This window comes from Leuciscus leuciscus (assembly GCF_965113295.1).
Source record: "Leuciscus leuciscus genome assembly, chromosome: 16".
NCBI lineage: Eukaryota > Metazoa > Chordata > Actinopteri > Cypriniformes > Leuciscidae > Leuciscus > Leuciscus leuciscus.
This window is the reverse complement of record NC_138740.1, coordinates 9,566,848-9,638,936: the sequence shown is the minus strand read 5'-3', so window position 1 is coordinate 9,638,936 and position 72,089 is coordinate 9,566,848. Positions and strand designations below refer to the sequence as shown.

The 72,089-nt window shown below is 39.7% G+C and overlaps 1 protein-coding gene and 2 long non-coding RNA genes across 6 annotated transcripts; 2 read left to right on the top strand and 1 right to left on the bottom strand.

Annotated features, from left to right (window-relative positions):
- Window positions 1-22,349: 22,349 nt before the first annotated feature.
- On the top strand, window positions 22,350-43,111 carry LOC309477838 (uncharacterized protein). Of its 4 annotated transcripts, XR_014198707.1 has the most exons (12): window positions 22,350-22,642; window positions 22,805-22,827; window positions 22,935-22,992; window positions 37,407-37,605; window positions 37,759-37,861; window positions 38,047-38,234; window positions 38,351-38,434; window positions 38,537-38,614; window positions 38,747-38,830; window positions 38,912-38,965; window positions 39,464-39,623; window positions 39,768-43,111. XR_014198707.1 is itself a non-coding variant. In XM_082141290.1 (11 exons), exons 4-11 carry the CDS (start codon window positions 37,413-37,415, stop codon window positions 39,499-39,501), a joined length of 822 nt encoding a protein of 273 aa, XP_081997416.1. In that variant the 5' UTR covers window positions 22,350-22,642; window positions 22,805-22,827; window positions 22,935-22,992; window positions 37,407-37,412; the 3' UTR covers window positions 39,502-43,111. The 4 variants fall into 4 exon arrangements, 1 of the variants encoding a protein (XP_081997416.1); XM_082141290.1 differs by having other exon boundaries at window positions 39,464-43,111; XR_014198708.1 differs by lacking the exons at window positions 22,350-22,642; window positions 22,805-22,827; window positions 22,935-22,992 and adding an exon at window positions 32,761-36,474 and having other exon boundaries at window positions 36,764-37,605.
- A 3,024-nt stretch (window positions 43,112-46,135) lies between these two features.
- LOC309477991 lies at window positions 46,136-48,929 on the top strand. Its single transcript, XR_014198727.1, has 3 exons — window positions 46,136-46,528; window positions 47,349-47,450; window positions 48,087-48,929. It is a non-coding gene; the product is annotated as an uncharacterized lncRNA (long non-coding RNA).
- A 5,559-nt stretch (window positions 48,930-54,488) lies between these two features.
- LOC309478011 lies at window positions 54,489-56,133 on the bottom strand. The gene is made up of 3 exons (XR_014198749.1): window positions 56,004-56,133; window positions 55,227-55,328; window positions 54,489-54,516 (listed from the first exon to the last, which is right to left on the bottom strand). It is a non-coding gene; the product is annotated as an uncharacterized lncRNA (long non-coding RNA).
- Between the last annotated feature and the right edge of the window lie 15,956 nt (window positions 56,134-72,089).

Sequence of the window (72,089 nt, the reverse complement as noted above, 5' to 3'; positions counted from 1 at the left end):
GCCCTGGATAGGAGAAAATATCAGGGAAACTGAGGCTTGGTAAACTTTCATATTACTCCAGGCTTTGTTCATAGGGATCCATTCCGCCTATAATCTAATTTTTTTTTTAAAGTAGCGTTGTTTGGCTTCATTATGAAGTTTGTCCGTATATGGTATAGACAACTTTTTTTTGTCACGGTCCATAACTCTTTCTGGATACCGGCCGGCTACGCTAATATCTTATAAACAGGCTTTTGTGGTGCCTCTAAAATGGCCGCCGTTACCCACAATGCACCATTCCATAACATCTACGCCCGAGCTCTATACAGAAATACTTGTATCGTCACATTTAAAAAAATTCAGTAGCCTACCGACGTACCGGTACTTTTGACAACACTAATTCCAGGCAGTGATGAATAAGATATATGGCTTTATAGAAGAGTTTGTTTACACATAACACTTCCAGATCATGTGTGATTAATGTTGTTGTTTTTTTGTTTTTTTTCATAAGGTAGGGGAGCGCGGGGCACAACCTAAGGCGGGGCTAGTTGTAACACGCTTGTTTTAAATACTTCCGCACATGCTTGGATGACGAAACTTTGTGTATTTACTAGTTGCCATATCAACACTATATAGAAAAAAAAATACCGCCAAAATTTTTTTGGGGGAAGATATCCATAGACATTTATTAAACCATAGCAAGAGTAAATTTCTTACTTAAGTTAATTTAAAATCTCTATTTTTTGTGTTTATTTAAAATAAGACAAATCTGATATTATTTTAATCTCCAACATGTTATTTAACAGTTGCGATAGTTATTCAATGCTTCGCTAACTAGCAGAAGACACTAGCAGGGTTTAAATCCCAGTTGTGCAGGCGGGGCATGTTGTAACACTGCGTTACAATGTGCCCCTATTAGAAATATTATATTATATTCTATACTTTTATTCATTTTATTGAGAAAACGTGAGAAAAAGGTGAATAAAGACTGAGAGTCAATGTTCAGAAATTACTAATTATTTATTTGTTTTGAACTATGTTGTATAGCTGTGTTTTCATGTGTTCGTAGTCAAAACTCAAAAATGAGTTTATATTTAATTATTAAAAATTGCCATTATTTTATATGAAAAAGTTTTTTAGTTGTATTTTATTTAGAAAATATTTTAGTTTGTTTTGTATATTTTTTTTATTAGATCAGATAACATTTTAAGCTGTCATATATGTTATGTTACAATGTGCCCCACACATGTTACAATGTACCCCACCTATGGGGCATGTTGTCACATTTCACTTCCATTCTTTTGGGGTATATCAAGAAAAAAGTATATACTGTATTAATAAAACAAAAACACATAATTGTACTAGACATGTGGGAAATTAATGTGGGAAAAAATAAATACTCTGAACCATAAGTAGATTTACACAAACTGAGAAAGTCAAAAAGCGTTACTTTGTGCCCCGCTCTCCCCTAGGATGTTAATATCCCATTTCAATTCAATTCATTATGTCTGATGTGAGACCCCATAAATGTAAGAGTATCAGGGTTATGAGCTGGTTAACTATAATAACTGGGACTTTGGCCTCCTTCTCAAGATGGAATTTGCTTTGGTACTCCATTCTGCATCCCAATTCACCTCCATGGAGCACCGAGACTCATCTCTGATGGGACTGATGATGGGGGTATCATCTGCAAACTTGATCTCGACAGAGTGGTCATTTCTCCTCTAGCAGTAGGAGCAATAACTGTACTGTACTGTTGCTGGTGGCTTGCGCCACTGACCCACTGTCCTGTGACCTCTCCTGCGCCACTCATCAGCTGTCTTGTGCCACAGTTTTTGTTCCTACTGCCTCTCCACAGCCTTGTGGTGGCCTATCAGTGTTGAGGGTCTGAGGGCATGTTTCCGTATTGTTAAAATTGTCTAAATGAATTATATTCCTCTGGAAGTCAAGTATCAAGTGACACAGAGCTATATTGCTGTTCATGACTTGCAGGCTGGAGAACAGAGGATCTATCATGTTTTATGCTAAGCTATGTACGCATAGGTGTTATTTGACTCCAAATGTAGCAGAGTAAACAGCCAGGTTGATGGCATTTTCCACAACCTACGCAAACTGATTGGGATCCATGAGTGATGATACAGTGGTGTGTAGCCTGAATGCAGGCCAATCAAGTGAATAAAAAAATGACTATGGAGTTGGAGCTTATCATTGCTTTTAAAGATACAATCTACTTTCCATTTTCTGAAAAAAGAGGGTATCTGGCAGGTAGGCCTACTCAATGAGGAGGTGGTCGACTGGTAAATAATCTGAGCAATGTCCAGGGATGAGAGATATGAGGCTGTGAAAACACTGGTGGTGGATATCTGGCATGTAGCTTTATTATACTTTTAGACACTGGCTACGCTCTTGCTGTCCTGTTTCCAACTCTGAACCTATCACCACCCTTACTGAAATGTAAAAAAAAAAAAAAAAAAACATTAATTTGAAATCCTGGTTAAATACATTGGTATTGAATAGATCAATAACAGATTCATGGCTTTTTATCAAAGCTCTAACCTGTCAAGTCCATCACAGCGTCTGTTAACTACTGCTGAGTGACACCAGGTCCCATGGACAGTTAATGACTTTTGTTGATATTTTTCACCAGTGCCACTTCAGCATCCTGAAGAGTTTTTAAGAGTTTTTCTATGTGACAGTATACTGTAAAATGTAGATTTTCAATGAAGACAACTGGGCAATTATGTAGTTTATGCACTTCAATTACAATCACAAATAATTTACGACATTTTCAAATTCACATTCAAGTTTATTGTAGCCATTTCCACAGTTGATAGAAATCTCTCTTTGTGTGCTCACATGTACAGTACCACAACACACAAGAAAATTCAATAGAGCATAAATGAGCCCCATACTCTCCTTTAAGTGCTGAAGTTGAAGTTGAAAAGGCACAGTCCAGAATGCATAAAACAGTTCAGGTCCAACAGTCCATGCAGAGGGCCAATCCATTCAGTAGATATTGCATTGATATAGTGTTTACACTCATGATTTTAGTATGAAGTTGCAGTGCAAAATAATTTCACATTTAACAACACCTAATGTCGATAACTGAATTACCATATGGTCAGTACATATTTACGTGTCTGATAGCCTGGGGGTTAGCCTGGTAATAAAACCAGCCCCTCGTACTACACTTCGTTTTGTACAGAGAGTCTGGCCATTCGGTAGCGAGAAATTATTGCTTACTGGAGGTGTTGAAGTTTAAAAAGATTGGATCAGCCCTTGACTGATAGCATTCTAGCTCAGCGTTCACAACTCCTCGCCACCGGAGACAACCAGCTCAATGGAATCAAATCCAGACTAGCACTGTAGGGAGATGATAATCGAGCGGAAGTGCATAGGAAGGTGTGGCCAGGCTACCTGGTGGTAGGTTCTATCCCTGAATCATAATGTTCCTGCTAGTGATGCTTCTGTATCTTTTGCCTGATGTGTGAATAATGAACAAGCAATGTGCTGGGTAGAAGTTGTTATTATTCAGAGAGGGTGAGAGATCATGGAAAGTTGACAGATTTTAAAAACAAAACAAAACAGAGTGGTCTCCTTCCTAATCTTCTTCTGACTCTGGATTACTAAAGTCATATTCATCATCAGTGTCCGTTCTGTATTCTGTGTCCTGTATCTCAGACTGATCTCATGAAACAGACTGATCTCATGAAATGGCGTATGTATGACACGCCAATTCGAATTCCATTTTTGCCGTGCTATCAACACGCATAATCGCTTTTCAGCGTGTTTATCAATGCCGTTGACTTAACGTTGCATTACTGTATATATAAATATGACCTACCCCAAACTCCGTTCCTAAACCTACCCGTCACTGGGGTTAATACCTTGAGTCTTCTCCTACCATCCTAGGAAAAAAAATATCGATTCCCCGGTATCACGACAAGACGTGAAATAATCACGTTGGTCCCCTTTGGAAAACGTGTAGATGTCACAGTTTAACGCCCTCAAACGTGAATCATACACGTTTGCCATATCTTGAAGATATCTGTACAATTTACTATACCATTGTATAGATTATAAATGTAAGATCCCTTAACTCTACTCCCACACCTAAACATACCCATTTTATGGACAATATTAAAATGATAAAACGTAATGGACAGATATGTAGGAAAATGGCATTTTTATGAACAATATGGCATTAAAAGATAGTTTGAGCCACGAATCCTACCCCTAAACCTATAACCATTACCATTTCTACCTAGGCAACAATTATAAAGAAAAACAACAGACAGACGAGTATAATCACAATAATTTATTTATGGCTCCTATAGAACCATAATATACTAACCTTACAACACAACATCGATTCACAAAATACACCAATTTTATTAGCTTGATGTAATCCAAACCTTCAGAATCCATATATTATTTGCAAGAAAAAGATCCAAGCTCAGCCCTTTATCCAGTAATCGTCATCTTGACCGAAAACGTCAAACCCCGCGCTTGTTATGAATTCAAATTCAAAAATTGCGCCCTCAAGAAGCGTTACGACAGGTTACTATGGTTACGGCAGTAATATCAAACGCTCATTGGCTCTCGCCTCGCCTGCTTCGTCACAGATTGCGTCATGCACATGCACATTTGAAATGAAGCGCGCACTGCCGCGCAGCCCTCAGAGGGAGCGAACCGAACCGAAGACGGATTAACATTTTCATGGATTTGAATTAATAACTTAAATTCTGCTCTGTTACCTCATACAAAACCACTGCCAGAGAGGACTGCGACACATCGTCACGTGAACAACTTTCGGTACCGATTTTGACATTTTCTCATTAAATAAATTATTGTGATTATACTTGTCTGTCTGTTGTTTTTCTTTATAATTGTGGCCTACGTAGTTTTAAGAAATGGTTATGATTAGATTTAGGGGTAGGATTAGCAAACGTCCGGGGATAATGGTACGTGTAAGATTCACGTCTGAGGCTGTTAAACTGTGACATCTACACGTTTTCCAAAGGGGACCAACGTGATTATTTCACGTACATTTTGCTCCGTTTCGCTCGGACATTTAACGGCGTAGACATACACGCGGAAGATGACAGTTCGTTTCGGCGTGAACATACACGCGGATAGCGCAAAATGCGTATAGATTACACGCCACTTTTGACTTGAAAGTGGCGTGTATGTTTACGCAAAGTCATGATGTCATGTTGCATGAAATGGCGTATGTATGACACGCCAATTCGTATTTCCATTTTTGGCGTGCTATCAACACGCATAATCGCTTTTCAGCGTGTTTATCAACGCCGTTGACTAAACGTTACATTACTCTCTATGTAAATATATATGACTTACCCCAACCCCGTCCCTAAACCTACCCGTCACTGGGGTTAATACCATTTATGAGTCGCATCTGGGGAGCGATATTTTTTTAATAGGATGGTAGGGGAACTACCATCCTATTAAAAAAATATCGCTCCCCAGATGACGATATACATTTTGCTTTGTTTCGCTCGGACATTTAACGGCGTAGACATACACGCGGAATCACTCGGACATTTAACGGCGTAGACATACACGAGGAAGATGACGGCGTGGACATACACGCGGATAGCTCAAAATGCGTATAGATAACACGCCACTTGACTTGAAAGTGGCGTATGTTTACGCAAAGTCATGATGTCATGTTGCTGGAGGTCATCAACTATAGCACTATACGTGCTCATAGCTGGTTGGCATAAACTCTCCAGTGCAGAGGACCTCCGCACGAGGACACTTTTCAAACCAGCTGCAGCATCCTCTGACATGTCACCAAAATCTGTAAGATACATAAACATAAGAATTGCAAGTATTGTAATCATAACATGTAGACCCACATATGACAGAAAGATTTTACTAACTTGGTTTTTTATTTTTATTTTTTTGGTTGTTTGTTGCATGAAAACGTAAACACGCAATACAAGGACATTTTATTGTCATATGCATATAGTTACTGGATGTAAGAAATTCATTGAAATTGTATGTGTTTGACATCCTATACTGTGCATAAATTGGGGGTATATTGTGCAGAAGGGGAGGAATGGGGGTTGGCAGAAGGGGGGCTGTGTTGAGGTGAGGATAGGGCAAACAAAGTGTGAGGGTGGAGCAGAGTGGTATGACTAATATGGGTGTGAAGGCAGTGGGGAAAAAACAAAACAAAACTTGTGGCTCTTTTCCACTGACTGGTACCAGCTCCACTCGACTCTGGTACCAACCACTTTTGGTTCCACCTCTGTTGAAGTTCCAACGTTAAATATTGGAGATTGCTGAGTGGTCATTGTTATCACTAGCATCATTATGTTAACGTTCTGAGCATGCCCTCAGCAGCTATCTGTCAGTGTTAGCACAACAGGATGGCTGATAGAGTAAATATTGCCATCTCCCCAAAAACGTGTCTGTATTGTGATGAATACAGAATGCTGTTAATTTTATCTGCTGTAGTGACTGCTGTTACCGTCTTTTCCACGTTGGTGATGCTAGGGTAGTTTACTTCAGTGTCGCTATAGCAACCAGTTACATGAAATGGTACTTTTATGCAGTGGAAAACGAAACGTCTGAAACCAACCCGAGTAGAGTCATGTTAAGGTGAGTTGAACTGGTACCAGTCAGTAGAAAAGGGACTATACAGTACATATTTTAGTGAGAATTTTTTTTTCTTCAGAATTTGACTTTACAGCCCATTCTGATGTTCTCTTTAAGCTTCTCCACTCCCTTTATCTCCTTACGGAGAGACGTGATGTGCTGAGACATCTCCTTCACCAGGATGCTCTGCTCCTCCTCAAGGTGTCTAATTAGCATAATTTGGTCAAAAAGAGTATTAACCTGAAGGAGTGGCCTTTAGGTAGAGGGAATTGATGGAAATATGAAAAAGTGATTTAGTATTCATGATTAAGTTATAAACCCAAACATACTAGAGAGAGAGAGAGAGAGATAATTTTTTGAATTTACCACTCAACACAATTCCAACACAACAATAACCACAATTATTCACATTACATTAGTAATACTCATTGTAACACACAAGAAAACATTTAAATTTCATCTACAACAGAACAAACTGCATCATTATAACACCACTGGTTTGAAAAAAAAACATCGTCTTTCATCATCTTATAAATTTTAAAATCAATCCATACTCTTGATTTTATCCTGTTTTTTTAAGATAGATATAACTTCACATCCTTCTGACCCTTCAATTTTGTTCCTCCTACTTAAATATATTGCCATTTTTGCTTCACATGTAATACAATTTAATAGTTGACATTTTATTCAGTTTTTTTGCTGCATATCAATAGCCAAGAATAAAACTCTGAACAGTAAAAACTTCATGGATGTCAAAAAAAGAACCCAATCTTGTACACTCCATAAAACAATGAAAAATGTTCTCCCTTTTTTCACAAAAAGGACACACATTACATACATTTGGGTTAATTACACTCACAAAAGAATTAACAGCAACTGCGCCGTGTAAGATTCTCCATTGGAGATCCCCCACTCTCTTTTCTAAAGGGGGTTTATACAAAATTCTCCACACAGGTTTTACATTCGGATCCAAACCTAGTTTCTCTCTCCAAACAGTATCTACTCTTCCATTTAATGTTTTCTTATTTAAAACCTTGACACAACTTCTATACATTTTTTTTCCTGTCAGCCTCATGAATGCTTAGGTCTTCTATGTTCTCCAACATCTCCCCGTTAGCTCTTTTAAGATCAGGAGTAATGTATAACTCTGGAAAAGGATCATCCTTATTTGGAAACACCTTTCCTTCACCGTAACTCAAAAGAAGAGACTTTTCTTCTACTGTCAATTTCTGTTTTAAAACATCCAGCAGTTTCCCTGCTAACCTTTCAGATTTTAAACTTAAACAAGAGGATACCCCTTGTGAGTTATTTAACTCAGGGCCCCCAGCAACTATTAGATGATAAAGTTGAACTTTTCTTGATGTACACATGACATTTTCAAAGCCCCATGCAATTTCACTTGATACATCAAATCTAGCTCCAAGCACAGTCGGTTCTTCTAGTAACCAATGTAAAGACTCAGAAACCCCTCTTCTCCTTTTAAACAGGCTCCATACTCTAAAGATCCCTTTAAAAAGGGGGGTTAGTCCATTCAATTGTATCTTACTAGAGTCCATTAAAAACAAAGTAGAGTCCAATCCCAAACCTCCAGCTTGTCTTAAAATAAAATTTTAGTACATGCCAAGCGATGCCAGAAAGTTGAAGCCACCAAATTATTGATGACTGTGACACGTCCTCTGAATGCCATTTTTGGCCACAGCCATCTCCATTTTTCTAGACGTCCTTTTGTTTTCTCCAAAACCCCTTCCCAGTTTTTCTGCATCATTGAATCATCCCCAAGATATACACCTAAATATTTAAAACCACTTTTCTTCCACTCAAGTCCACCAGGTAGTTTAGGAAGGCATCTACCTTCCCACTTTCCACATACTATGGCTTCACTCTTTATCCAGTTTACCTTAGCTGAAGACATTTTTCCAAAAATCATTAATTATTACATGTAGCATGTCTACTTCTTCTTGATTTTTTATCATGACAATAATGGCGCCCTGTGTCACTCTTATGCTCTGATATGAAGAATGACATGACAATAATGTCGTCAGCATACGCCGATAACTTGATTTTACACTCAGAATGCGGTATACTCCAACCATCAATACTTGCTCTAATTCTTAATAACAGTGATTCAATAGCTAAAGCATACAACATACCCGATAGTGCACACCCTTGCCTTATACCTCTTGTGATCTTAAAATGAGCACTCAACCCTCCATTGATTTTAAGTACACTCTCAATGTTTACATATAGCACCCCGATCATTTTGATAAAACCTGGACTGAAACCAAACTCTCCTAGAGTCTGCCAGAGGTAGTTATGCTCAACCCGGTCAAAAGCTTTTTCTTGGTCTAAGGAAATAAGACCAAAGTTTAACCCCAATGATCCAGAGATGTAAATTAAATTAATATTATCAAAAATAGACCGATTGGGTACACAGTATGTCTGATCTACATGGATGACTCCACCAATCACATCTCTTAATCTAATCGCTAAGGCTTTGGATAAATTCTTCATATCAGAGCATAAGAGTGACACAGGGCGCCAGTTCTTGATGTTTCTGAGGTCCCCTTTCTTCGGCAGAAGGGTGATCACTGCTCTCCGGCAGCTTGTAGGCAGCGACCCTGTGGTCAAGCTGTCATTAAGCACTTCTAGAAGAAGGGTCATCTCCGAGTACTGCCCAGAGGGATTTATAAAACTCTACAGGAATACCATCGATCCCCGGAGCTTTCCCGCACTCCATACTCTTTAGGGCATCATACAATTCACCTTTTGTGAAAGGTTTCTCCAGTTCAACATTAGCTCCATCTGGAACTTTAGGTAGACCCACATAAAACTTACTGGCTATATATTTCACCGATACGTGTTCACTCTTATACAGCTCTGAATAAAAATCAACCGCTCTTTTCCTTATTTCCTTAGGATTTATAATTTCCATGCCAGATTCAGATGTCAAAGAATGCATATTTCTATTTTGTCCGTTTTTATTTTCAAGTCCAAAAAAAAAACTTGGTTGGGCCATCCATCTGTGCTACACTTTGAAAGCGTGAGCGTACCAGAGCACCTGGGGTAGTCATGGCCTAGTGGTTAGGGAGTTGAACTGGTATCCCAAAGGTTGCTGGTTCGATTCCAGAACCGGTAAGAAATGACTGAGGTGCCCTTGAGCAAGGCACCTAACCCCTAATCGCTCCCCGGGTGCCACACAAAGGCTGCCCGCTGCTCTGGGTGTGTGTATCCACGTTTGCAGTGTGTGTGTGTTAACTACTCACTACTCTGCTCCTAATGTGTGTGCATTAACTTGGATGGGTTAAATGCAGAGGTCAAATTCCAAGTATGGGTTACCATACTTGGCTGTCACTTTCACCCTGTGCTTTATCATCCAACACTTTCTTTTTATTTTTGAGAACTTTAATACATTCTCTGTCTCTAGCAAATTCTATTAAGTTTTGTATTTCTACAATTTCTCTCTCTAGATCTTCAAGCGATCGGTAAATCGTCCCCATGGAATTATAAGGTTCTATCTGACATTTTTGTCAAAATGTAGTTATTCACATATTCTTATTCTGTGACCACTTCTTTACATTATGTGATGTTGTTTTTTAAGTTGTGTACATTTTGGAACTTTTTTATTTAGAAAATAAAAAGATTCTTTCTACACAGTCGAATGGAATGCAAAAACTTTAAAGCTCAATATCTCAAAACTGCTCAGAACGCAGATAGAACCTTATAATTCCAAGGGGACGAAATGTCTCTAGAAGCATTGAAAGTGTACAAACGGCACAGTTGCTGTATTTCTATTTTTGCCTTATCCCACCATTGCTGTAGAGAATCAAACGATGACTTCCTATCCTTAAATTTTTTTCCAAAAATAACCAAACACCTCACACATTTTTTTTATCTTGCAATAAACTAGCGTTAAAGTGCCAATACGCACTCATTGGCTTCACATTAGTAATAAAGACATTACAACTGACTAAACCATGATCTGTAAAGCTTACAGGTGAAATTACACAATGCTTAATAATATTAAAATGATATTTAAAACAATACCACCTGTCTAGTCTAGTCATTGTCACATAATGTTCTCTCACTTGTGTCCATGTATATTGTCTCTGAGTTTTATTCAACACCCTCCAAATGTCATATAATTCATGTTCTTTCATGATTTGTCTCAAAGCACGTTGTGATGCTATATGCGGTTCTTTATGGTTCCTGTCAATGTTATCATCCTCTGTGCAATTAAAATCACCCCCTAGGAATAAATACTCTTCAGATTTACAATTTTTAACTATATCTTTAACTTTATTTAAAAACAAGACTCTTTCACCTCCCAATACTGGGGCATACAGGTTTATAAATACAACAGTAAAAAGTTCAAACTTGACCCGTATTTTCAACAAATGTCCCCCAACTACATTTTCCACTTCACATGAAACCGGATTGATATTTTTCCTTAGTAATCATCCATTCACTTTCATTTTTCACATCACTATGTGTTTCTTGAAGAAACATACAATCAATCTTTTTTTGCCTTATTAATTCAAAAATCATTGCTCTTTTTCTGTAATCCCTTGTACCGTTTATGTTTAGGCTGCCCAGTCTTAAATTACTCATAAATAAGTGAATAAAAAAAGAAACTGCGCAAAACAAAAACAGAAAACTAACAAAGAAAAAAGAAAAATTAAAACACTTATTTTTCATAATTTAGCATATTGCTCAACTTTTGAACAAATTTCTTTAGCCTGTACACTTCCTGTTCTGTGAGACCCCCCAGCCCTCTTTCTTTCATTGCCATTCTTGCTGATTCTATAAACAATTCACGATCAGGAAAAAACTGGTACTTGAACTCCCTTCATCCCTTTTGTGTTCTGCAAAAAGGTCTTAATTTTTTCAAGGGAATAAGCACTCCTCCCCGATCTTCTTAGAGAGACTGAGTCAACTGAGCTCACGGATTCACTCTCACTTCCTGTTACAGAATCATCAGAATCATTATGGTCCGATATAGTTTTTTTAACCATCATTTATTTTGTCTGTTTTTCTTGAACCTGTTCTTTCTTAGCTTTTTCCCCAACTCTCTTTCCTCTAGTTTTTCTCTTCAGTGTTGGTGTTTTAAACAAATTGTCATCTTCAGTCATGTCAGTGTCTCTTGGGATTTCTACATCCACAACAGGGCCAGCCGCATCATTTATTTTTTCAATGTTCTCTTCTCCTAATCCTTCCTCATTACTCTTATTCACAGTTTCTTTTTGATTAACTCTTCCATCATTCTCAAACGATTCCCTGTCTTTTTCCTGATTTTCATTTTTCCTCCTTATCTTTCTGTCCCTCTCTTTCAAAGTCACTTATTGTTGCTTCGTGTTCTACATTCTCTGGACACGCACGGGCAAGATGCCCTCCTTGTCCACACTTGAAACATTTCATTGTTTCCGATGTGGCGTAAATCACATTATAACTGCTTAATGACGTTGTTTCCCCTGGGCTCGTGCTACATTCCTTTGTACGGTCTGGATCAGCTCTTTGTACTTCTCCAGAATTGGGTATGCTGGGTTATCTGGGTCAGGTGATTTGAGAACTGCTCTTTCTAACGGACCCTTCAACTTTCGACCCAGCATGACTTCTGCCGGAGTGAATCCTGTGCTCTCCTGCCATGCCGAGTTGATGGCAAAACGGAACTCTGCCAACCATCTATCCCAATGGCGGTGGTAGTCTTGAACATACGAGGCAATCATGTTTTTTAGAGTACGGTTGACCCGTTCTGTGAGGTTTGTTTGAGGGTGTGCAGTCGTGGCTAGCTTTTGAACGACACTCCATTGCTTGCAGACTTGACAGATTAATTGTGAGGTGAACTGAGATCCTCTGTCGGACACCAGATACATTGGCGTACCCCATCTGGTGAAGATCTCCTCCACCAGGATGCGTGCGATCTGTGGAGGGAACAACTCCACCCATTTTGAGCAGTAGTCCACAATTACTAAGAGATGTTCATTCTGCTTAGAACTTCTGGGAAATGGTCTCATGAGGTCAACTCCCAGCATATGTCCAGGTTCCACTACTGGCGTAGACTGCATATAGCCGGCGAGTTTTGAAATGGATGGTTTGTGTTGTTGACATACTTGACACTCCTTACAATGTTTCCACACATCTGAGCGCATAGTGGGCCAGCAGCAAATGTCCACAAGTCTTAGCAGAGTTTTAAGTCTGCCAAGATGTCCACTTAGAGGGTTGTTGTGTGCATAGTTGAGAAAATCTTGTCTTAACCCTCTGAGGTCTGAGGGGTTTTTGGGGTCCTTGAGATGTTCTGACATGCCCTGACATTTGTGCTTTTTTCAGTTGCTTATAAACATATTAATGGCAAAGGTATAATTACACTCGATTTAGCACAAACAGGGCTACCATAATATGTGAGCAACATGCATGTACATGTTTGTATTTTTGAGAGAATAATGTTTATGCATGGTTATTGAAAAAACTAAAAACTAAAGTTTCTGAAATAAGGCCACAAAACACATACTAAATACATACTAAATACGTGTCAATAAGACTTTTGACTAATTGATGTCTTTGCCTAGAGTTTTTTCTTCAAAATGATGTGAAAATCATCCTGCCCTTATCATTCACATAACACAATACATTGATTTAAATCTTGTAAAACACTTTTTGTTTGTAAAGGCAATATGCGCAAGGGGCGTCAACCATTCAACAGCATCATGCATATGTAGTGATTCACACCTGAGGAGACAATGGGGCCCGCATACTTAATGAGCCATTCATTCAGGTGTGTCACCTATAGCCACAAGAAAGAATGCAAGAGCAATATATACAGTATATATATATATATATATATATATATATATATATATATATATATATATATATATATATATATATATATATATATATTCTACCAAATTGGTTCACAGTTGGAAGCATGTCAATTTTTTATTTATTTTTTTCACAAATTTTGCTTGCAAATTGTATAATATCCAAGGAAAACATGTCTATTAATTGTGCAGTTAATTCTCATACTGTATTTTCAGTTTTGGAATATGTATCCTCTCCCCAAATTTGTCAATAATAAAACACAATAAAAATTATTTAAAGAAAATGCTTATATTTACCTTTTAAAATTTGTTTACATCTACCTTGTAAATATATTTTTTTTTATTAAAAAGGTTACAATTACAACAACAATTGAAGTGCAATCTTTCTTTGTAAAAACTAAAGTATACATTTTATCATACATATTTCAAAGTTAAGGATTCATTACTTCGAATATAGCCTACATTGACAAAACATACTATATTTAACATATTAGCAAAAATTGGCAAACAAAAGCTTATTTGAGGTGGCAGATATTTTACAGTAAAAATGTGTAATCTATCCAAAACTAATCAACGAAATGTTGTCTTTCATTTGTCTGTAAAATAGGTCTTTCGTTTAGGAATATAAATGTTAATTTGCAGTTTAATACGTTGCTTATACAAATACATTTTATTTCAACATATTTCAATCGATTTTACTCAGTATAGCAAAATAGTTTGCTAAAAGCAGATCATTCATTCACACACAGAAACGCAATTCAAATTTAAACCGTCTTTTTGCGAGTTGTGGTAAACAGCACATCTCTCCGTTCATTCATTCACACAGAAACGCGATTTACTTGAGAATGAAAAAAAAAACGTACTACATTATTCCATCCGTTGCTCCTCGAAATACCAGCACTTCTGAGGTAAGTTTTCTATTATTATTATTCCTCACAGCGCTGCGAGACAGTGTAGACAAGTACACTTATCTGAATAAACTTGATGTGTTTTCTCGAGCTGATATGTGGGCGTTCACAGTTTGTATGGGATCGTCTCAGTCATTTGCGTTTGAATAGCGCGCGCTCTCCGTGGGCGGGGCCGATTAAAACGTAATGAGATGAGATGAGCTCGACTGGAATCGCTCTCTTTTAATACAGATTTCACAAGATGAGAATATTTGTTTTTTATATAAATTACTTCATTTAAAAGAAGTGAATTCAAGCTTCATGCCTGTGTGTCTGTATGCCTGTTTGACTGAGTATTCGCTGAGTTATTGTTCATTTTCGGACGCGTTTCAGAATTGACTTCACTGGCAGAGAGAAGGCAGAACTCGCTTCGTGTTTATTTTTCTTTATTTGGCAAAAAGCACAACACTTTGTTTTTATTGTGAGTATACACAAAAATAATACACATTTAACAGAATTGATTGATGTATGAAACTCCTATGGAAAATCAAAGTCAACAGAGTATTTATGAGTTTCTTTTACATTGATAAAAAAAAAGCGAGCTGGTATCGCCGGCGATACCGTAGACCTCAGGGGGTTAAGCTGGTGGGTATGACTATTTGAAGTTTGGGCCCTCCCGGTCCTTGTGGCATGCTGCGGAATAGAAATCCATTTTTCAACAGGAAATGAATGCGTGTGGGATCAGGATCAGCAGATGTTTTGGTTTTTTCGATGATCTCTTGAATGTCTGCATCTTCCTGTTGGGCTTTTGCAATGTCCATCCATTCAACAGGAAATGAAGAAAAAGTGGTTGATGAGTCCTGGGATTTTACCTGTGCCAGCATAGTAAGTGGTGAGATATCTAGGAAACTGCGTGATAAGGTATCGGTCACGATGTAATATTGACCCTTCCGATACTTGACGGTGAAATCAAAGTCTTGAATGGACCAACGGGTCCAACGGGAATGGACCAACGGGTCAGACGTGAAGATGGTTTTGGATGGTTAAACACCCAGGTTAGAGCAGCGTGATCAGTGATCACCTCGAAACGTCGTCCCTCCAAATACGGCCTCCATTTTTCAACTGCCCATATCACTGCACAGCACTCTTTCTCCGAAGTCGAATACGATTTCTCCGCTCCTTGCAAGAGACGTGAGGCGTAAGCAATGACATGTTCCACCTCATCCATGTCTTGGGTCAGGACGGCTCCCAAACCAATGTCACTAGCGTCAGTCTGGACTCTAAAAGGCTTTGAAAAATCTGGGGCAATTAAAACTGGGGCACTGGTCAATTCATGCTTGATCAATTCAAAAGAAACCCTCACACTCCTCTGTCCAAGTCCAAGTAGCTCATTTTCTTTTCAAGGAATGCAGTGGAGCAGCTTTCTCAGAAAATTGAGGGATGAATCTGTGGTACCATCCTGTTGCACCTCTTTCAGTGACTTGGGGACAGGAAATGTGGCTAAAGCTTCAACTTTAGCAGGGTCAGTTTTAATTCCTTCAGCTGAAATTACATGTCCCAAAAACTTTTGCATTACATTGCACTTTTGGAGGTTTAGAGTGAGACCTGCCCGACTCAGACACTGGAAGACTTCTCTTAGATGGGCTAGATGTTCTTCCTCTGACTTGGAGTAAACCACGACATCGTCAATATATACGAAACAACTCTTGCCCCTCACGTCTTTCAACACAAACTCCATAAGTCGCTGAAATGTGGCAGCAGCGTTTTTAAGGCCGAAAGGTAAACGAAGAAATTCATATAATCCCGATGCTGTAGTAAAAGCAGTTTTAGGGATACTCTCTGGCTCCATCTCAACTTGCCAGTATCCGCTTTTGAGGTCTAGGGTACTAAAGATAGCTGCTCCATGCAAAGACTCGAGGATTTCATGTATCTGTGGCATGGGGTAACCGTCCATGTACGTCTTTGAATTCAAACCTCTAAAATCGACACAGAATCTCTGACCACCTCCCTTCTTCGGTACTAGGACCACCGGGGCAGCCCATGGAGAAAGTGAAGGCCTAATGATGTTTTTGTCCAGCATTACCTTAATTTCTTGTTCGATGAATTGCTGTTTCTCAGGTGATACTCTGTAAGGTCTCTTAAGGATAGGTACTTCACTTGTGGTAATAATTCGATGTTTGACTACATCAGTGTGTCCTATTTCGTTGGTACAAACAGTGGGCCATTCTCTCATCAGATGCTTGAGCTGTGACCTGTATTCTGGAGATGTGTCTGCACTGGTGACCAGTTGATGGATAAATGTTTGCGTTTCAGGTGACTCTTCTGGTAGGGGTAAGGCAAGGTAGAAAGATAGCAATGCATTGGAAGAATTGGATGACATGAATGGGAATGTCTCTTCTTGGCAGTGGTTTGAGGTAGGTAAGGTATATTGGGCTTTATGAAAATTCAAGTTGATTCCCATAGACATCAGAGAATCCATACCCAAGATGATAGGTACAGTGAGATCTTCATCCTTCATTACATACAAAGTCAAATCATACCTCCTTCCTTGCACTTCACATTCACAGTTCCATATCCCCAAAGCTGATAACACATGGCCGTTAGCTTGTTTGAAGGTCTGACCATGACTAGAATTCAGCTGTTCTTTGCGACTCAACTGTCTCCAACAGGATTCTTGTATTAGAGTCAGTGAACTACCCGTATCCATCATAGCTTGAAAATATCTCCCTCGGATCAACATTGGCAGGATGAGAAACTTCAAGTTCAACATGTTGGCATTAGGAATGGACTGCAGAATACGTGCATGCGAGGGATTGGACTTGTGATGTGTATCTCTATCAGTTTGGTTCTTGCGCTTCTGCATTTCAGTACTGGCCTGACTCCAATACCTCTTGGCTTCCTCAAAATCTCTCTCAATTTGCGTGCCCACTCTTACTAATTCACTCACCTCTTTTACAGTGCCCCTTAACAAACTTGCGAGACGAGGATTGCAGTTCCTCAAAATGGACTGTACGATTTCCTTCTCAGACATCTCCTTCTTCCATCTTAAACATAAGGCACAATAATGGTATGCAAAGTCTCTAATTGGTTCTTTTGGACCTTGTTTCCTCTCCAGCAAACGTTTGGCGGATTCTGCTTCGTAGTCATCAGTCAAGAAAGCATGCAGGAAATCTTGTTTAAACTGGTCGCAAGTGAAAATGTGTCTTCTCTCTGCTAGCCACCAGTCCTTAGCTGTCCCCTTTAACACTGAAGTGAGCGAAGCTAATATTTCTGAGTCAGTGAGTGGTCTGAGTGCAAAATATTCTTCACAACGTTCAACAAAGGAAATCGGATCATTGTCTTCATCTGCACCAAATTGTGGGAATTCAACCTTTACCGGAGGGAGATACGGAGCAGTTGATGTGGTATCTGGTAGGTTGTGAGTACGGTGATGAAGTTGCTCAGTACGTGATCTTTTAGAGTCTTTTGGCAAGGCTGGGGTGAGCAAAGGAAGAGAAACTGGAGTAGACATGACATGAGCATATGACTTAAGCTTAGTGTCGATTTGCACATCTCTCCTCTTCAAACAATCCACCATAGACTTTCCCAAATCAGCTATACTCAGCTCAAGTACTTTTTTGACTCTCTCACATTCCCTTTCAATCTTGTACTTCAACTTTTCCTCCAACATCCGACACTGGTCCTTAAACTCAGAATGTGAACAACATTGACTCACTTTTTGGATGCAGGCTTGAACTTCACCTTCCAAAGCTGTTATACGGTTGGTCAATGAATCCATAAATTGTGTTGAGGGGTGAATTTCAGAAACTACTTCCAGTGTTTCCCCTACAATGCATTAGGCTGCGCCGCTGGATTTTCAGCACCGCTGAAAAATCTTCACATGATCAGTAATATCACGACATTCACTTACACACCTAAAAACACTGAAACATGGCGACCGGCGGCGCTGCTAATGCGATGGCTCTGAATCCACTTGTTGACAAGGAAAGAGCAAATGGAAATATTTTTTCCAGATAGCACACGTACGTCTGGCCGACATCGGCCCAACATCGAGCGTCGGCCTCCCTCCCTATAACATCGCAAAGGCGTCGGCCAGGCGTAGTCAGATCTCTGTCAGTCAGAGTGCTCTATTTCCCAGCTCCGTTACGTCGGCTTTAGGTCGGCCCACTATACGGGAGGCCGATGTCGCGTTAATGCTCGCGCGGGTCCAAATAATGAAATGTGTTTTATAATTAACCATTTTGATAAATTATGTGATAAAAATATGAGAAATGGCTGGTCTTTTTAGACAAGTAGCGCGGTATTTAAACATCTGCGTGCATCCCAGACATGCTCAGGAGTCAGCACTATATTTCGTTTTTAAAGGGACGGCGCTGCTGTGCTGCACGCACTGAATTAAAGTGATATATATAAATTTAATTAAATTAAACCTTTAAAAAATTTTTTTTTTTTTTTTACTGAAATATGGAATAGTTTTGCTTTTTATATTTTTATATAGGCTAACTATTTTATCTGCATGTTGCACTCTGTTGTTTTCTAAGCCTATAATTGAGATCATAAATTTACATACAATTAGCATAATATGCAAAATATTGTTAAGATAAATCCTATAAATCATCATCAATCATAAAGACCTTTGTATCAAGCCTCTATAGCCTCTATAGCCTAATCCTATTATGGAATTCTTAATGCATTATAATACGCGCATAACGCCTTATAAAAAAACCCTATAATATGTTGTATCATCTGATAAGTATATGATAAAAACAGTTACAATACATTATAGGCTAATACTTACCTTTTTGTGGTTGTAACTTTTAAGGTTTTTTACCAATTCCTTGAGAGAGAAAAAAAAAAAAAAAGGCTTAAATAAACCTAACTTATTTAATAGCTTGGTAACCTAAAACAAAAAACACCTAAAAAAAATCTGAAGATCAATCCCATTTTTACATTTCCCCTTTTATTGATTTCAAAATCGACTGTGTGAAACGGTGCGGATACCAGAGATCGTTTCCCCACAGTCTATTTTTGCTGTGCTCCACGCACATAATTAAAGTGACAGCGCATTGTTCGTGGTCAAACTGAACACAAATTGACATGAAAATGTAGTAATCTCACCATGCATTTAATTAAACATATTAATCTCACCGTAAATGTATTTAATTATATACTAGGCATACTGTTTTTCAGCATCTTTTTACTTTAAGACCGAGGTTAATCATTTTTTAAGTCTTATATCAGTTTAAACACTCAAGTGATTTTAAACTTCTCAGTAGCCTATACTTGCGAGCTCTCTGAGACGATTTTCTAAACTAAAGAAACAGCTTGCAAGTAACAATTTATTTACAATTTATAATTGCCATTCATTTTTTTTTTCAAAACAACAACAAAAAATCTTCCATTTTAAGGAATCAGGATTAATAATGTTTTTAGTTTAGTCAGGACTAAAATACAGGGTACTGTCAGTTGATTTATTCAGTTTCTGTATGTCTGAATACTAGTAGGCCTATTAGACATATCCAAAAAATTATTATTATTTTTTTATTGGTATCTTTATTCTATTGTATTTATTTGTGATACTTTTTTTCAATTTAATTCAAAAGATTGAAATCAAGCTTCCTTGTGTTGTGTTTTTTAATTCCTATTAAAAAATGCCATTATTTTATATGGAAAAGGTAATAATTGTAATTTTTTTTAGTTTGTCTTGTATATTTTTTTATTAGATCAGATTTAATTTTAAGCTGTCATATGGTCATGTTACAATGTGCCCCTCACATGTTACAATGTACCTCCACCTATGGGTTGGGTTGTCACATTTCACTTCCATTCTTTAGGGGTACTGTATATCAAGAAAAAAGTAGGCTATATAGTTTATTCATAAAACAACATTAGACATGTGGGAAAAAATAAATACTCTGAACCATAAGTAGATTTACAGAAACTAAAAAAGTCAAAAAGCGTTACTTTGTGCCCCGCTAATTGTGCATTCACAATTTGTGAATTTTTATGACAAGATTTTATAGTCTTCCCCATTAATTTCCCATGGGGTCAAAAAGACCCCGAAACTCCCGAGTGTGTCTTTTATAACATAGGCCTACAGATAGGCTTTTTTTTTTTTTTTTACAGTCACTCCCGCTTTATTTATTTATTTTGTCATTTAATGTCGGGGTACAATAACGTAAGGTAGCCTATATGTATACATAACATTTATTTTTAAATAAGAAAATAAATAAAGTTTATAAAGTTATATAGTTTATAAATTATCACTCGCGTGCCAAGCCCGCGAAAGAATGCAGAGGACATATATAAGCTGCGGTCAGTGCCCATCCCCCGCATAGCGGACATCTCTTCAGACTGATCACCACAAACACATGAGTTTTCCTGAGGTAAAGTATACTTATCAGATTATTTACCTTAAAGACTATATTTAATTAAATATAAACAAATATCATATGTAAAACAAGCTATAAATAGGATATGACATTTCAAAATATGACCAGAGTAAATAACAAATTATATTAGGACACAGTTTGAAGAGTTCGTTTTCCTCAGATATTATAACTAAAAATAAATAACATCCATTGACTTATACACTTGACTTATACAAGTCTTATACTGTTGGTAATAACATCCATTTTCTCAAATGAAACAAATTAAATGGTTAAAAGGTCGACGGACTTCCTTTTCCACACACAAACAATGACTTTCCGCTTTTTTTCCAACATTAGGCCTAGTCATTTGGGTCAGTACCGTTAAATGCCGTTAAATATGGATGACGTCATTTGCGCGCGCGTTCTCTCTCTCGCGTGACGTCATTTGCGCGCGCTCTCTCTCGTGCATGACGTAAATTGCGTCAATAAAGCTTGTTTGAGATTCGCCTTGACCTTCTTTTACTGTCTATGACTGGCCTTGAAATGGAGGAGTAAAAAAAAGGCAAGAAGGACAGATCTCTCTATCAAAGGCGGATATCGCGGGATTCACGCTCGTGCTACAGTGTTGCTAATAAACGGGATGTTAAGTTCTGTTGCTTATATGAAAATAAAACAATTGACCTATGGCTAAGCCACGCCCCCAAACGCGATGAGCCAATCACAGTGCGCATAGCTAACCCAATACACTCGGACATTCTCTGCTTCCACGTCCATTGAAATGCATTGCAGTTAGTCAGTTTTCACTCGTTTTTATCTGGTTTTTCTTGTCATTTTAAGTTTAAAATGGTCAAACGGTGTGCATGGGGTACATTCAACTCCAACACTAGGTATCCTGAGAGGCTGGGCGACGGTGTGTATTTTTTACCCTTTCCCAAGCCACATCTCAACCGAGAAGTGTCTGCTCTGGATTAATTTATGCGGTAACTTAGACCACAACACCAACTAAACGTGGATAAATTAAACAAGGATGTCTACATCTGTTCTAAGGTAAGTCAACAACGTATTTGAACGTTATCTTTAACACCTCTAACGTAACGTTAGCCTAGCTTCTAGCTGCGTTGCAGTTTGACAAGAGTACAGTTTGACAAAAGCACAATGTTGTGTTTTACACAAATATAAGTAGGCTAAACACTTTGCAGTTTTAATGATGTCCTGTATGAACAAAATGGAGTATGTTTTTGTTTTTATGTTTCCACTGTTCGATCGCGCCCGCGCCTCTCTCTCTCTCTGACACACACACACATTCCAGCATTGCAATCTTGACATCGCAGCCTGTTCATTATGCTGCGTTCACACCAAACGCGAATAGAGCGTCAAATTCGCGCGTATCGCGTCTACTTCGACGCTTGAACATTTTGAATCCATTTGCGCGTCCGAAGCGAATAGGACGCGCGTATAAAGCGAGCGTTTGAAGCGAAATAACACCAAACTATAACGTTTACACACTGACCTGTAACGTTAAATCTTTGTCTGGAGCTGAAGCTTTTCATCGACCTTCTCAAAGTAAAATGATTAATATAACCCTCCAATGCATAGTTAAGGCCCTTTTGGTGACTTTGAGATGATATAAAATCTTTGTCTCCAAAAATCATCAATTGCCTCCTGTGAAATGTCTCCTATACTGTGACAGCTGCCATAGCGCCTGTTACCGAATGTTGACTGTTTGTCCGAGTGAGTGGAGTGGGCGTGGCTTAGCCATAGGTCAATTAGACCATCAGAAAATGTTCTACTGCCGTATATTTACTGTCGTTTAAATGGACACTTATAAACACTCATGACATGTACATTCTGATTAGTAAACACTCATACGTTTCTCCCTTTTCTCTCTTTTGCTTGTCTCAACAGCAGCTAAAATCCACCCCAACGCCTCTTTTCAGAGCCAGGACAATCAGTGTGCGTCTTTGTAAGTATGTTTTTACTAACCGTCAAACACCTTCTCAGTATCTGGGTTTAGATTAATTAAAACCATGTCATGCAGCAAGTTATCAGGTTATTCTTTTTAGGGTTGGAAAAGTCTCATCGAATGCATTTCTCTATGAAAATAATTATCTTGTCTCTTTTTCAGCTTCATTGACCATCTGTTTGTTGGTAAGTGACCAATAGCAGTCATCCTGCATCTATGATTTGACATGTACATTCTGATTAGTAAACACTCATACGTTTCTCCCTTTTCTCTCTTTTGCTTGTCTCAACAGCAGCTAAAATCCACCCCAACGCCTCTTTTCAGAGCCAGGACAATCAGTGTGCGTCTTTGTAAGTATGTTTTTACTAACCGTCAAACACCTTCTCAGTATCTGGGTTTAGATTAATTAAAACCATGTCATGCAGCAAGTTATCAGGTTATTCTTTTTAGGGTTGGAAAAGTCTCATCGAATGCATTTCTCTATGAAAAAAATTATCTTGTCTCTTTTTCAGCTTCATTGACCATCTGTTTGTTGGTAAGTGACCAATAGCAGTCATCCTGCATCTATGATTTGACATGTACATTCTGATTAGTAAACACTCATACGTTTCTCCCTTTTCTCTCTTTTGCTTGTCTCAACAGCAGCTAAAATCCACCCCAACGCCTCTTTTCAGAGCCAGGACATTCAGTGCGCGTCTTTGTAAGTATGTTTTTACTAACCGTCAAACACCTTCTCAGTATCTGGGTTTAGATTAATTAAATTAATTGGAACTACAAGTACAAGTGTTTAATTGTAAATTAGTAAATTAGAAAGTTTATTTGTTAAGTTAGTAAGTCGTTCACTTGTACTTATCTTTTAATTTGCTGTATGTTCTTGCTTGTCTTTGTTTTAAACAGGCTCCCGACACTTCTTTTTGGCAAAAATCCTGTCCTTACAGAAAGGGATCACACATCAAGCAGTTGTTTATAACTGGTGTAGCCAGAAATAATAATTTGTGTGTGGCTTGTAGGTGACCTTGCAACAAAGCAACATTTTTAAGAACTCACACATAAAAACACTATTTGGAGCCTGTTTACCATAATAGGCCGAACTCGAATATGACATTACGGAAATACACAAATAATCAGTGTTGGAAAGACTACTGAAAAATTGTACTTTAAAAGTACTTTAAAGTTTACTCAACTTGAGTTTTATTGCATTTACAAACTTAAAGTTGGTTCAATATGCATTTATTAAATACTATTCAGTACAAAATTGGTCATTCAAAACCTATCTTTAAAATTGGCAATACAATTTCATCAATATTTTTAAAACTTTTTCAAATCAACTCATTTCAATCAAAACAACTCTAGCAAAAAAAATAAAATAATGCAAGGTCAGGTCTATATATTTCTAAATAACTTTGAAAGTGTAACCTCGCCTAGTACACCTATTTAATTGGTATGAATCAAACTGCAACTCCAGTTACAAACCAAACTGCAACTCCAGTTACAACAGTCTCTGCACCTGCTAAAGTTGCAAAGATTAATTTAGTCTTCAGTATTGTTCAAGCCTATTTAATTGGCTCTTCTACCACCATAGCTATGCTCCTTATTAAGGGATTGGAATTAACTGTTGCCACATCATCTTCCACAAAAATGAGGACACCAGCTTTGAATCCCTTGGTGCAGTTTTCATTTTCATGAAATGAAATTTCAGTGTCCCACAGAAACTCAAGAGTAATATATATATATATAGTGTACAATAATTAAACTAAGAAGTTGTTACAATACAATAAACCAGAGATGTTTATAATATATATATATTTGTATATGTGATTTCAATCTCATTTAATTGTTTGTTTTTTTAAATACATTTAATATTTTTTTTTTATACAATTTTACAATACAATGTTTACTCAAAGTTAATAACAATATAACTGTTCATTATGTAAGGTCTTTATACACCACTGAAAACAGTTGTTTATGATATTGCATTTCTGTCAACAGATCCTCCTAAATATTACACAATGCACCTTTAAAAGTCATTAAACAACTCATTTGAACTATTATATGATTATGATTTCATTTATTAAGATGTGTTGATTTATTAAGAACAGCAAAACTGATATGGCTTTCTGTTTATAAAACAGCACAAGACTTTAATTAAGTAGCCAATATAGGCGGTCTATTTTTGCTGTGTGTTTTAAAGAGAAGTGCGCACTTTGGTGATCTGGTGTTTTCTCCAAAATAAAAGCTCTTGATTTTTTTTTTACAGTGACTTTTTTGGTGGTGATATTTAATAAATTACCAATAAATATTTAATCAAATCAAATAATAGAAAATACTAGCTACTTTCAGCAAAACACTATTTTACTTTTGACGAAGAACTTGAATTAGTGGTCGCGATACTGAAATTTCTAACTTCAATATGATACATTGAAAAATATAAATATTCAGTATCATTTTCAATATCATGGGGAAAACCACATACTGTATACTGCCTTTTACTACAGGGCCGTTGAATGCTTGAATCTGATTGTTTGACGAACGTTCTATGGTGTGCATTATTTTCAGGGAAACGCACGGCTAAAGTAGTTCTCTTACGAGAGGTTCTCTCGTATTGCGTAAGCTAGCTTACGCTGCGGGAAAGTCTCCTTTCTCGAGATACTGAAGCCAAAAATTATCCTTAATTTTTTAAACTTTGTCAACGCAGTGCGGCAGCCTGCAGACCTAGGGCAAGCGAATCGCATGCCCATTGGCTGCCCTGCGGCAACTGCAGCAGCCAATGGCTGAGCCTTGCGCGTGACGTCACGTCCAATGAGCGCGCTTGGCGCGCTTAATGCGTCACAGCCCGTCATTAGGGGTGTGGCTTAGCGTATATAAGCAAGGAACAGAGGCTGCTTCACTGATTTCTGTCTCTTCAGCGAAGCTCTTCGCATCGCTGATCTTCGAGGAAGCCGCCGTCGAATCAAGCGACCAGCACGCCGAGGATTTCAGCCTGAGGACGCCGGCCGCTCGCCGCCTTCAGCCTTCCCTGCCTGCTGCGCCATCCGGCATACATATCCTTTCTTTGCTCTGTGTTGTGTGTTTGTGTGTCCGCCGCGACACACCTGCATCTAAAAGAGCGCGAGGCGTTGTTGCAAATGCCTCGCTCATCCTGTGGCTCGTGCAGAGCCGCGCTCAGCGACGGAGACTGCCACGTGTTGTGCACTCTCTGCCTGGGCTTCGACCACGCAGCCCGCGCTCTCTCCGAGGGCGGCTGCGATCAGTGTGAGGAGTTACCGATGTCGACCCTACGGGCTCGACTCGCTAAATTCGAGGAACCTCCACCTTCTCCGGCCACTTCTTCTGGGCCACGTAAGAAGAAACGTCGCTCCCAAAGGCCGCCGGAACTGGACGCTACAGCTGAGCGCTCGCCGGAACCTCTCCCGCGAGTCTCGCTCTCTCCTTCCCCCCCACCCTTCACCGACGCGCAGCTGCCGGCCTCTGCCCGCACTGCCGTCGTCCTGGGGGATGATGCAGATGATGCCGCTGACAGCTGCTCTCTGCTCGCGTCTGACAGCGAGGACTGGTCGGGCTCTCACCGCTCCGCCCCCTCGACTTTGGAGTCTATCAGGTCACGTGCCAGTGTTGACGCGGAGCTTCTCCGCCTCCTCACTCAAGCGGTCGAGAGAATGGGACTGGATTGGTCCCCACCTAAGGAGCCGGAGCCCAATCGCCTTGACGGGTGCTTTCTACCTAGCCGCCGCCCTGCGCCTGCCTCTAGGTCAGCACCCTTCCTGCCTGAGCTCCACACCGAGCTTTCTAAATCCTGGAACGCTCCGTTCTCCACCAGACTCCGCTCACCAGTCTCCTCGGCTCTCTCTCAGGTGGACAGAGCCGCCGAGAACGGCTATAACGCCATCCCCGCCGTTGAGGAAGCTGTGGCAACGCACCTTTGCCCGCCGTCTGCTAGATGGCGCTCAAAGTCTGCCCTGCCGTCTAAAGCCTGCAGGACCACCTCAGCTCTCGCCGGCCGCGCTTTCGCCGCCTCCGGCCAGGCTGCTTCCGCCCTGCACTCAATGGCCGTCCTTCAGATCCTTCAAGCCGACCTCCTCCGTGAGCTGGATGAGAAGGGCTCGGGTCCGTCCGCCTTAACTGATCTGCGCAGCGCTACGGATCTTGCGCTACGCGCCACCAAGACCGCTGCTCAAGCCATCGGCAGATCCATGGCCGCGCTCACCGTCATCAACAGACACCTCTGGCTGACTCTCGCTGACATGAGTGACTCCACTTTCCACTTTCACCACTTTCGCCCACCGGCCTCTTTGGCCCTGCGGTCAGCGGAATCGTGGATCGGTTCTCCGAAGTTCAGAAGGCGTCACAGGCGATGAACCTTTTCCTGCCCCACCGTTCGAGCCCAGCCACAGGCCGCCCTCAAACTCAGCCTCCTGTGCGCAGCTCTAACCAGCGCTCTTCCAGGCCTCCCAGCGCTTCGCAGCGACGCCAGGGCAGTCGCCCCAGGTCACGCTCGACCAGCCGTCACAGACCGCCGCCCCCACGGGGCCCGCGGCCCAAGATCGCTTTGAAGCCTGAGCCCGCGAAGTCCTCCTAGCATCCGCAAGGAGGAAAAGATGGTTGGGTCCCGCTACGGCCGGACCGCCATCGAAACGCACAGCTCTGTCAGTCCCCTATGTTCAGGCTACTGCAGCAGCACACACCGCAGCCAACGAGCCAGTAATGACACTCGCTCGCCTGCACACAAACGCCGTTTTCACGGCGACTCAGATAAATCTCAAAAAGAGTATAAGTGCTTTAAGTGTAGAAAATGTGCCCACACCCACGTGTTCACTGCTTCACACATGTACAATCCCCATGGTAACGCGCTCAGAGCGATCTCTCATAAAGCGGCCTCACACCGCTCGAGTACTAAATGTAGGAAATGTGCCCACACTTCCGTGCCCACACCTACTCGCTGCTCGCTCTGTCACTCAGTTACCTTAAGTTGCTACGGCCCAAGCCGCAGGGATATTAAGTGTAGGAAAAGTGCCCACTCCCGTGTATTCACTGCCTCACACAGACCAGGTTCCCATGGCAACGCGTCCAGAACGCTATCTCTTAAAGCGGAAACTTTCCGCTCCAGCATCAAGTGCAGAAAATGTGCCCACAGCATTGTGCTCACACCTGCCCACTACCAGCTCTGCCAGACAGGTTGCAAACCTCATAAAGCTTCCATACACTGGCCGTGTCATAAGTGCAAATCCCGCGCCAGCTCACGAGCACTTTCAGACACCATTATCCCCACGCCGCTCTCGCGCCTGGGTTATTTGAAAGCAGCTCACGCTCCATCGTCCGAGATCGAGCTTCTAAAATCTGCACAGTCGGCCAGCCCTGTTCTTCTGCCCTCGTGTCCGAGCATCGGCGGCGCACGCGCCGCCCCACCCTCTCTGATACAGGTTCCCCATCCCGCGCAACGCGGCGATCTGAACCCAGAGACCATTCGACCCCTAGCTATGCATGCAAAAGCATGGGAAGCTATTCAGGGCGCGTCAGAATGGGTGCTCAACACCATAAGACACGGCTATTCGCTCCAATTTGCTCGTCGCCCTCCGCGCTTTCTAGCGCAGACGGAAACGAAAGTGAGCTTGGAAACAGCGCATCTGCTTCAAGCAGAAATAGCAAAGCTGTTGCGAAAAGGGGCCATAGAACAAGTTCATCCTTCCTCGAGCGAGTCAGGCTTTTACAGCCGTTACTTCCTCGTTCCCAAGAAGGACGGAGCATTAAGACCTATTTTAGATCTGAGACATCTGAACAAGGCTCTCATGAGACGGCCGTTCAGGATGATTACAACCAGACAGATCCTTGCGCAAGTTCGCCCAGGAGACCTCTCTCGATCTGAAAGACGCGTATTTCCAGATCCAAATAACTCCCCGTCACAGGCCATTCTTGAGATTCGCCTTCGACGGTCGAGCTTATCAATACACAGTCCTGCCGTTCGGCCTGTCTTTAGCACCCCGTACATTTACGAAATGCATGGACACGGCTCTCGCTCCCCTGAGGAGTCAGGGAATGCGAATTCTGAACTATCTGGACGATTGGCTCGTTCTAGCGCAGTCAGAGACAGAACTTGTGTCTCACAGAACAGCGCTACTCGACCACCTGGAGGGTCTGGGTCTAGCGGTCAACTGGACCAAGAGCTCGCTCTCGCCCCGGCAGTCAATTTCCTTTCTCGGAATAGAACTGGACTCGGTGGCAATGACGGCCAGATTGTCGGAGCAGCGCGCGCGCCGCATTCAGCGCCTCGCTGCATCCTTCAAAGAAGGCACACAGGTTCCCCTGAAAGCATTTCAGCGCATTCTGGGGCATATGGCCTCAGCTGCAGCAGTGCTTCAGCTGGGTTTACTGCGCATGCGCCCGCTTCAACGCTGGCTGAAAGCGCGCGTTTCCCATCGAGCCTGGGCGACCGGCGGCTCGCTAATCAGAGTGACTCAGGTCTGTGTCTCAGCCCTGCAGCCCTGGCTAGCAGCCGAATGGTATCACACTGGAGTGACTATGGGAGTGGTTTCACACCGGAAAGTTGTCTCAACAGACGCGTCCAACCTAGGTTGGGGAGCGCTCTTCGAAGGCAGACCGGTCTATGGCCACTGGTCAGACCAGGAGAATCTCCTACACATAAACTGTCTAGAGATGCTCGCGGTCGAGAAAGCGCTCATGCACTTCCTCCCATTCCTCCATGGTCACCATGTTCTAGTCCGCACGGACAACACTTCAGTAGTGGCCTATGTGAACCGCCAGGGCGGTGTCAGATCAAAGCAACTCTGCGCCCTGACGGAACGCCTCCTCGTATGGGCTCAGCACTCTCTGCGCTCTCTGAGAGCATCGCATGTGCCTGGCCATCTGAACGAGGGCCCCGACAGACTGTCCAGGGACAACGTTCCCCCTGGGGAGTGGTCTCTACACCCCCAAACAGTCCAGTCGCTGTGGCGCCGCTTTGGCAGAGCGAAAGTCGACCTCTTTGCGTCAAAAGACAACGCCCACTGCCCAGTGTTCTTTTCAAAGAGCGAGGACGCGCTGGCCCAGACATGGCCCAGCGGCCCGCTATATGCGTTTCCACCAGTCTCTCTGCTGCCTCAGGTCATCGAGAGAGTCAGGAAAGCGCGCCACACAGTGCTCCTCATAGCCCCGTTCTGGGAGAACCAAGCTTGGTTCCCGGAACTCATACAATTGGCAGACTCAGCCCCCTGGCCGATTCCGGTGCGGAGAGACCTTCTCTCCCAAGCCCACGGCTCGATTTGGCATCCCCACACAGAGCACTGGTCTCTGCATGCGTGGAGCCTCAACAATTACACGCTGATCTACAAGAAGGGGTGATGAACACGATCATACAAGCTAGAGCCCCCTCCACGAGGCGGCTCTACACGTCTAAATGGTCGGTGTTTAACAAATGGTGCACTGCCAAAGGGCTTAATCCACAGACATGTGGGGTCTCGCACGTTTTGTGCTTCCTTCAAGAGCTACTGGACGCGGGCAGGTCCCCCTCCACGCTCAAAGTCTATGTCGCGGCTATTTCAGCGCTCTCTGTCTCAGAGCCGGGCCGCGCATTAGGAAGGAACGAGTTTGTCATCTGCTTCCTTAGAGGAGCGAGGAGGATGAACCCCCCGCGACCCCCGTCGGTTCCTATGTGGGATCTTTCACTGGTCTTAGACGCACTGAAAGCACATCCCTTTGAACCCTTAGAGACTGTGGATATGAAATACCTCACGCTCAAAACCGTTTTTCTGATAGCTCTGTCTTCAGTAAAACGTGTGGGAGACCTTCACGCGTTATCCACTAACGCTGCGTGCCTCGAGTTCGGACCCAATAACTCTAAAGTTATTCTCAGACCGAGGCATGGGTACGTCCCCAAAATTCTGGGCACTCCCTTCAGAGCGCAGGTCATTTCCCTGTCAGCCCTGCCAAATGATGGCTGCGAGGCAGATAGTAATCTCCTCTGCCCAGTTAGAGCGCTAAAAAGCTATATTTCACGCTCCGCCGCCTTTAGGCGTTCAGAGCAGCTCTTTGTTTCGTTTGGTGGGCGCACCAAGGGTCTCGCCGCCTCGAAACACACCCTGTCCAGATGGATAGTTGACGCTATCGCAGCTGCTTACGCATCTAAAAACCTGCAGTGCCCTTTGGGCATTCGGGCACACTCCACCAGAGGCATGGCCTCATCGTGGGCGTGGTCCAGTGGGATTCCCATTCATGACATTTGTGCGGCGGCAGGCTGGGCCTCCCCCTCCACATTTGTTAGGTTTTACAACCTGGAAGTCCCCGCTTTGCAGGCCAAAGTGCTATCAGTCTAGGTCCCGCGTAAGCCAGCCCACTGTCTGTGCGCGGGCTATGTTGTGGATTTAGCTCTACTGGTTGAGCTACACTATGTGGGAAGTGTTAGTTGGACCGGCTGTGCCGCTCCCTGCCCCATATTATGTGCTTGTGTACTGTGGTATCTTGGCCGCCCAGCTCCGCTTCGCGTTCCCTGGGCCCCCCCCCATGGGATTCATTCAGGATGCTGGGCGCGCGCACGGCGTTGACAAGGGTGTTCCCGCAGCGTAAGCTAGCTTACGCAATACGAGAGAACCTCTCGTAAGAGAACGTACTCGGTTACTAACGTAACCTCTGTTCTCTCTAGAGAGGGAACGAGTATTGCGTAACCCGCCGTGCTCTCGCCACGAGCTCATTTCGCTTCATGCGACAGAAACCAGTGAAGAGCCTCTGTTCCTTGCTTATATACGCTAAGCCACACCCCTAATGACGGGCTGTGACGCATTAAGCGCGCCAAGCGCGCTCATTGGACGTGACGTCACGCGCAAGGCTCAGCCATAGGCTGCTGCAGTTGCCGCAGGGCAGCCAATGGGCATGCGATTCGCTTGCCCTAGGTCTGCAGGCTGCCGCACTGCGTTGACAAAGTTTAAAAAATTAAGGATAATTTTTGGCTTCAGTATCTCGAGAAAGGAGACTTTCCCGCAGCGTAAGCTAGCTTACGCAATACTCGTTCCCTCTCTAGAGAGAACAGAGGTTACGTTAGTAACCGAGTACGTTCGGTATTGTGCCTAAACAAAATCTCATGGGTACTTCAATTTTTTGTGATATCAACTTCAAATTTGGAACACAACTTGGTTAGATATTATGGATTTGATTTTATAACAATTTTAGAGAAAAACATTTTGTAAAATATATATTTTATATAAAAGAAAAAATATTAAGTACAGTATATTTGATTTACTTTAAATTTAAACTTCCATAACTTTTTCATACTTTCATTGAAGTACTTTCACTTCATCAATAATCTACTGAGTGTTTTCTTTAAAACAAGACCAGTGAGAGTTAAGGGTTAAAGTACAATTTTTATGGTAACGCAAGGTCCAGTGATATGGAACTGTAACGCGGAACCTGCCTGGAACTACTTTAGCCGTAACAAGTTCTGCCATAACAAATGAATACATTTCTGTCCAAATATCACTTGTCACAAAATATGGAACCTTGAGACTCTGACAATAGGCTATGTGTTTTGTCAAGATTAGAAAAGGTTTTGATCATAAATTATGAAACGATACCCAAAAGTGGAGGAGCCAGATAAATGTATTTAGAGTACCGTTTCTATGGTAACGCAACGTCCAATTACAAAATGGTTTTCACAGGATGAATTCTGAGTTCGTAAGCTTTCAAATGATATATAATTTGTTCAACATTAGATGAGGTGAAGGATAGGATATAATTGTTTTAAACGTAGTGGAAAAACAGATTAATGACTTGGTCCTTTTTTTTATACCCAAAACAGGCTCAGGTGTATATTTCATAACGTGCTAAATAACAACATGAACAACATTTTAATAAATTTTCTTTTTCAGCACCTTAAGACAATGTTCACAATTAATGTTAGCAGTATTATTATTATTTTTCCAGAAGAAAAGTTTAATATATTTACTTTCTTCAAAATCTGAATGTCCTGCACCACCAGTTGGATTTAGGTCAGGCTGACTAATTAATCACAAAAAACTGAAAAAAATCATGTGACCAGCATACTCACGACAGACCAGGCTGTGATAAATGATAAAAGGATTTGATGAAAAAAAAATTCTTATGCCCCAAAAAAGACAATAAAAACTGTTACACCCAGGTCACATTGCCAGTTTTAGGATTAAACTGCTGCAGTTGATGGAAACAGTCAGATAATGTTTCAGCTAGTTGTCAAGTGTGTCCCCAGCACATCAGTGCTATCAGTGGCTCAAACCTCCGTTACTACAGTAACTCTAAAATGACGTTTTGGAATTAGCAACGGAGATGGGATTAGATGCGTAAGAAATTAGTCCTACATACAAGAGCGTTTTAATGACAAAAACTTGACAAACGTCTTGAAATACATCATCTGAACAATGTTTCGCTTCGTGTCGTGACCGCATTACCACCGCGGGTGTGCATTATTTTTCTAATAACTCAACGGCCTGTCGGCAATTATTCCTTACATATAGATATTTTAATATCAAAATTTTAGACTATCCATTTTGTCAAGGCAATCATTACTTTAACACACAGCACATGTAAAACATATATACAGTAAAAACCTTTTCCATTTTCTGATCATAAATATAGTTCACTAAAAAATACTAAGTGCAGATTGTATCTCGATGTGAGCAAACTATTATTTATTTTGACATGTCAAACGTATAAAATAACTAGATGCCCCTTCTTGTTGTGCTCTTTGTTTTGTTTCTCTTGTGTTTTCTTAGTTGTCTGTGTCTCTGAAGTATGACAAATACACCTTCCTACTGGACCTTGAAACGAAAATCTAGAGAAAGAGTTAACCAACAATTGGAGTCAATTCAGTCTGATTTTGCTTTAGGCTGTAGGGCTGAAAATGTACCAGTTGAAAATGATGAATATCAAGTTAACAATGAGGAGGACTTTATGGACTGTGAAGCATCTTTCCCTGAGGAGTCTTTACAGTCTGATAACAGTACCGGTAGCTCTGTTGAAGAAGAGGAAGCTCATATGGAATGTAAATTGGCATCCTGGGCATTGCAAGAAAATATAACACACAGTGCATTGAGTAATTTATTGAAAATTCTAAAATACCATCATCCATCATTGCCAGCTGATGCAAGAACACTACTCAGGACTTCACGGTCAGAGTCAGTGGTTGTCCAGGAAAAGGCTGGTGGGACATACCATTATTTTGGAATCCTGAAGTCAATCAAGACCACTTTGGAGGCAAATAAGTCCAGCTTGACTAGTGGTGTATGCCTAGAACTCCAAGCAAATGTGGATGGGTTGCCAGTTTTTAAAAGTTCTTCCACCCAGTTCTGGCCCATTCTTGGAGTCATCAAGAACCTCCCCCAGCATCAGCCATTTGTGATCGGGCTTTTCTGTGGTACCAGAAAGCCATCACTCATTGAGTATCTGGAAGATTTTGTTGGTGAAGTTATTGCCTTGGAGAAAGGTTTTACATTTGAAGGAATAACCATGAGGCTCCAACTGTGCTCAATGGTCTGTGATGCACCAGCCAGAGCTTTTCTGAAGAATGTTAAAGGACACACAGGCTACTCAGGGTGTGAGAAATGTATGCAGGAGGGGGAATATGTGAACAATAGGGTGATATTCCCTCAAACTGATGCTCGCCTCCGGAATGACAGAGACTTCGAAGAAATGGCTGATGAAGGTCATCATCTTGGATATTCACCTCTAGTTGCCACATCTTTGGGCATGGTCAGTGGGTTTCCATTAGACTACATGCATCTTGTTTGCCTGGGTGTCATGAGGCGACTCTTGCACCTGTGGCTCAAGGGTCCACTGGCTTGCAGGCTCTCAGGTTTACAGGTGAAGATTCTCTCTGAGAAGCTCTTGAAGATCAGACAATGTGTGCCAGTGGAGTTTGCACGAAGGCCAAGATCTTTGAATGAAGTAGACCGATGGAAAGCCTCTGAATTCCGCCAGTTCCTGCTTTATACTGGTCCTGTGCTCCTTAAAGACTTCCTACATCCTGCAGTATACCAGCACTTCTTACTTTTTTTTGTTGGAGTGTTCATACTGTCAAACAAGGCGCTGCTTGAGGTGTACACTGATTATGCAAATGATGCGCTTGTGTTGTTTGTTCAGCACTTAGGAAAGCTGTATGGTGACATGTACCTTTCCTACAATGTGCACAACCTTGTGCACCTTGCACAAGATGTCAAGGTGCATGGGAACCTGGATTCCTTCAGTGCCTTCAAATTTGAAAATTTCATGCAAAAACTAAAGAGGCTTGTCAGGAAACCAGAATCTCCCTGCTGCCAGGTTGTGAAGAGGCTTGCAGAGAGAGAGTCTGTACAAATGGAGAGAGTAGAAAGTTTAGGTGTAAGGAGAGAACACACATCTGGACCTCTACCACCATTGTTTCACTGTGCACAACAGTACTCCCAATATAATGCAGAACTCTTCACCCTTAAACTTGACCAAGCCAACAGCCACGTCTACATTCAGGGAAAGGTAGCAAAGATCAGGAATATAATTGTTGAGAAGGAGGATGTATACCTGGTCTACTCCACATTTTCCCATCAAGAGTCCTTCTTTGAGTACCCAACATCTTCCTCTACATTTGGCATTCGTTTAGTAGATGACCTCTCGGACATGACACAACACTGCAGTATTAGACTGGTAGAAGGGAAGGTTTTCCTTATACCTCATGGGAGAAAATTTGTTGCTGTACCTTTGATACATATGAACTGATCATTTAAACCGATCCAGATCTAAACACTCACCAAAACTATCCCAGCTCCTGTCCATCTACCATCTCTCAGACTCTTGCTTGACTTCAGAATCTTATGAATTTGTATATGTACTGTGTATTATGTCTGTCTGTCCCTACTGTGCATCAATCTGTCCGTCTGTCTAGCTGTTCGTCTGTCCGCACCCCTTGATTCTGCCACCAAAGCTTCTTCCTCTGATCTGCCACAATCTGCATGAACAGTAAGTAGTTATTGTAAAATGTTGTTTTCACTACTGTCTTGCAGGGTTTAAACTTAAAGTTAACTTTTTTGCAGATTGTGGCAGATCACCAATATTAATATTGCTTTTATGGGCGATACCGATATTTACTGATATCGATATCTCTGTATAGAAAACACATTTTTATGATAATCAAATAAAGAGCTATTTTCCAAATATGTCCCGCATGCCACACATCTAATACTGGAAAAGGTATTGTGTTTTTACAATATAACTAACTAGGCAGGTTCAGTCTGAATGAAATACTGCCAAACAGCAGTGGTAGTGTGCGCGCGTTTTCTTCTTCGCTGCTCTAAACAGTGATTGCTTGTGGCAACAGCACAACTTTGTGTTGCCACAAGCAACCACTGTTAGAGCAGCGAAGAAGAAAACGCACGCGCGCTACCAGTATGTTTGTCCGCTGTTTGGCAGTACATCCAGAAATTTTCCACATATTTATGAACACCCCTCAGCAATGACTTTTTTTTGCAGCCTCAAGCATGTGTTTTGGTAGCGTGTATCCACTAATGCACAAGGGCTCGATGTTTGCAAGCACACATGTACATGAACATAATGAACATGCTCCTGGAAACTAAATTTTTCTCTTATTTTCAGTCTCTCACATTCACTTTCAATGGCCGAAATGTTTGACCGAAATGAGATACTCTCAGATAAATGAGGCCTAATTAATCAAATGAAAATATAAATATAAAACCAGTCCTAATTGAAAGAGAACAAGTTGATAAAAAAGATTGAAAACAATATTGGGTGACATTATAGCATAAGCATAACAAGTGATTTTTTGTACTAAAAAGCTACTTTTTGTAGGCCGAATGACCGGGAACACCACAAGTGTAACAAGTGTAACAAGTGTAACAAGTGTAACAAGGTGACACCCCCCCCCCCCCCCCCCCCCAAAAAAAAAAAACTAATAGATGTAACAATTGTGACATTAAACAGCGTTTTTGTCATATTGTTTTTAACATTATTGCCTAATGTTAGCGTCCTCTCAGCCTCACATTGCTTTACAACGCTTGAGGTGACGTTAGCCGTTACTAATGTTATTCCTCTCAGACTCGACGGCAAACATCTTTTTCTACTAATGCAACATCTAGTCAACACATTCATTACTTTATAATGATATGGCAACATGTACTGTAGTGTTTTGTATTCATACCGTTTCGCTGTCTGTGTTTTAAATGTGCATCTGAAGTGTCAGCGCTCTTCATGAAGCATGCCATGTGCTGTCCGTGCAGCACTCAGACTCACGTGGCAAAATAAACAACACAAGGCGCCATCTAGAGGCCGAAACATAGAATCAGGCTATTAATTAAGTATACATATATATTGCACGTTCGGATCTTTTATAGCTGGACTAACTTAACAGATCAATTATCTCAATTACAATTTCAAGAAAGAGCTTTAAAATATGGACCTTCTTGAATTATCAACTAAACAATTTTACCTGCATTTGGGTGGATGTGTGCCCAACTTTAAACCCTGGTGTCCTGACATAAACTGTTTGTGAGAGATTTGTCTGGTGTAAAACATTATGTATCACACAAAAGCATGATCTGTTCGGGGTGGTATTTTTATCTGATGATGTTTTTTTATCTGATGATTATCTGGTGATGTTTCAATTATTCTTATTTCTTTTTATTATTTTAATTTCTTCTATGTAAAGCACTTTGAATTGCCATTGTGTATGAAATGTGCTATAATAAACTTGCCTTGCCTATCTTTACCCAACTGATTATTAATTAATTAAGTACACTTTTTTATTATTTTTATTATTTTGTATTAGGTGAATATGTACCTAATAGTACTGTTTGAGAAGGAGAGCAAAACTGGCCCGGTGGCAAAGGAGTGGTATTCAGATGGCCTTGCTTGGTGGCCCCCGTACAGTGACAAGTTCCAGATTTTGAGAAGTGTTCAAAAAAAAGTTGCCCCCAATCCATCAAAGGGCTGGAAACAATTTGCTGCACGTGTGCTCTACGAATCAGGTAGTTTTCTATGTAGAAGTAAATTGAGTACTACACCATCTGGTGTTGCTTTGTTATTTATTTGTTCTGATATTGTCAAATACTATCACTACATTATATTATACCTTGTTTATGTTATAGTTGAATAGTTAACAGGCTAAATCTTGCTTACAGATTCAATTGACAAAATTAGAGAGAAGTGGGAAAGGTCATGTGTAACATCAGACCTTAACACAGACAGAGAACAAGACGTTACACGTGTACGGCAACGAAGAAAGTAAGCACATATTTCTTTGTCGAATATGAAATAATCCTAATTTTAGTGGAGTTTTAACTGTATGACACAAATATAATGGAACTGTGTCATGTCTTTATGCTTGAGGGAAATGTTGTCACCTTTGCTTGTATTGCATAACATTATGCATGAAAACCAAAAAGTCTCATAATTGTTCATTTACATAGACCAAAACGTCTCAGGTCACCATTACCAACATCAACGTCATCAGAGGAAGACCTGGTACCTTTACCAGAAAAACCACCTTGCCCACCCCAAAAAACAAAAAAACTTAATCGACCCCCTCCAAGAAACTTAGCAGCCCCTCCTCCCTTACCATTGGTCAGACCAAAGACCACAGATGCCATAAGAGCTGGTAAGCTTATTTTGATCTGTGTGTCAAAATAAAACACATCAAAGTCACATCTAAGACTTAACATCGCTAGACTTGTGGTGACAAAACATGCTAGTAATGTTTTAATTTCATAACAGGGATTTCACAGCCCCGAACAGTGTCCTCAAACAGCAACCATAGCCCTGTTCCAGCCTGGCAACAGAATATGAATTCTTCTCAACGTAAGATATTTGATATAGTGTAGATATGTAAGAAAATCAAGCATTTCTGATTATATTTGCAAGACATGTTACTAACATCAATAAATGATTTCTTATTCAAAGGCATGACATCAAATTGGAGACAAGAATTGGAGGCCAGACCAGAGACAGACTGTCATCAGAGGCCAGCTTACACTGAACGTAAGCATCTTTCAGAAAATATGGCCAGTAGGCCTTTGAACTTAACCTAACATGTGCAGAGTTACTAGATTATTTAGGATCCTTTCACTAATTCCAAACATAAGGTAATGATTTTTTATTATTATTTACAAGTAACAACGGTTAGTTGGAGGCCAGACGAGGTGGAGGAACGGCATCCAACTCCATTGCCCAATGAAGGGCTGGGCTTTCCTGAACGTAAGCTATTTAATCCTATTACCTCATTGGGGTCCAATGAATGTTTCCTGACCTACATGTGACATATCTATCTTTCCCTAGAACCAAGATATAATTGCCTTCCTACCCATCAACGCATGGCAGCTAATTGCACTGGTACGTTTGGTCACATCTTTCTCTTGATGCCGGTAAACTGCTCTTTTTAGGATAATTTTAATAATGGAATTGTTGCTGTATTTCTAACAGCAGTTGAAAGGATTGTCCTAGAACAGTTAGGGGAACTTCACCTCAAGCTGGACAATTTGACAACAATTGTCCAGTCCCTAACTCAGAACAGGGCTGTACAACAAGAAAGTCATGATGACTATCAAAACGTTCTTCCAATTTCCACATTGGAAGAACTAAACAGTTTTGATGAGAAGCTTCGGCAAGATGCCGATTTTAAGAAACACATGGTATGTACTTTGAGGTGTATAAGCAACATCAAAATGGGGAATTGATTAGTTAAGGCAGTTGTTTGTTGGCCTGCACAAATCCAAGCAGAACTTAGGAGTTCCAAACTAACAAGACATGTGACAGAAAATAGGATTTTTTATTGCCTGTAGGCAATTATTGCCTGCTGTTTATTTGCTTTGGTTCTATATTTTATTATAGATCGCAAAGCTGTCCATTACTGGGGGAAACAGTATTAAAAAAACAGTTTGGCGAGTCTGCAGGAAAGTGTTCACTCCTGAACTTGCCACTCAACTAAATTGGGTTGGGAGAGGAGAGAAGACTGGCATCAAGTCACGACCTGTGCGTGAAATTCTACTGTGTAAGTTTTACAGTAACAATCCCATCATGGGAGACTTCATCAATATTCCGGTTTCATATACAATTGTGCTTAAAAGCTTGCATACAACAGCAGATGTTGTTCATTTGATAGTGTTTTTTCCCCTTAATATTTTCTCTTGTATAGTGGCAGTTCTTAGGAATGGTGCCTTGGCAATGGTAACTGAGGCTGAGGTGGAAACAGCCATTCAAAACTGGCTCAGGCTGAGCCAAGATAGACTTAGAGGGCAGCGGAGGGAGAGACCACAGCTGTGAAGGTGAGCTGATCGATGAAACTACAGTTTTTTGCAATTTAAATATCTAGGAGGTGGTTTCAAAATCTAAAAATCAAGAGATTTGTTACTTTGCAGTCAACAAACTTTTAGCCACACTGATGCTGCTCAGTTCATCACATTTTAAAGGTAGCATTCATTTTCAAGCAAAGATAGCACCTTAATTCCATGTTTAAGTTAAACGGCCTACTGTACACACATGAAAATACAATTTAAATTAATTTACAAAAAAAAAAAAGGGAATGTTTTTGTATTAATAATAATTTACCAGATCATTCAGGGCTCAGTAGATATAAGACTTTTTAATTTAATCTTGGACATCTGCCTCCCCAGAAAAAAAGGAATAATATAATTTTACAAACATATGCATTATAGTAAAAATAACTGCTGTAATGCGCAATAGTAAGAGTTTGATGACGTTATAAGTAGATATAAGATCTTTAAACAAGACTGTCTGTACTGACAGATGCAACTGGATTTTCCCAATAACGTTGTCTCTACTCTAAAGATTTTTTAGGCGTGAAATTATATCTTCTTACGTATGACGTTACCAGGTGCTGTCCGTGGCGATGGTGCTGATCAGGGCTGCCTTAAACTAATGTGGGGCTGAGAGGTTTTGTAACCCCCCCATCCTCTCAGTTTATAGAGTCTCATTTAAAAAAAGTGTAATATCTAGGTAATCTACATCACAAAATGCATTAGTGGACTAACATAATATTGAAAACGTGAAACAAAATGTTGATGGGCAGTTTATAAGATATAAACTAATAATTATACGAAATGAAATAAAGTTTGAATTTGTCACTGACAATGATAATCAGCAGTGATTTTATCTTTTGTTGTTTTACTAACATTAAAGGGATAGTTCACCTAAATTAAAATTCTGTCATCATTTACTCACTCTCAAATTGTTTTAAACCTGATGTTTATGTTGAACATAAAAGTTATTTTGTAGAATGTGGCAAAACAGTATTATTTTTTCCTATAACTGTTTGGCCACATTCTACAAAATGTTTTCTTTTTAGTTCAGCACAAGAAAGAAAATTAATACAGGTATGGAACAACATGAGAGTGAGTAAACCACGACGCATACACATTTAAGGACAAGCGAGAGCATATAGGTGCTGTCACTTTAAGACATGCACGCATAGATGCTGACACGCTGCTCCGATTTTCTCTCAACTCTTTTAATTCACTTTAGACAATAACCAACTGTGTTTATGTAAACCTTGTGTGTATTTGGCAGTATTAGCACAATCAGACGCGAAAGATAAAGTCATCAGGGATCAGGCGGTGTTTGACAGTACGCGCTCAGAAAAGATGCATCATGTCAATGAAATGTTTACCTTGCCTACCTTTGCAAAGTAATGATTATGAATGTGTCTAAAATAGCAAGGAGAAATTTAATTGTTTATTAATAAACTGGTGTTTTCTCTGTCGCTGCAAAGATGAAGTTGACGATGCAGACTCGCCATGAACGCCAAATGCAATTTTCTTTCCGTTTAAAAGTAGACTAAATCTAGACTAAAAAATAGGCTAAATATTTAGCTAAATATTTCCTATATTTCTCAAATCTGTGAGGCACAAGCTGAGTTTCGGCACCCTCCAGTTCCAGTTCACGTTCAATGCAAGATACAATTCATACTAACACGAAAATCTTTTAAAAAGAGTCTTTCTACAAAACAAAATTCAATTAAGTGGTCAAAATCATGTCTTAAAAAACAATATTTTCAAGGACGAAACAGTTTCCAGCGCGCCTGGACACACCCCAAAACTAGACATTCTGATAGAAATGCCGATAGAGACCGTTCACACCGCCAACGACACGCAGCGACGAAGCAACACGATCCCATTCAATTCAATGGAGCGGCTTCAGCCCAGGTAAGCCCGTGCATTAATGCGGCCTTGGTGCTGATGGTGCTGAATTGGTTGATATGGCTAGATTGAGGTTCAATAATACTGCAGGGGCAGCAAAATAAACTGACCCGGTCCTTAAACTGGAAATGGTGACGCTTTCACGGATGGCTACAGCTTATGCAGACATGATCTGGCTAAAGGAAAACAGTTAAAACGTATTTGTTGATGTAGGTTATTTGTTTTTGTTTTTAAAGCAAGGTCCTAACTACTTTTCCCTGTTTTTTTTCGTTTTTTTTCACTCTGTTACAGGCTGCCAGGAAGAACGTTTCCATTGTTCCTGTTCCTGTTCCTTTTTAATCCCTTTTCTCCTGTAAATAATAATTATTATTTTTTCTATATTAAAGCGTCTTAACTTTGAATCGTGTCTGTTCATTGTTACACACACAAAATGAAGAGGATAATTTTTTTCTATGTCAGTATAGCATCGAGTATTTTTCATGTTGGATAGTCAGGACTGTATAACATGCACCATACATTGAGGAGGGCCAAGTCTTATAGGCCTACGTTAAGAACAATAAGAAGTCAAAAATTATACATGGCAAAATTGTTTTTTCATGTCCAATACTGGAAATTCTTGCTCTGTTCTGTTTTTTAGGATGACAAAAAAAAGGCTTAAAAGATACATTTTAGAATGGTCTGCCTTGGTCTAACAGCGACAATCCAATAGAAATCAAATCAAAGGTCTGTTCACAGAAGCAGAGCACGCATTCCGTCAGTTTAACGTTGAAAGAGTGCGAGGTGATCATTTAATAATTCAACTGTTCTACAATAAATGTTAAATGTCCGACAGTTATGTCCAGTGATGCAAACTACTCAACATTTTATTCTTGAATATGGACATTTTGAGGGATGAAAGTTGCATGTGTTCAGTATCGATGCTATTTTATTAATGAAAGTCGCGAGGCAGCGATTACTAAAGTTTCTGTGCTGCTGAGTGTTGCAGCGCGATCTCCGCTCGCTGAGTGCAAATTGTGTGTGTGTGTGTGTGTGTGTTGAACACTGTATTCGTGCGTGCGTGCGTCACTAAAAACAGCGCATGGTGTCTAATGTAAGGAGTAGCCCGAAAGGTCCGACCTATATAAATAAAGGTCCTATAAAACCCATGCAGAGCTGCCAAAAGATTTACAGCTTTGCATCGTTCAAACATCGGCCGGAGATCATTTGCGATCAAAGGCCGACGTCGAGGCGACATATTGCCGATGAGCAAACGATCTCTGAGCGACATCGTGCCGATGGAACTTTGTACATCGGGCCAACGTCGGCCCGACGTACGTGTGCTATCTGGGTATGGCATTAAAAGATAGTTTGAGCCACGAATCCTACCCCTAAACCTAACCATTACCATTTCTACCTAGGCAACAATTATAAAGAAAAACAACAGACAGACGAGTATAATCACAATAATTTATTTATGGCTCCTATAGAACCATAATATACTAACCTTACAACACAACATCGATTCACAAAATACACCAATTTTATTAGCTTGATGTAATCCAAACCTTCAGAATCCATATATTATTTGCAAGAAAAAGATCCAAGCTCAGCCCTTTATCCAGTAATCGTCATCTTGACCGTAAACGTCAAACCCCGCGCTTGTTATGAATTCAAATTCAAAAATTGCGCCCTCAAGAAGCGTTACGACAGGTTACTATGGTTACGGCAGTAATATCAAACGCTCATTGGCTCTCGCCTCGCCTGCTTCGTCACAGATTGCGTCATGCACATGCACATTTGAAATGAAGCGCGCACTGCCGCGCAGCCCTCAGAGGGAGCGAACCGAACCGAAGACGGATTAACATTTTCATGGATTTGAATTAATAACTTAAATTCTGCTCTGTTACCTCATACAAAACCACTGCCAGAGAGGACTGCGACACATCGTCACGTGAACAACTTTCGGTACCGATTTTGACATTTTCTCATTAAATAAATTATTGTGATTATACTTGTCTGTCTGTTGTTTTTCTTTATAATTGTGGCCTACGTAGTTTTAAGAAATGGTTATGATTAGATTTAGGGTAGGATTAGCAAACGTCCGGGGATAATGGTACGTGTAAGATTCACGTCTGAGGCTGTTAAACTGTGACATCTACACGTTTTCCAAAGGGGACCAACGTGATTATTTCACGTACATTTTGCTCCGTTTCGCTCTGACATTTAACGGCGTAGACATACACGCGGAAGATGACGGTTCGTTTCGGCGTGAACATACTCAAAATGCGTATAGATAACGCATTTTGCGTTTTGCGCATTTTGCGGATAGCTCAAAATGCGTATAGATAACACGCCACTTTTGACTTGAAAGTGGCGTGTATGTTTACGCAAAGTCATGATGTCATGTTGGTGTGTAAGACTCATTGATCACTATTCCATTTGCAACGATCTCATTTACTTTGTTCACATCATCTAAAAACAAAACAACTGCACTGTTCATTCTTGATGCTGACAAAATGCTTTTGTAACCAACAACTTTCGCTACAGCTATGCTGCACTCCTCTATTGAGTAGCGTTCCGCGGGGATAACTTTGATGCCATTCCGGCGCGTTAGCTTATCAAGCGGTACGCTTTCGGACACTGCCATTTCAAACAGCACACGCTGAACAACAGCACTTTACTTTCCCTAACTCCAGCAAACCAAAAAAACACCAACAGCTTTGCCAAAGAATAAAGAAAAGATAGAAACTCACTCGGCCCGCAGGCAAACGCTCTCACACTCCACACCCGTCCAGCTCAAACGCTCACGCATGTGCACAGAGAGAGAGAGAGTGAGAGATTTTCTTTGCTATACCATAGACAGACAGGCATACATTTTAGAGAACATGTCAAGACTACCGTCTCTCCCAAGGCAGGATGTAGTCCTGTGTCAAATTGGAGGCCAACTCCTCGTCAATCGTATCCTCTGCAATAGCATTGTACAGCAGGATCTTTTGTCTTAGAATACTATCAGGAAAACAGAGTTTTTGTTTGTTTGCATTTGCAATGTGCCATTTGAATATCTGTCAACCAACCATGCTGACGATAGAGGTCTTGTTTCTTGCTTAGCAGGGCCACTATGATGCTCTCTATCTCAGCCCTGAGATCCTCTGTTGTTCTCTGTGTTGAGCTCCCTGGCTATAAATAGGTAACACAGTTAAGCGATTGTTTCATTTTAAAATTTCTGATCACCTTATGTAGTTCATATTTGAACAAAGTAATTAACAGTTGTATTTGTGAAAATATTTGAGCGCTGCGCATGATTTACCTGTGACTGCCCACTGCTGAACATCACACACCAACCTGGTCTCACAGGATTCCGTGAAATGTCCACGTGCCCTTAACTCAAAATCCGTGGAGCCATCACGGAATCGCCCCAAATTCCGTGCTGCGGCCACGGATATTACTCCAATGCAAGTCAATGACACTGACCTTCCGTGGTCCACACACGGATACCCGTTTCAATGACGGAGTACAGATCTCACTCAATCGACGTGCTTTCTCATTTGGAAACGCAACATTTGAAGTATTTGTGAACTTTTCCAACAACAAATGCCATAATGACGTTAACCTGACTGTTATTGAAGCTATTGCATTGTCCTGTCATCATAAAATTTCGGTTTGTTTCAGTTAGCCTAACCAAAGTCCCGTGATGGCACCACGGACCTCAACAACCTTACCTCACTCATGGACGTTGTAATGTTGCTGGCTTGTTTAGGAACTTATAAGCTTTAGGTCGACTGTGTTGCAATGGCATGTAATTAACTTGACATTTTGTCTCGTCCTGTCATCATAAAATCCAGTTTGATGGCGTTTTACACCTATTGCTCGCTTGGCTATAGTCAGATCTAAAATCTGTGATAGGAGCACGGAGTGAGTCTGTGGTGAGACCACGGATAACTCCAACACGCAAGTCAATGACACTCATATTCCGTGGTCCACACACGGATACCCGTTTCAATGACAGAGAACAGATCTCACTCAATGGACGTGCTTTCTCATTTGGAAACACAACATTTTAAGTATTTATTTATTTTCCAACACCAAATACCATAAAGACTTTAACCTCTCTGTTATTGTAGCTATTGCATTGTCCAGCCATCATAAAAATTCAGTCTGATTCTGTTAGCCAAACTGAAGTCCCGTGATGGCACCACGGACCTCAACAACCTGACCTCACTCACTGGATGGTGTGATGTTGCTCACTTGTTTAGAGACTTGAAAGCTTTATGTCGACTGTGTTGCAATTTTGTCTTGTCCTGTCATCATAAAATCTTGTCCTGTCATCATCGTTTTGCACCTATTGCTCGCTTGGCTATATAGTCAGATCTAAAATCTGTGATAGGAGCACGGATTGAGTCTGTGGTGAGACCACGGATAACTCCAACGTTCGTGATATGGTCACGTAATTTAATCTATTGATTCGTGCCACGGACACGTTTATTTCGTAATTTTTCGTCTTTCGTGATTACAGCTCGATTATTTCTGCCTGTCGGCTGCAGCAGAGAAGCTGTTTAATCAACATTTATTCACGAGATCTTATCGTGGTTTATGTGTTTTTTTTTAATGTTATTATTTCGGTCTTATTGCCAGGGAAGCTGGATTGTTTTGCTGTTTATTGATCTTTTTAAAATGATATTTTATTAGTAGGAAATCGCGCTGAAGAAGTCTCGTTCCGAACACATCGCGATATTTGGCATCAGTTCACGTGTGTCAGCTGTTGGTAAGTAGCCTAGTAAATAAATACATAAATACGCTGTCCTAATAATGTGTGATATAATGTCTTTTCTGTTTGTCGATATTAATCTGCCAAATATATCTGCCATTTCCACGGAGACTTTGCGTTTCATTGCTTTCTAATTCAAAATATATGATTAAACACTGCCTGTCACGTGACGTGCTATAGGCTTAGATATTCATATCAGATTAAAAATAGTACAATTAGTTCCAAAGTTGTATTTGTAGTAGAAGCACAGTAAAAACAACACTTACCATGCTTTTACCACAGTAACATTAGTTTTACTGTGATAGGGTGTGGTAAAAGGACAGTAACCACAAAACTTACCATGCTTTTACCACACTATTGGTAGTTTTAATGTGATACTTATTGTAAATGCACAGTAACCACAACACTTACCATGCTTTTACCACAGTAACCCTAGTTTTACTGTGATAGGGTGTGGTAAAAGGACAGTAACCACAAAACTTACCATGCTTTTACCACACTATTGGTAGTTTTAATGTGATACTTATTGTAAATGCACAGTAACCACAACACTTACCATGCTTTTACCACAGTAACCCTAGTTTTACTGTGATAGGGTGTGGTAAAAGGACAGTAACCACAAAACTTACCATGCTTTTACCTCTGTATTGATAGTTTTAAAGTGATATTTGATGTAAATGCATATTAACCACAACACTTGCCATGCTTTTAACGCTTTATAATGTAACATCCAATATGTGTAAGGTAAATCAGTACTTTTTCCTTTAAATAATCCTATATATTATACATAATTATATTTTCTTTTCTCTTTTTCCAGCTGAAAAGACCAAAAGGGCCTTTCGGACTCAGTCAGCCCATTATTGTTTGAGGAGAAGTAAACGGAGGAGACGGAAAGCTGCAAAGGCAAATATTCACAATGGTATGTATGTGTTGGGTTTTAACCCTAAATCAAACATTTTATCAAGCATTTGTTGTTTCTTAAAACTTTTCTCACAAAACCCATATCCCAATCAGTACAAACATAGTCTGAAAGTCTTAATAATTCACAAGATTTAACAAGTTGTCAAATTCGTACGATACTCGTACATATTTGTATACTCGTACACAATCCTGCAGCTTTTACTCCTAGTGCTGTCATTGGCTACTGCCTCAATTCCTGTACATATTTATCGCGATATTTGTAAATCAGTTGCGCCACTTCTTGGAAAGTTGTCGGATATCACACACACTGTCAGAAAGTTTATATTAATTGCAAATTGGTCCCTGTCTGTTCATGTTCCAGTGATACATGATGTCTCTCCACACCTCATAACCTACCTCTGTTTGCAAGAGTGGAAAAGCTTATCTGACTTGTCACATGACATCAGATACTCTATTATTTTGTCATAATCAGAATGTTACACTGCTGATAACTGTCCCGTTTGCATGAAAATCATTTTCATATGATTATTGCTTGCTATTAAATACATACTTTTATTCATAGAAATGCCCACATATCAGTGAACTTATAACATAAAAATGCTTTTAACATTTAATTATGCAACACTCTTTACAGAAAACATATCCCACGGTTATGGATAAACTCACAACGTCATCATCAAGTGCTGTGCTGGGCACATTGGGCAACAAGTGTCCTCCAACGTATTCGATCCGTGGCCAAGTTCTCCACATCTTCCCATGGGACACTGACATTCTTCAGGTCTTCATGAAACATCTGTCTCTGTGTCTTCCTTGGTCTTCCCTGTCTCCTGCATCCTCCTGGTGGTGTCCACTTCATCACTGTGTTTGGGTGTTGTTGTTTGGGCATGCGTAGGATGTGTCCAGCGAGGTGCACCCTTTGCTCTGTCTCAGTTTCTGAAAGTCCTCATGTGGAGTCCCACTCCTCCTCAGGATCTCTTTGATATATGCAGAACCAATACTGAATATAGTGATTTATCTTTTTCCATATTGTTAAAGCATTTTGTTTTCTCTTTTCAGCTTCATAAACTGTACTTGATTTCTGCCTAATGCCTTTATAAAAAAGGGTCAGTGCTCATCAGGTGTTTTGCTAAAGGACATATTCATTGCATAGTTAAAATAAAAGTGACCAATAATCACAAGGATATAGAATGAAAGTTGAGAATGTAAAATGTTGTGCTTATGTTTTTGCCTATTTGTTCTTTAAAGCGACGAAACAAATGTATTTCCACATAACAAAGTTGAATCTCATCTTTTGGTTTGTAAATATATAACTTCATCATAGCAATTTTTTGAACGTTAATGTATGTGTCACTATAATAGATTGCCCCTGTATCTGGATATTTTAAATTAACTGATTTTTATACTGTTGTGCAGTAGTTTTGGCGCTACATTTGTCTTTAAACAGTTTGACATTAAATATTGGAATAAGCTTTCAAAATTGTGTCCATTCATTGTGCTTTTGTTACATTTATTTGAATATAATTGATATATCTTTGACTATACATACACTGTAAATGTTAGAAGCACTTTAGTAGGCCTACATGCAATTATCTTTAATTAAAATACTGCAAAACTACTCCTGCTGTAGGCCTTTGCTTAGAAAAAAGTTTCTCTTTCAAATGTATTTATGCATCAGTCTAATCAAATAAGCAAATTTGTGTCATTGATCATGTGAACTCGTTTTTGGACGGTAACCACACAAAGAGTCTTTTGTTTTTAAATATGAGTGTTATAATTTAATTAGAAATAATACATGTTTAACAGCCTTAATTAAATATTTAAGGTATCTATCCCTGCAGGCGGAACCAGAAGAGATCTGTCATCATTTGCCATAAATGGGCATGTAAGTGTGACGCATTTATTCAGCTGGGTTTGTATTGGCCGTGACTTTATCGCAGAACTCGCTGTGATTGGACAATCGTTTAACCCATATAAACTGGCGCTTCATGTTACAAAGTATGGTTTGGTGTTATTATTACATTAGTTATACATTAAGCTAACTATAAAGTGTCTCTATAATGTGAGAAATTACTCCTTTACCGAGATCCTAACCCTAACCCTAAGCATGTCTGCACATTTCAATGAACTACAGAACAATGCTTCCTGTTCCACTGATAGAATGACAGAGATATGTGGGTAATGTAGTATAAAACGTTTAGTAATAAAACAATAAATGTTAAATAAATTATATATTTAATGGACAACTGGATATCTTCATTGCGCAAACCTTTATGACATATATGAGGGACAGGCTGAAATTTGATATTTTACTGTGAGCACTTTAAAAATAACCTTTATGCCAGCTTTCCATATATATCTGAAAACTGTGGCCAACATTATTTATTATACAATAGCATAAGCAGTCGTCCTGCCGATTTTCTCTTTGATACACTAACCGGACTTCGAGTTACAGCCATTTGAAATGTGCATTTGTTTGCTCTTCTGGGGGCCATTGCTGGGCCATACAATCTACACAGATCTACACACACTATTACTATTACACAAGGGTAATGCACCATTCAGTAAAACAACAAAAAAACAGTGCCAACATTTCCTTTTCACCCCCTGATTGCTGCTTATATGCCTGACATCAGTGATATATGCTTTCATTCAAAAAGCAGTTGTAGATGTGCTAGAATGATCAACATGGATCATCTTCAATTAAGCGTTAAGTATTTATAGCAAGATAGCCCACTGTAGCCTCTTGTTATTCACATAGCTTCCTTTTATTTCACTGCAAACTGGCATGCATGCAAGTATGTGCAACTTTTGTTGCATTGTTGTCCCAAATATCATTAACCAGATCTACATTTTTTATGTCCCAAGTAAAAGAATCATGGTCATTAATTATATGTAGTAATTTATAAGTTATTAATTATATGTAGGCCTAGTTATTTTTTAATTAATTAAACTAAAGAAATAAGAAATTAAAATTTCTCAAATAAAAATGTCTATTTACTGTACCAAACACCACTTTCAATACACAATAGTCACCATACTTTATTAAACAACACTTTATTGGAGGACACAGAATAAAGTTAATAAAGTAGCATAAAGACAAATGAGATTCAAGATAAATAAAAATGTGTCTTCAAAAATACATTAACATCTTAATAGTCCATTCACAGCTGCTGAAGCCATAAAATTAGTGCCAGAGAATCATATTCAGTCACCTACAGAAAACAGATTTGATATTGTGTTGGAAAATAATGATTCATTATCACAGCTAAACTGGTTTCTTGCTCTTCCCTGTACGTCTCTATCGTGTTCGTGTTTTTCTTCCTCGTCTAAACAGTTTGTTCAGTTGAAGAACAGAAGATGTGATCACTGATGTGGTGTCGCTTTTTCTCAACCAGAAGAAGTCTCAACATCCCATTGTCAGGTGTTCTCCAGTCCTGGGGCTCGTTCTTCGTACGTCGCTAACTCAGTTAGCTGGATTTGATTGTTGACGATTTGGCATGATCTTGGATTGTTTGGTTCTTCGACGCTCATCCTGGACTTGCTGTCATAGCAACAGGTGCGCAAACTTGAACCTGCTCGGGAGCAGGCTTATTTCATGTAAACAGGATTAGATGGCAGCTTTATGAGCGGAGCTGATACGGGAAGTCCAGCGCAGCGCGATAGTGCACTTTCTGAGATTGATATTTTTTTCTCGTGACTCGTGAGATTGTCGTTTACATTATTAATTTGTTGGAAACGCACATTATTTTCGACTTGTCGGAGTCGGGCTTTAACTACAGCACAAACTGTTTGCATTGCCCTATGATTATTTGCGAGTGGCTCTTTCCTTTACACTATTGGAGATGCAGAGAACTTGATGGAAAGTGCTGTCTGTCGTCTCATTGGGAGTTTACCTGGCGCTTTTAGGTTTAAAAAACAGTTTTAGGTTTTTAAGACCCAATGTTGTAAAGCAGTTTTTTTAAAGCAGGTTTTTTTTTTTTTTTTTTTGGCTATCATTTTTTATGAAGATCATGCAATCATGACCATGCCGATTACAGTATGTCACTCAGGCTTCACTAACGTGATTGGTACCATAGACTATAGGCTTCCATAGACTGCCATCAAGGCCTCAATGAAGGGGATTTTGTGAACAGAAAGGGGGTTCACAATGTAAATGTGCAGCCCAGTTACTATTGGGATTCTTAATATTCCAGATTAATAATATTATATCAAATTTAAAAAAGGCAGTTGACTAAAATCTTCCATATCACAAATGTGAAAGCAAAATGGCCAGGATCTGTGCATGACTTAAGAATTTTCAGAAATTCACATTTATGCACATTATTTGAAAGTGGTAAGGAAAGTTCCACAATTAAATATCAAGCTCACTGTATTACATACACTTATGCTGATCCTAACAGAACGGCATTTTTTCATAGGTGATTATGACATGTTCCTGCCTGCAGACAGGTGTTTCATGACCCCATTCCCTGACCCAAACCAGTTACAATGCAGCTCTAGCCAGGACAAGGGCACACAATGAAATGAACTTTGGCTAACTAAAGGGAAGATTTCAGTGTCTGAAAAGTTTGAGGGTTGCACACCTGACAGGGCCTGGGACATTGTTGCATGTGCCATATTACACAACATTGCCAAAAAAAAAAAAAAAGACACTTTTCATTAAATGTTTAATAAAAGACAAATATGCTTAGTTCCTTGAGTTTTATTTCAATTGTTCTTTGTAAAGAAAAGCCAGTGGTCAAGTGCCTGCAACAAGAGATATTAGACACATGCCTCATGCAACAAATAAAAAGGAAAAGTTGGCTATCCACTGCCCACCTGTAGGCCTATGTCTCCTCTGTCTGTGCAGACTCTTCTGTAGGCCTTTCTGTAGATGTGGAATCCTGCAACTTATATTGCAGCCATAAAGCATACAAGTATAAATTAAGTAAAGTTATTTATGCACTTGCAGGTAGGCTAGTTCCTCCATATGACAGTTATCTGAGAGGGTTTATTCACTGTCCAGTGCAATGGAAACAAATGGACATTACAAAGTCTTATACTTTCTTTCCTTTGGAAAGTTTGAAAATGTCCACTTACTGCACATATTTCAGCCACCACTTTCTTGGGAACAGATACAAGTGTTGGTGTATTGTGTAAAAGTGCACAAAAGAGGAAAACACAATGTCATTACAATGAACTACACTCGGGAAAAATGTGATCAATAACTCATGGCAAAATATTTTTACATTAATTTATCAGTTTTCACTTTCACAAGTCAAAGCAATTCATCATTACTCATCATTAAGATTTACCAGTTGAAATGACTATACGGCCTTAATTTAATGCAGCAAAAATTATTTTACAGTGTAGGCTACTAAGATCTTTTCTTTCTTTTTTTCTCAGCCTTTTTCTTGGTTGCTTTTATAAACAGCCAACCATTTATTTAACAGTGCCTTTTATAAAAGAGACTATAATATAACTAAAAATTACCATTATGTAGAATATTTTTGTACTTCACTTTTATTTGTTCCCATGTTCTAGTGTGGTGACTCTGACATTACAATGAACAAAGTAATTATGCAATTATTAAAATACAAAAATATAGGCTAATAAGTGATAAAAATATCTAACATGGCCACTTCTAACGGATTTAAATTGTCTGCTACTTTTTGCCAGCCCTCTCTCCTGGCTTTTGCAGACTTTGAGGTGTTCCCTGGCGTTTTGATTAAACATTAAAATTCCGAATAAACTTCGACTATTAATTCTCTTGCTCTGCTGCGTAGAAAAACTGAGCGCGCTCTTTGGCCACGCTGAACAGCCAATAGCAGCGTTGCTGATCAATGTTTCTACTATCGATACATATCCCCTTTTCAACCAGCGCATGAACGCGCAATTATCTCAGATAACTCAATCCAGCGATACTAATCTCATCCGGCAAGTGTGTTCGAAGAACCGAGTTAGCCAGATCATGATTAGCACGATGAAATCATCTTGGATGTGTCATTTGATCTCGGATGTAATAAGCAACGTACGAAGAACGAGCCCCTGGTCTGAAAGTAAAACAGAAAACAGAAAACATTCAAATGAAGTTGTTTAATGGACAGTCGGGTCAGCTTATGTTCTGCGTTATTTAAAGCAGTGATGGTTTACTCTGGCCCTCAGCGTCCACTGTCCTGCAGATTTAGCTCCGACCTCAAACCCTCCTGCCTATTGTCTAGAAATAAACCTGAAGACTTTGGTTAAAATTTTCAGATGTGCTCGATTAGGGTTGGAGGTTAACTCTTAACTAACCTCAAAAAGTAGAATGCAAAGGGCCAGAGTTGCCTGTTCCTTACATAAATTTACAAAGCAGCAGTCAGTACATTATATAATATACACATTGAAGTATTTATTATATATATATATATATATATATATATATATTGGAGCACATAATATAAGCTAAGTACTGAACAAAAACTGTTTTACCCATATCAACAGCAACCTATTTTAAAAGATTTTTAAGAAAGGCATTGTCTCTTTTGAGCCTTTGCCAGTGATGCTTGATTTCTTTCCAGACAACATACTCTTCTGTCACTTGTTTCAAGAGCTTCACATGATCAAAAACCAAGTGAAAACCTGTACAATGTAAAATTGTCAACATCAAATTATGTACTACATTGTACAGCATTGTTTCAATTCAAGACATACCAATGGACTCGCTCACTTTTCTGTCTTCTTTGGGCACCAGATGTTCCTTCCTCACCCGAAACAAAGGACTTATTCGATTAGCTTGCGTTGATATAAGGACTGGTCTTCCTTCTCTGCTGTAAAACAAGATAGTCTCGACTTACTCTATGTGCAATTACTATTGTTCCTGAAACATAAATTAAGACAGTATTAAATAAGTTAATTTACCATATGATTCAGGAGAGAACATTTGATGAGTAAATACTGATTGCAATATTCTAGAAACTTCACCTGGGAAGGGCTGATCACGGCAAGATTCGCTGCGACTCACTAGTAGCTCTTGTAATGGTTGGCTCCTAAAAGAGCTGTTAAGTTTGATATTGTAGAGCTTTAAAAAAAAGGACTAAGCAATCCTGCAAAACAGAAAGGAAGGTAATTTTAATACATTACTTGCAAATAGTCAGTTTATAACTGTATGATATGTTTTCTGTAAAGAGTGTTGCATAATTAAATGTTAAAAGCATTTTTATGTTATAAGTTCACTGATATGTGGGCATTTCTATGAATAAAAGTATGTCTTTAATAGCAAGCAATAATCATACGAAAATGATTTACATGCAAACGGGACAGTTATCAGCAGTGTAACATTCTGATTATGACAAAATAATAGAGTATCTGATGTCATGTGACAAGTCAGATAAGCTTTTCCACTCTTGCAAACAGAGGTAGGTTATGAGGTGTGGAGAGACATCATGTATCACTGGAACATGAACAGACAGGGACCAATTTGCAATTAATATAAACTTTCTGACAGTGTGTGTGATATCCGACAACTTTCCAAGAAGTGGCGCAACTGATTTACAAATATCGCGATAAATATGTACAGGAATTGAGGCAGTAGCCAATGACAGCACTAGGAGTAAAAGCTGCAGGATTGTGTACGAGTATACAAATATGTACGAGTATCGTACGAATTTGACAACTTGTTAAATCTTGTGAATTATTAAGACTTTCAGACTATGTTTGTACTGATTGGGATATGGGTTTTGTGAGAAAAGTTTTAAGAAACAACAAATGCTTGATAAAATGTTTGATTTAGGGTTAAAACCCAACACATACATACCATTGTGAATATTTGCCTTTGCAGCTTTCCGTCTCCTCCGTTTACTTCTCCTCAAACAATAATGGGCTGACTGAGTCCGAAAGGCCCTTTTGGTCTTTTCAGCTGGAAAAAGAGAAAAGAAAATATAATTATGTATAATATATAGGATTATTTAAAGGAAAAAGTACTGATTTACCTTACACATATTGGATGTTACATTATAAAGCGTTAAAAGCATGGCAAGTGTTGTGGTTAATATGCATTTACATCAAATATCACTTTAAAACTATCAATACAGAGGTAAAAGCATGGTAAGTTTTGTGGTTACTGTCCTTTTACCACACCCTATCACAGTAAAACTAGGGTTACTGTGGTAAAAGCATGGTAAGTGTTGTGGTTACTGTGCATTTACAATAAGTATCACATTAAAACTACCAATAGTGTGGTAAAAGCATGGTAAGTTTTGTGGTTACTGTCCTTTTACCACACCCTATCACAGTAAAACTAATGTTACTGTGGTAAAAGCATGGTAAGTGTTGTTTTTACTGTGCTTCTACTACAAATACAACTTTGGAACTAATTGTACTATTTTTAATCTGATATGAATATCTAAGCCTATAGCACGTCACGTGACAGGCAGTGTTTAATCATATATTTTGAATTAGAAAGCAATGAAACGCAAAGTCTCCGTGGAAATGGCAGATATATTTGGCAGATTAATATCGACAAACAAAAAAGACATTATATCACACATTATTAGGACAGCGTATTTATGTATTTATTTACTAGGCTACTTACCAACAGCTGACACACGTGAACTGATGCCAAATATCGCGATGTGTTCGGAACGAGACTTCTTCAGCGCGATTTCCTACTAATAAAATATCATTTTAAAAAGATCAATAAACAGCAAAACAATCCAGCTTCCCTGGCAATAAGACCGAAATAATAACATTAAAAAAAAACACATAAACCACGATAAGATCTCGTGAATAAATGTTGATTAAACAGCTTCTCTGCTGCAGCCGACAGGCAGAAATAATCGAGCTGTAATCACGAAAGACGAAAAATTACGAAATAAACGTGTCCGTGGCACGAATCAATAGATTAAATTACGTGACCATATCACGAACGTTGGAGTTATCCGTGGTCTCACCACAGACTCAATCCGTGCTCCTATCACAGATTTTAGATCTGACTATATAGCCAAGCGAGCAATAGGTGTAAAACGCCATCAAACTGGATTTTATGATGACAGGACAAGACAAAATTGCAACACAGTCGACATAAAGCTTTCAAGTCTCTAAACAAGTGAGCAACATCACACCATCCAGTGAGTGAGGTCAGGTTGTTGAGGTCCGTGGTGCCATCACGGGACTTCAGTTTGGCTAACAGAATCAGACTGAATTTTTATGATGGCTGGACAATGCAATAGCTACAATAACAGAGAGGTTAAAGTCTTTATGGTATTTGGTGTTGGAAAATAAATAAATACTTAAAATGTTGTGTTTCCAAATGAGAAAGCACGTCCATTGAGTGAGATCTGTTCTCTGTCATTGAAACGGGTATCCGTGTGTGGACCACGGAATATGAGTGTCATTGACTTGCGTGTTGGAGTTATCCGTGGTCTCACCACAGACTCACTCCGTGCTCCTATCACAGATTTTAGATCTGACTATAGCCAAGCGAGCAATAGGTGTAAAACGCCATCAAACTGGATTTTATGATGACAGGACGAGACAAAATGTCAAGTTAATTACATGCCATTGCAACACAGTCGACCTAAAGCTTATAAGTTCCTAAACAAGCCAGCAACATTACAACGTCCATGAGTGAGGTCAGGTTGTTGAGGTCCGTGGTGCCATCACAGGACTTTGGTTAGGCTAACTGAAACAAACCGAAATTTTATGATGACAGGACAATGCAATAGCTTCAATAACAGTCAGGTTAACGTCATTATGGCATTTGTTGTTGGAAAAGTTCACAAATACTTCAAATGTTGCGTTTCCAAATGAGAAAGCACGTCGATTGAGTGAGATCTGTACTCCGTCATTGAAACGGGTATCCGTGTGTGGACCACGGAAGGTCAGTGTCATTGACTTGCATTGAAGTAATATCCGTGGCCGCATCACGGAATTTGGGGCGATTCCGTGATGGCTCCACGGATTTTGAGTTAAGGGCACGTGGACATTTCACGGAATCCTGTGCTGTTTGTTTAGTGATGTCATTCTTCTGGCGGAAATCACTGAAGCTGGCAGCTTCCAGCTTTGCCCTCTCGGAGATCTTTAAATCACACAAATATAAAAAATATCATGCAAGCTTTCAGCCAATACCGGGATCAAGAAATTCCTTCATCTACAGTTTATAAATGAATGGATGAATGAGCTTATTACAGATGGACGGACTCCAGCTCTGCTGTTTGTTGTTAAAATGTATGTTGTGTCAGGCAAGAGGATCATTCGAAAATGTCCTTACTTTGATGTATCTGTGGGCCAAGACTTTGTGAAGGGTTCTCTGTTCTGTTCCACCCCATGGCCTGTTGAGTGAGCATATTCTCTCTCCCCGATTGAAAAAATAAATCTGCATGCGTGATTGGATCAATTTACATGGGAAAGACCATTGCAGTTCGACATGACCTAATACCAGAGGTGGGTAGTAACGAAGTACATTTACTTCATTACATTTACTTGAGTACATTTTTTGGAACAATTTTACTTTTAAGAGTAGATTTGAATGTGGGTACTTTTACTTTAACTCGAGTACATTTCTAATGAAAAAACTGTACTTTTACTTCGTTACGTTGGGCAACGTTCCTCTCGTTACTTTATTTTAATGCAATATGTGTTGTTAAATGCGTAGTTTATTCCAAGCGCGCTGTATCTTTTTTTCTGGGCTTGAGCGATGCTCAATGGGCTTTATGCACAGCTGCACTACTTCCTGAACTTCAGCCAGCTCTTTGTTTCCTGTCTGTCATTATTGGACAAACTGATTAATCCAGGTTTGTCTGATTATTGTTACTGAGGTCAGGCACACCTGGATTAATCAGTTTGTCCAATAATGGCAGACAGGAAACAAAGAGCTGGCTGAAGTTCAGGAAGTAGTGTAGCTGTGCATAAAGCCCATTCACAAATGAATCACTCTTTTGAGTCGATTCTGTTCAAAGACTTCATCAAACAAGTTGGCAGATCTGTCTAAATCATGGTCTAAATCGGTTCGCGAATCAGTTTGAATGATTCAGTTCCTGATTCTGTTCAGTTCTCTGCACGCACTGAATCATCTGAAGCGATCTCAATTCACACTGGACTCGGAGTCGTAACAGGAAGATTTAAGCACATCAAGAGCGTTAGATGAAGTGGCAGTGGACCTACAGTACAGTCAAGTGAGAGCAAATCTTCAAATGCATCATATTTTTGCCAGCGATGAAGATCTTTAGTTGAACATCTTCGTAAGCTGTCTGTGAATGAATGATTCCACAGGACGATATATTCGATTTCATTTCACTCAGGTAATACATTTTACAACCAAACAGATTATTACGCCACGATACTAGAAAGTATGACATTACCCGTTATTTGGACATATACATTAATTTACATTAAATAAAGCTACCATTGTTCACAGTTTATGAACACCCGCCATCCCGCGGTAGTTTGTGTGTATTATTGCGCAGTGGCGTGCGAACTTGAAAACGAATGCCTTTGCCTGTAGACACAGTTAACCAGTTTAAACATGCTTGAAGACATATACATTTGATTATAGTCACGCTTGAGTAATTAGTGAGGAGTTAACATGTCACGCTTGAGTAATTAGTGAGGAGTTAACATGTTTCTCACTTTAAAATAATGGTCCACATCACAAGTAGTTCCTGCGGGATGACAAGGTAACGCTTGAGTAATTAGTGAGGAGTTAACATGTTTTTCACTTTAAAATAATGGGCCACATCAATAGTAGTTCCTGCGGGATGACAAGGTAACGCTTGAGTAATTACTGAGGAGTTAACATGTTTTTCACTTTAAAATAATGGGCCACATCACTAGTAGTTCCTGCGGGATGACAAGGTAACGCTTGAGTAATTACTGAGGAGTTAGCATGTTTTTCACAAGTAATACAAGTTATTTAATTTTATATTTGACACATACTGTACAGGCATTCATTTCTGTGAGGCACTAGTAATATTATAACGAACATTGTAAACTGGAAGATGTGGTTTTGCAATTATCGCAACATAAATGCAGCCAATTTCTTCATTAAGGATGCAAATTGTTTTTAACAAGAGAACATCAATGTTTATATTCATATCCTAAAGAGAAGTCCTCCTCAGGCAGCTACTGTAACATAAAGGTAGGTCTTTGGAGTCTGAGACATATTGAACTGACACTCAATAGAGCTCATAATAGTGAACTAATCCAATCATGAGTGTCAGCATCACTTCCTAATTATTTAAAATTGTAAACAAATTATCATTATTAGTATTATTCTATGTTTAAGTTTGAAATAAACATACGTCTATCTTTTGGCAAGAGTAGTAGTCACAATCTCAACATGTAGCTAATGTATTTGGGGGAATATAATATTCATAAACTGGTTTCCACAAAGAACCCATTTGAGGCACAAGCTTCTGAAATGTTATGACCATGTTAAGAGTAAAAAAAAAAACCCACAACTCTACCACTCTCATTGGTAGGTAGAATTAATGCCATAAAAATGAGTATTTTACCCAAATTTTTATTTCTATTCCAAAATATTCCGGTATTTATACCAAAGGCATTCTTTAAATCCCTAGATCGAATGATTTCAGATTTTATTTGGAACGGAGGCCCAGTAAGAATACAGAAACTTTTCCTTCAGCAACCCAAAAGATTAGGTGGATTTGCACTTCCATACTTCTTATTTTACTACTGGGCAGCAAACATTCATAGCATTTTATATTGGAGTCAGTCGCATTATGGTCTTTGTCACTGGGTGCCGGCATGGGTTGAAATAGAATGCGATTCTTGCAGCCGAGTCTCTTTACATGCTCTGTTATGTTCTTCTATTCCTATAAAATTTTCCCACTACTCTTCAAACCCTTTAGTTCTGCATAGTCTAAAAATTTGGCAACAATTTAGAAAACACTTTGGCTTTCAGAAAATGTCGGGTCTGTCTCCTATATATAAAAATCCTTCTTTTTTATCTTCTATTTCAGATGGAGCCTTCGCATTATGGTTTAGAAGGGGCATTGTAAATATTAATGATCTCTTCCACGATAATACTTTTGTTACTTTTTCATACCTATCAGACAAATTTAACCTTCCGAAAACTCACTTCTTTAGATACCTTCAGACTCGCGAATTCATAAGAAATAAATTCTCTCACTTTCCTCATGCACCTCAGAAACAAGAGATTGATCAAGTTTTAGAAATAAAAGTCTCTAAAGGTGCTGTTTCTAATATTTACAAAACAATTTTTTCATTTACTGCGCACTCAGATTTTTCACCCATGTCTAACATAAAGCAGAACTGGGAAACCGATATTAATCATGTTTTTACGGATGAAGAATGGTCCAAGGTCCTTCGTCGAGTTCATACCACTTCTATTTGTGCTCGTCACTCACTAATACAGTTTAAGCTGTTACACAGAATATACTGGACGAAAGCTAAACTATCCAAAATTTACCCGGATCTCGATCCTACGTGTGACCGATGTCGACAAGCCCCGGCTACTCTTTTCCACACTTTTTGGCTTTGCCCAGCATTAACCTCTTTCTGGACTTCAATCTTCAAGTCAATCTCGAATGTTTTCATGTTAGATGTTGAACCCTGCCCCTTAGTGGCACTATTTGGTCTTAATCCCGCAAATGTATCTTTATCATCTTTACAGTCTAATGCTCTAGCTTTTTGCTTAATAATTGCCAAAAGGCTTATATTGTTGAACTGGAAAAATCCTCCTCCACCCAGCTACTCTTATTGGATGCACGACCTGTTGCAGTTTATTCAAATAGAAAAAATTAGATTTACCTTGATTGGCAGAACAGAACAATTTCATACGATTTGGCATCCTTTTCTTTTGCATTTTAAAAGATAATGTTTTTTCTATAAATAACCACTTACGAAACCATTCTTTTGCATTTTACCCTAGCTGTGTTTGTCCTCTCTCCCGCCCTTGTTTGTTTGAGAATCAGAGTACATAAAAAAAAGGGGAAATAAATTGTATTTGTTTTCTTAACAAATGGCTTTTTTTTTTTTTTTCTCCTTTCCTTCTTTAGTAATATTTACAGTCTTGCTGTATTTTACTTTTTTATTGATACCAGATTGTACATGCATACTACACTATTAGTATTTATACTTGTATTATTGGGTAATGTACTAGCATGTTTTGGAGCAAGCAGATATAATCCTTTTTACTTTTTTATTTGTTTTTTATTTGTATTTATTTGTATTTATTTTTTTTTTATATATTTTTTTTTGAGTCAGAGAGTAAGAAATGCGCCTGTTTAATTTCATCTGTATATTTTTTATTATTATTGAGCAATATGTTGATACAAACTCTGTATTGTCTTTCATTTTCTCTCTGATTGGTAAAACACCAATAAAAAGAGTTAAACTAAAAAAAACCCCACAATTGTTCACTTTTTAAACGTTACTTTTGTGATTAGTAATTAATTGGTTATACACAAGTAGTTCTCAATGAGGATATATTTCTTTAGTAATAATCAAATACCTACCAAGGAACTACCTTTGTACTAAATTAGATATTACTTACTGCTTAGTTAATATTGCTTCCATATTAGTTAATAGTATTAAGTTCGGTGTTAATGCAGTACTACCTATTACTTCCTGCATAGCTACTTGTTAACTACGGACCATTATTCTAAAGTGTTACCGAAAATTTCAGATGGCACTCAGAGGCTTTTGCATCATGAAGTCTTCATATACACATAGCCTATATATATATATATATATATATATATATATATATATATATATATATATATATACACTCACCTAAAGGATTATTAGGAACACCTGTTCATTAATTTCTCATTAATGCAATTATCTAATCAACCAATCACATGGCAGTTGCTTCAATGCATTTAGGGGAGTGGTCCTGGTCAAGACAATCTCCTGAACTCCAAACTGAATGTCAGAATGGGAAAGAAAGGTGATTTAAGCGATTTTGAGCGTGGCATGGTTGTTGGTGCCAGACGGGCCGGTCTGAGTATTTCACAATCTGCTCAGTTACTGGGATTTTCACGCACAACCATTTCTAGGGTTTACAAAGAATGGTGTGAAAAGGGAAAAACATCCAGTATGCGGCAGTCCTGTGGGCGAAAATGCCTTGTTGATGCTAGAGGTCAGAGGAGAATGGGCCGACTGATTCAAGCTGATAGAAGAGCAACTTTGACTGAAATAAACACTTGTTACAACCGAGGTATGCAGCAAAGCATTTGTGAAGCCACAACACGCACAACCTTGAGGCGGATGGGCTACAACAGCAGAAGACCCCACCGGGTACCACTCATCTCCACTACAAATAGGAAAAAGAGGCTACAATTTGCACGAGCTCACCAAAATTGGACAGTTGAAGACTGGAAAAATGTTGCCTGGTCTGATGAGTCTCGATTTCTGTTGAGACATTCAGATGGTAGAGTCAGAATTTGGCGTAAACAGAATGAGAACATGGATCCATCATGCCTTGTTACCACTGTGCAGGCTGGTGGTGGTGGTGTAATGGTGTGGGGGATGTTTTCTTGGCACACTTTAGGCCCCTTAGTGCCAATTGGGCATCGTTTAAATGCCACGGCCTACCTGAGCATTGTTTCTGACCATGTCCATCCCTTTATGACCACCATGTACCCATCCTCTGATGGCTACTTCCAGCAGGATAATGCACCATGTCACAAAGCTCGAATCATTTCAAATTGGTTTCTTGAACATGACAATGAGTTCACTGTACTAAAATGGCCCCCACAGTCACCAGATCTCAACCCAATAGAGCATCTTTGGGATGTGGTGGAACGGGAGCTTCGTGCCCTGGATGTGCATCCCACAAATCTCCATCAACTGCAAGATGCTATCCTATCAATATGGGCCAACATTTCTAAAGCAGGGGTTCTCAAACTTTTTGGGACCAGGGACCCCTTAGAGCGGAGAAAAATGTCCAAGGACCCCCTCATAACAATAACTGTGATTAATATGCTTAAAACTATTTGTACTCTTAAATGCCATTGGAATTAATTGCATTGTAATCTTTTTCACCCTAAAAACTTTTTAGAACAGAGACACATTTCAGTTTAAATCATGTTAATACCACTTGTAAACAGTGGGTCTTTTATTCAAATTTTATTTGGACTCAATAGCATTTACACAAGTAATTTATCTTAAAAGCTTTCCCAAACATTAAAATTCCCTAGATTAAAATTAAAACATTAACATTTTACATTAAAACAATAGTTCACCCAAAATGAAAATTGTGTCATCATTTACTCACCCTCAAGTTGTTCCAAACCTGAATGAGTTTCTTTCTTCTGCTGAACACAAAAGAAGATATTTTGAAGAATGTCGGTAACCAAACAGTTGATGGACCCCATTGAATTCCATATGTTTTAGTTTTTTTTAAGTACCAGTAACTGTTTGGTTACCCACATTCTTCAAAATATCTTCTTTTGTGTTCAGCAGAAGAAAGAAACTCATTCAGGTTTGGAACAACTTGAGGGTGAGTAAATGATGACACAATTTTCATTTTTTTTTGGGTGAACCATCCCTTTAAAATAGCATTTAAATTATGTATTGTTACTTTACGTGCATCAACTTTAAAATAATGAACTCATTGCACCTTATATCAATGGCAGAACAATCAACAAATCATAACAGAATTAACACTGTTGCAGAACACATCCTAGTAATTAGTCTGCATCTTATAGTCTCACATTTTTACAGTAACTAGTTTGATGAGCTAACATGAACTAATGAGATGGGTGTGCCTCTCTCTCAGAGCAAATTTTGTTTATTCTTGGAGAGATGGATGACAGGCAGACTCTAAGGTCATTCTCCACATTCAAACGAGCCCTGTACTTAGTTTTCATTGCAGCCAAAGTTGAGAATGATGACTCGCATAGGTAAGTGGTAGGAAAGGGGAGCAATATTCCCATGGCCTTGGCAGTGAGTTCAGGATACTCATGTGAGAGGGTGGGCCAAAAGTCTGCATGAGGCATCTGCTGAAATCGGACTTTCAGTGTCCTATCACAGGATAAGTCCAACAGCTCCTCTTCTGCCTTACCAGTAAGGTCACTTGTTGCATCTGGGGCAAAAGGATCTCGCACCCAGTCCCAGGCATCTGTGTTCACATCTGGGAAGTATGAGCTGAAATGCTTGCTCAGTGCAGTGAGGTGAGAGGTAACCACCTCTCTCACTATAGCAACAGACAGATTGTTTGTGTGGAGAAACTCGGTCAGTTGGGGGAACATGTCTGTAACTCCGTCTTGTATCCTTTTTCTCCATAGCTCTGTTTTCTTCATGAAGGCAGTGATTTTATCACTGACTTCCAGGATAGATGCATAGCTTCCTTGTATAGAAAGGTTTAGACTGTTGAGCAAGTTGAATACATCGGCAAGATATGCCAGTTTGGCAACACACTCCGGGTCCGAAAAAAACTCTGCGATGACGGGTTTGTCCGCTCTCATAAACACTGACATCTCACTGCGTAGCTCAAACACGCGCTGCAAAACTTTACCACGTGACAGCCATCGCACTTCTGTGTGATACAGTAGCGTGTCATGCCCTGCATCCATCTCCCTACAAAGTTGTCCGAACAAGCGTGACTGCAATGCTCTTGACTTCACAAAATTAACTGCAGTGACAGCTGTGTTCAAAACAGAGTGAAGGTCAGGTCCCATGCTTTTGGATGCGAGCGCCTGCCGATGCAGCATACAGTGCGTAGCCATAATCTTCGGGTTAACAGTCTTTATTCGTGCAATAACCCCACTTTTTCGGCCTGTCATCGCCGCCGCACCGTCGGTACAAACGGCAACACATTTTTCCCAGCTTAGTCCCGCTTCTGTCATGAAAGCATCCAGTATTCTGAATATTTCCTCACCTGTTGCCCTGCCAGGCATCTCCTTGCAGAACAGAAAGTCCTCCAAAATCTTCCCTTCCCATGGATAGCGAACCAAAACAATGAACTGAACCGCACTGGCCGCACTGGCAGTTTCGTCCAACTGAATAGAAAAATGCTCACAGGAACGCAATCTATCCAGTAGCTGTGACAGAATGTCAGCTGAGAGATCTTCAATTCTTCTCCTCACGGTGTCATCAGAGAGAGGTATAGCTTTCAGTTTATTAGCTGCTTCTGTGCCGAGCATAATTTCACACATTTCAACGGCCGCTGGAAGTATCAGTTCTTGTGCAATTGTGTGTGGTTTCTTACTTTTAGCAATCCGTTGAGCCACCAAATAAGAAGCCTTTTGTGCTTTCTCTGAAACTGTGGCCAGGTTTACCATCCGTGTTTTCTGTTGGATGTATTCCTGGCTCTTTCGAAGAAAAAAATCTTTAGTTTTGTCCTTATATTGTGGGTGCCTTGTAATAAGATGCCGCTTCAATTTGGCGGGCTTCATAGCTTCATTTGCTAGCACCTGAAGACATAAAACGCATTTTGGTCTCCCGTCGCTGTTCTCAATAAATCCAAATTGAATATAACTCTCACAGTATTTTCTCAATTTAGACACCGGTAATTTAAAATTAGCTTCAGTCGCGGACTTCTCCATTTTTGTCAGTTAGCAGCAGGAACGTTTCGTTGCGGGAAGAGATTTGTATTCTGAGTGAAGTGATTGACAGATTGTAGCTATAGCCTATGACACAATCAGAGTTTCTTTTTAATATTTCTGGATTTATGATTTAATACAAATTTATTATCAGAAACGGGGGTAATCAAATGGCATGAAACATTACCAAATTATAATATTTAAAAATGTAATCAAATGAAAATATAATTGGCTAATTTATTTTATTTATTTTATTTTAGCAAACAATGCTGCACAAAAAAGGTTTAGCCTACTGTTAAAATTAAAACATTAAAAATTAAATAAAAAGAAATATTTTATTAGGTCTAGCTATATAATGAAAATGAGATAATTATTTAAAATGATTAAAACGATTTTCACAATCACACAATATGTTGTGTGATTGTATAATTAGTTTTAATATATTTTTTATTATTACTTTGAGAAGTAGGCTACATTCTACGGTGCAATATTACTTTATTTATATAATAATTTCTTAAAGTTAAACCAAACTTTTATTTTGGCGGGTTGTAGTGAATAAAAGTTTTGTATTGTTATTTATTTAGGCCTATTTTTGTATCAAATGAAATGCTGAAACGTTCTCAAAGTGACTCATAGCAGCTGGAGATGACACTCTTGTGTAAAAGCTCATACATTTTTACTCATGTAGGCCTATCAAAGACAGTGCCGCTGCTAGCCATTTTGGTGCCCTAAGCATAATTCCTTTATGATGATATTCAAAAAATATTCAAACAAAGAATCTTATACCGGAAAAAAATTATAAACATTTAAAACTGAAAGCATGGCAGCCAAGGAGTTCTCCCCCTTTATTCCTTATTTATCAACTATTTGATAAATCCAATATAATATAATATAAAAGCATAATAGAATGAGGTGCAATAATGCACACAATTCAACAGTAATGTTTGCTTTATATCATTCATAATGACATTTTATATTTTTTATATATATATATTTAACAGGAATTGTTAGCCTACCATAGCTAACGTTAACTGTTACTGAGAAAGTATTAACCACCGTCACGTCAAAATAAACCATAAACTACTGCTCAATATCTAAAGAAAGAAAGTAACAGCTAGCTGGCGTCAGTTATTTGTAAAATAGGTAATGTTTAACAGTAAAATCTCAATTTAGCTTGCACCTAAGTTATAAGTTATAATAATAACATAGTTTGCTAACATTAACGTCAGCAAGTTCGAGGCGCATTACAATTAGCAGCAGCACATTTCCCGTATTTAAGAATGATTAAACATGGACTTACCTGCAAGTGATGCACGGGCATCATTTCGCAGTTTCTTTTTCTTTCTTTTCTCAGATCCTGACTCCTGCTGTCTTTTCGGGCCCATTTCCAAAAAAGTTGCCTACTGTCTGTCTGCCTGTCAAACTTCGTCAGGCGCCCGCGCGAACGCGTCCTTCGCACGCAAAGGCGCCCGCGCGAACAACCGGCACGGACCATCCAACGGGGGGCGGGGGGCTTGGGGCGGTACTTTCTAGACTAGAGCAATTAAATTATCTTGTTCCCCCTTTTTTGTTACATATACGTGGCTAAGAATGTGCCTTATAGGCTACTGAAATAACATCAGCATTACAATTTTTTTTTTTTTTTTTTTTGGCTATTTTTGGTGCCCCCTCAGCACTTGGTGCCCTACGCACAGCGCGTGATGCGCGTGGTGGGAGTGAAAGCCCATGTCCGCCATAAAACTATAAAAAAGGTAGGCTAATTGGGATTTTTTAATCTCACAATTCTGACTTTAAAGTCCCCTTCGGGTCCGCGGACCCCACTTTGAGAACCACTGCACCTTGTTGAATCAATGCCACGTAGAATTAAGGCAGTTCTGAAGGCGAAAGGGGGTCAAACACAGTATTAGTATGGTGTTCCTAATAATCCTTTAGGTGAGTGTATATATATATATATAGGCAGGCATATATGATCCGAAGTAAGTTACTCGCTACTTGAGTAGTTTTTTCATTGGATACTTTTTTACTCTTACTCAAGTAACTATTAAGATTATTACTTTTACTTTGAGTACATATTTCTATAAGTACTTGTACTTTTACTTTTACTTGAGTACAGTTTTTGGATACTATACCCACCTCTGCCTAACACAACAATTACTTTAGTGTGAGGAGAACAGGAAAATTACATTTTAGAAGTCAGAAATACCTCATCACAGCGTATGGTTTGTAATGTGTCATACCAACCTGCCTTTGTCATGTACTTTGTGACAAGAGCTACCCTGGAAAGAAAGCTGTTTACCTAGATAAAGAATACAGAAATTAATGTATTCCTATATTACATTACAAAAAAAACCAACAACAACAACAAATAAACAAAAACATATGTATATGTGAACATGTAGCCATACTTATTGTTTAACTAATATCTGATCGTCAACTATCTCTCCACCTTAGAATGCAATGGAAACTAAAACGACCACACCCTATCAGCCATAGCCATAGACAACAAAATTGGCAAGATCAAGCCCAGTTTTTCAGAGTTGGGAACAACGCTGGTTCTTATAGTGACATGCATAGCCAACTGGGTCTACATTTTAAAACCTCACAATGGCATGGCAAACTTTTCATAGAATCCCATGAAACTTGATGATTTTGCATTGTCACCAGCATTCAGATCTGTTATCTGGCCTGTGTCCCAACCGAAATTTGTCAAGAATTTTGTGTGTTCTGCACAGTCTGAAAATTCTTGTTGGCTGGTGTCAAATGGGGGCCTACTGGTAGGATGGGAAGTCAACCATGGCCTACTGGTTAGGGCCTTGGGCGTGTGACTTGTTTGAATGCCGACCAGGAGGAAAGTGGTTGTGTGGAAAGTGGCTGAACGTCGCTGTCCCGTCCACATCCACGGCTAAGGTGCCCTCGAGCAAGGCACCAAACCTTTCACTGCTCCCCGGGCGCCGCAGCAGCTGACTGCCCACTGCTATGAGTTAGACAATTCCCTCTGTAAAAACAATGGGTAGGTAAAGACGTCGCCATGGTAGTGGTTCAGTCCTCGCAGAAATATTCCGTGTCTGATACACAAGAGGACAATATGGTTAATGATCAATTTACACAATAAGACCTGTGGAAAACAAAGCTAATCAAAACCCTCTATTCAAAGCTTAATTCCATTTGCACACACACACTCTCTCTCTCGCTCTCTCTCTCCTACAAACACATTTCCCTATCAATCTCTACATATGTGACTAACTCAGCTTTAAAACAATCTTCTTGGGAAAAAAATCTGTTAAGGGGATTTACTTTACTTCCCATAAGCAAATTAAACACTACTGATACATTTATCCACAAATGAGTTTCCACAGCATGAGTGAAAAGTGGCATCTGTACAATTGCACACTTCTGATCTACCTACATACCTGCAGACTGCCACTTGTTTTTTGACGTCTCCTTACTCGCCCTGACCTTGAAACACCACATGTTTCAAGGTTCAGGTTCAGGTTCATCCAAGATGGCGGCACGCATAGGCGCAGCGGCTTCATGCTCTCACTTTCGGTGCTGTTTGTTTTTGTTTACATGTTTGAGTGTTAATATTGCGTTTAGCTGTGCGAATCTAACGTACAGCCGTCAAGATCTCTTGATCCTAGGACTACAATCTGAACAGACTATAACCAGTGAATTTGTGGACTCGCACAACATACCGGAGGAGATAGCCAGGATGCCAGGCTCTCCGTGGATCGTTGTCGGCTCCGGCAGGCATCGGAGGCGAAGAAGATACAGGAAGCAAAAGCGCGGATGCCAGTCCGGCTTACTTGCGAGATTAAGAAAACACCCGCACAAGCCACTGCTACCCAGCATTTTTCTTTCTAATGCCAGATCTATCAACAATCAGATGGACAAGTTGAATTTACAGATCTCTGTGAATAAACTCATAAAGGACTGTTGCATTTTGATATTAACTGAGATGTGGCTTCACCCACACATCCCAGATGTAGCCATTGAGCTAGCGGACCGCACCGTATTTCACTGGGATAGGAACAAAGACTCCGGTAAGATCAAGGGAGGGGGATTATGCATTTACGTGCACAACAACTGGTGCACAAATACAAACGTTATAGGAAGTCATTGCTCTCCAGAGCTGGAGTATTTGACTGTTAAATGCAGACCAATCACACGAAATTACCATTGTCACAGTTACAGCTGTTTACATTCCACCAGATGCTAATCCTAGCATAGCCCTGGGCTACTTGCTTAGTGCTATAAATTCAATGCAAATCAAATACCCTGAAGCAGTTCATATTATAGCGGGTGACTTCAATCAATCAGACCTAAAGGCTGTTCTCCCGAAATTTGAACAGCACATTAGATGTGCTACAAGGGGGACAAACATATTAGATATAGTTTATTCCAACATTAAGAACGGGTTTAGGTCAATACAGTTACCACATTTGGGCCAATCAGATCATCTATCTATACTCCTGATTCCAGCCTATATTCCCCGCAGGAGGAAAACTCTACCTATCATTAAAACTGTTAAAATATGGCCTGAAGGAGCTTCCTCACAGCTGCAGGATTGTTTTGAGATGACAAACTGGGACATCTTTGAGGTTCAGGACTTGGAGGAGTACACATTAAGTGTACTCAGCTACATACAGTATTGTGTTGATAATGTCACCATCAACAAAAACATCAGAGTGTACCCCAACCAGAAGCCCTGGATGATAAAGGGGGTTAAAACTCTACTCAAGGATCGTAACATCGCCTTCAGGTCTGGTGACAGAGCCCATTACACCATTGCAAGAGCTAATCTGAAGAAGGCATCAGGGAAGCAAAACTGGCTTACAAGAGGAAGATCGAGGACCATTTCAACAATAAGGACCCACGGCAGGCATGGCAGGGCATTCAGCATCTTACCAACTATAAGTCCAGCAACACTGTAAAAAAAAATATGCCTCTCCAACATAAACATTTCTAGTGACCCGTTGCACCTAAAATTTTTAGTTGGCCCAATTTAAGTTGCGGAAACCAACTTTTTTTTGTGTTGTGCTGACTACCCCTGCATGTAGACTGAACTTGAAATAGAATGTTGTGTCAATTAAATATTTTCTGTTGACTAAACATAGCTTGTTGGGCCAACAAGCAGACTCAAATTGAAATAAAATGTTGTATTAATTAAATATTTCATGTTTGCCAAAAAGTCTATTTTTCATTAATGTTGGTCAAAAAAGTCTATTTTTCATTATTTCAAATAAATTACACACTATGCTCTGATAAAGTACATTTTATGTATTTATTTAAATCCATATGAACTTGCCTGTTAGGCTCAAGTATATTACACAAGTATTCAACCAGTGCCGAAACAAGATCTGAGAGTTCAAGAAAGCATGGCATATCACTCTTACCCAGATAGCAATGAGTCGGCGGACCACCGGCGGCGCTCCGGCGGCAGTAGAAGCGGCAGAATGGCGACATCGCAAACACGTTGGACGGCGCACCGCCGGCGGCAGCCGCTTTTTAAAAGCGGCAGCCGCTTTCCTACCGCCTTCGTTCCGCGGCCGGCCCGCGGGCCAACCGCCGTCCCGCCGCCGTTATATTTAAGGCGGCCCTTCCGCGGCCCGCTGGAGGCAAGCGCTATTTTCGAGCGATCTGCCGCCGCTTATTCTGGCTATATATAATATTTAATATTTTGTAACGTAAATGCCTCTGGGTTAATGCGAATTAGCTCAAGAATATAGGGAATTTTGGCAATATTAATATTTATAACGCATGGTCATAATTCATAAATCGCATATGCATTTACTTTATCAATTATAGGAAATGCCTCGTTCTGTACTGTCTGATCATTACAGTTAAGAAGAAGTATTCCTGTTTACAAAACTCCAAGAAAGTTTGTCTTCTGGCCACGAAGACAAAACCTCTTTGGGTTTATAATTTAAAACTATTCAAAGTAGTTTTATAATATAGAGCCTGTAGCTTTATAGATCTTTTGTTTCATTGACTTTATAAAAAGTGGGTTTTCAAACACAGAGACAGTTAAAAGTATAAATGGGTTTATTAATAAAATGGCACACGCTAGAGATTATAAGCTACAAATATAAACGTACGTAAAATGCAAACGATAAAACAGACAAACATTTAACCGAACAAAAACATAA

Excerpts from the sequence above, each read along its gene's own strand:
- LOC309477838 (XM_082141290.1), top strand. The coding sequence starts at position 37,413 with ATGTACCTAATAGTACTGTTTGAGAAGGAGAGCAAAACTGGCCCGGTG. Across the intron at positions 37,606-37,758 it reads ACGTGTGCTCTACGAATCAG|ATTCAATTGACAAAATTAGA; the intron begins GTAGTTTTCTAT and ends TCTTGCTTACAG. Across the intron at positions 38,435-38,536 it reads GAATATGAATTCTTCTCAAC|GCATGACATCAAATTGGAGA; the intron begins GTAAGATATTTG and ends TCTTATTCAAAG.